Source organism: Lissotriton helveticus, chromosome 5_1 (genome assembly GCF_964261635.1).
Source record: "Lissotriton helveticus chromosome 5_1, aLisHel1.1, whole genome shotgun sequence".
NCBI classification, from domain to species: Eukaryota; Metazoa; Chordata; class Amphibia; order Caudata; family Salamandridae; genus Lissotriton; species Lissotriton helveticus.
Window position 1 is genome coordinate 1726848573 of NC_136065.1, and position 72089 is coordinate 1726920661.

Genomic DNA, 72089 nt, shown 5'->3' on the forward strand with positions numbered 1-72089 from the left:
GCAATGTTTTTGCCTATCTGCGTCCCCTTGGGGGGGCAGATCTTGCCATTTTGTATGTAGTTGCATTCTAGACCTCCAGGGGTTAATTTGTGGGGAGTGGCCCCTTCGGCAAGGGTCGCTCCCCCTTGGGGGCATTGTTTTTTTGCTGTCTGCGCCCCTCTAGGGAGGCAGATCTCGCGAGAGTCAGCCAACCCTTGGAACTCCAACTTTTGGCCTCCATTGCTGGGAAATCCTGCATCCCCAGCAGGCTTTACCAAAAGTCTGGGCATTGTGATCAGTAATGATCTGTCTATGAAAGCCCAGATTGGATCGGTGGTCTCTGCTTGCTTCTTTTAATTGCGAAGAATTCGGAAGATAAGTAGATTCTTGACCACTGAAGCCTTGACCTTGGTCATCCTAGCTCTGGTAATCTCCTGTGTTGATTATGCCAACTCATTGTATGTTGGTATCCCAGCATATCAGCTATATCGTTTACAGCTGGTTCAGAACCAAGCGGCCAGGCTGGTTTGTCGTCAGCCCAGACTCTCCCATGTTAGACCGCTGATGAAGAGTCTGCATTGGCTTCCTGTGGCTGAATGCTGTGCCTTCAAGCTGGGATGTACCATCTTTAAAGCCCTCTTTGGTAATAGTCCAGCATTCATCTCTTCCAGGATTCAGCGCTATCCTCCGTCTCGGGACCTGCGCTCTTCCCACTTGAATGTGCTGGCTATTCCACCATTCAAACGCAAGAAACATGGGGGACTAAGATTTGCTGTTTTGGCCTCGCAATTTTGGATCTCGCTTACTGTAGAGCTGAGGTATGTAACTTCTATGTACAGTTCAGGAAACAAGTTAATTCCCTGCCGCTGCATCCTCCCCGTTGCCGCCAGCGCCATGAAACCGTTTGGTGTACGTGCGCTTAACAAGTGCATTTAACATAACATAACATAACATGGAGTGGCCCAGTACATAGTAACATAACATGGAGTGGCCCAGTACACCAACAGGGATTATTCTGTGGGGAGTGGCCCCTTGGGCAAGGGTTGCTACCCCTTGGGGGCATTGGTTTTGGCTGTCTGCCACCGGGGGGGGCAAATCTCGCCATTTTTGTTTATTTAGTGGCCCATTAGACCACCAGGGATTAATTGGTGGGGAGTGGCCTCTTGAGCAAGGGTCGCTCACCCTTGGGGGCAATGTTTTTGCCTATCTGCGTCCCCCTGGGGGGGCAGATCTTGCCATTTTGTATGTAGTTGCATTCTAGACCACCAGGGATTAATTTGTGGGGAGTGGCCCCTTCGGCAAGGGTCGCTCCCCCTTGGGGGCAGTGTTATTTTGCTGTCTGCACCCCTCTAGGGAGGCAGATCTCGCCAGAGTCAGCCAACCCTTGGAACTCCAACTTTTGGCCTCCATTGCTGGGAAATCCTGCATCCCCAGCAGGCTTTACCAAAAGTCTGGGCATTGTGATCAGTAATGATCTGTCTATGAAAGCCCAGATTGGCTCGGTGGTCTCTGCTTGCTTCTTTTAATTGCGAAGAATTCGGAAGATAAGTAGATTCTTGACCACTGAAGCCTTGACCTTGGTCATCCTAGCTCTGGTAATCTCCTGTGTTGATTATGCCAACTCATTGTATGTTGGTATCCCAGCATATCAGCTATATCGTTTACAGCTGGTTCAGAACCAAGCGGCCAGGCTGATTTTGCGTCAGCCCAGACTCTCCCATGTTAGACCGCTGATGAAGAGTCTACATTGGCTTCCTGTGGCTAAATGCTGTGCCTTCAAGCTGGGATGTACCATCTCTAAATCCCTCTTTGGTAATAGTCCAGCATTCATCTCTTCCAGGATTCAGCGCTATCCTCCGTCTCGGGACCTGCGCTCTTCCCACTTGAATTTGCTGGCTGTTCCACCATTCAAATGCAAGAAACATGGGGGACTAAGATTTGCTGTTTTGGCCTCGCAGTTTTGGATCTCGCTTACTGTAGAGCTGAGGTCTGTAACTTCTATGTACAGTTCAGGAAACAAGTTAATTCCCTGCCGCTGCATCCTCCCCGTTGCCGCCAGCGCCATGAAACCGTTTGGTGTACGTGCGCTTAACAAGTGCATTTAACATAACATAACATAACATGGAGTGGCCCAGTACATAGTAACATAACATGGAGTGGCCCAGTACACCAACAGGGATTATTCTGTGGGGAGTGGCCCCTTGGGCAAGGGTTGCTACCCCTTGGGGGCAATGTTTTTGGCTGTCTGCCCCCTGGGGGGGGCAGATCTCATCATTTTATTGTATTTAGTGGCCCAATAGACCACCAGGAATTAATTTGTGGAGAGTAGCCCCTTTGGGGCAATGTTTTTGGCTGGCTGTCCCCCCCCCCGCGCCCCGCCAGCTGGGCAGATATTGCCATTTTTTATTTACTGGCCCACTAGACCCCCAGGGATTAATTTGTGGGGAGTGGCCCCTTGGACAAGGGTCGCTCCCCTTTGGGGTCATTGTTTTTGGCTGGCTGGCCCCCTGGTGGGGGGCAGATCTCGCCATTTCTTTTACAAATTGGGCCCTGTAGACCTCCAGAGATTTATTTGTGGGGAGAGGCCCCTTGGGCAAGGCTTGATCCTCTTTAGGAGCATTAATTTTGCTGATTCTGCCCTCTTTGGGTGGCAGATCAGCAGTATGTTTTTATGCCCAGGGGGCAGAAGCCACTAGACACCAGTTATTTTTTATTTTGGTGTTGGGGAGTGGCCTCTTGGGCAAGAGTTGCTCCCCTTTAACGGGGGTGAATATTTTATTTGTACTCTTAGGCCCACCTACCCCTTAACTTGGTTGGTGGATTGTGTGTGGACTGGTGCAATATTTGCATAGGTAAGTGTAATGTTTTTATCTCCTTTTTATTCTAGTGTAAAGCTTTTGAATCTTGTTTGTGGTTTCAGCAGTGGTTGTTCTGCAGTTTTGCGTAATTGCATTTATTTGGTAAGAAAAACATTTTTGTTGTGTTTACTCCAAATTAGTATTATTGTAATGCATGAATTCATTTTTTTTGAGGCAGCATATTTAGTTAGTGTTATGAGCATGAAATTCTTTGCGATGTTTTTGCATGTGTAATTTTCTTTTTTCTATTTCTTTTTTAGTGGGATATTGTTGATCCTTACTGGGTCTGTGCAGAGTAGGTGGTGGTGAGTCTAGCTGATTCTGTCAAGTGAGTGGTTTAGTTTTAGAGTATATAGGTCTTTGTGATAAAGATACATTTTGTTTATTGCTTATTTTACAAATTGTTTGTTGTTGTTGACTTGTTTGGCAAGTTACCTTAATTAGTAAGGATTATGGGTAGCCGTAGAATTACTGCTCAGCAGGTAGTTGGTATGCTTTTTGAATCTATCTCTGAGCAGGATTATGAGTCCGTGGGAGAGGAGGCAGTGCATGATTCTGGCAGTGAGTTTTCTGTCCACGAGGAATCATCTGATGAAGAAGCTACTCTCAGTGCAAATGAAGCTACTCTCAGTGCGGATGAAGTACCTGTTTTAGAGGAGGACACTGATGTGTCGATGGTGCCGCAGGAGACATCGGTATTGCAGCCTGAGGTTGCAAGACTTCCTACTGGAAGTGCTGGACTCTGGGTTAATCCAAACATGGTGCAGCCGGTGTTGCCTGCCTTTAGTGGTGATGCAGGGTGTAGAGTGGATAGTGAAGTTTTTTTGCCTATACAGTTTTTTCGGTTGTTAATGGATGATGTATTTTTGGCTGAGATTGTTAAGCAAGCTAATTTGTATGCCGAACAGTGTTTGAGGGACACCAGTTCCAGACTTAGGCCCTGCTCTAGAGCTACCCGGTAGATTCCCGCAAATCTGGATGAGATGAAGAAGTTTTGGGGTTTGACTTTTTTGATGGCCTTGATAAGGAAGACATCTATGGCTTCATATTGGTCTACCAGTCCCTTGATGGCAACTGCCATATTTCCTGCAATTATGAGTCATGATCGGTATTTACTTTTGCTTCGGATGCTGCATTTTGTTGATAATGCTTTGGCGATGCCACAAGATCACCCCGACTGTGACCATCTTTTTAAGATTCGGCCTGTTCTTGATCACTTGGTGGATCGATTTTCGGAGATCTATGCTCCAGGGAAAAAAATACGTGTTGATGAGTGTTTGGTCCTGTTCATGAGCCGTTTGGTTTTTAATCAGTATATTCCTAGCAAGAGGGCACATTATGGAATTAAGATGCATATGTTGTCTGAGAGTAGGACAGGAAATGTCTATCATTTCCGGGTGTACACTGGTAGGGATTGAACTATTGACTCCCCTGGTTGTCCGTCCACTTTTGGAGATTCATAAACAGTTGTGTGGGATCTTGATAGAGAACTGTTTAACAGATGCCACCATTTGTACCTTGATATCTTCTACACTGCTGTGCAATTGTTTAAGGAACTGTTTAAAGTGGACACTTTTGCTTGTGGTACAATCTGCTCTATCCGTAAAGGTTACCCAAAAGAGCTTGTTTGCAAAAAGCTTCAGAGGGGACAGTGCAGTGCCTTGCGTAGTGAAGAACTGCTACCTGTGAAATTTGTGGACAGGGTGTGTGTGTACATGCTGATTTCCATTCATGATGAGAGTACTTCACCTGTGACTGTTTGGTTTCAGGTTGCTAAAGTGCGCAAACCTGTGTGCATTGTAGAATACAATAAGCACATGGGTGGTGTTGATAGAGTAGATCAGAGTTTGGAACCTTACACTGCTGTTCGGAAGGCTTACATTTGGTATAATAAGTTGGCCATCCATCTGTTCAATTGAGCAACTTTCAATGCTTTTGCTGTGTTCAAGAAGTGTTCTCCTGCGTCAAAGATTACTTTTGTTCAGTTTCAGGAGTCTGTGATAGGCAGCCTTGTTGTTGTGGAACAGGCAAGTGTTCCTAGATTTGGAGAGGTAGAGGATGTGGCTAGATTGAAAGATCGACACTTTCCTGATTTAATTCCTCCCACGCCCAAAAACACAATCCCCGTAAGAGATGTAGAGTCTGGTTGTGAGGAGGTATGCAGAAGGAGAGTTGTATGCACTATGCCGATTCTTCTTCTAATCCTGGGATATGTGTGCCCACATGTTTCCGATTGTATCACACTCAAAAGAGTTTTTGAGAGCAACCGTGAGTCTAATAGTGTACTGCCTGGTCTGTATTGTTTTATATAGTTGTTGTTCAGTTTCACGTTTGGCAATAGAAAGATGTATTTAGTTACTGCTGTTCTTTTTGTAGTTATAGTTTCGTATCAAGTTGCAATTGGTTTGTGTTTTATTTCTTGTTAAATGGGAGGAACTTTGTGGATATACGTAGATTTCAGAACTTCCCTGCACAGAAATTTGAAAAAAAGTGGGTTTTTTCAGCTAAATTTGAGGTTTGCAGGGGATTGTGGGAAGGAAAACGTTGGGGGATCCACGTAAGCCATACCTCGCTGGACTCGCGCGGGTGTCTAGTTTTCAGAAATGTGTGGTTTTTGTAAGTTTCCCTAGAAGGCCGCCGAGCCCGGAGCCAGAAACTCATGGGACCCTCTTGCAAAACTAGGTTGTTTTGAGGTAGGTAATTTTGATGTTGCCTCAATAGGTTTTGGGCCCTTGCCTGTCGCTGATACTTGGCCCACCTAAGTGAGTGAAGTACCATTTTTATAGGGATACCCGGGGGAATGCTGGGTGGAAGGAATTTTGTGGATCGACGGAGATTCCAGAACTTTCCCACACAGAAATTTGAGAAAAAAAGTGCATTTTTCAGCTAAATTTGAGGTTTGCAGGGGATTCTGGGTAGGAAAACGTTGGAGGACCCACACAAGCCATACCTCACTGGACTCCCTTGGGTGTCTAGTTTTCAGAAATGTGGAGGTTTGGTAGGATTCCCTAGATGGCCGCCGAGCCCGGGCCAAAAACTCATGGGACCCCCCTTGCAAAAACAGGTTGTTCTGCAATGGGTAATTTTGATGTCACCTCAATAGGTTTGGGCCCTTGCCTGTCATGGGTACTTGACCCACCCACGCGAGTGAGGTACCATTTTCATCAAGAGACCTGGGGGAACGCTAGATGGGAGGAAATTTGTGGATCCACACAGATTTCACAACTTTCCTAAACAGAAGTTTGAGAAAAAAGTGATTCTTTCAGCTAAATTTGAAGTTTGCAACGGATTCTGGGTAGAAAAACGTTGGGGGACCCACAAAAGCCATACCTCGCTAGACTCTTCAGGGTATCTAGTTTTCATAAATGTGTAAGTATAGTAGGTTTCCCTAGATGGCCGCCGAGCCTGGGGCCAAAAACTCATTGGAGCCCCTTGCAAAACCAGGTTGTTTTGCGATGGGTCTTCCATCTATCGGCCCCATGGATCCAAAGCCAACTTTTCTGAACTTCTGGTTGAACATATAGCCCTACATGCACTTGCAGCTAACAAGTTTTTGCTGCTAGGCAATTTTAATTTCCATGGGGAAAACTCCTCAAATTCAGAGGTTAACAAACTCCTCTCCTCGCTGGAACAAATGGACTCATACAAAGAGTGGTAGGCCCCACACATCGAGCTGGTCATCTACTTGATCTAGTGTTCTCCAATTACGACCAACTGAGATGTGACCCCCCCCCAACCCCTGACTTGGACTGATCATTCAATGATCACTTTCTTCATCCTTCAGGGGTGACAAAGAATGGGACAACCACACAAAAAAAGGAAAACGCCTGAACTGCGTAGGCCATGGCGTAATCTTACTTTAGAAGCTTTCAATGACGTCTACCACCCAGAATTAGCTAACATCCTAATGGAGGCTCCCAACACTCTGGAGGCTTTCAATGGGGCACTAGAATCTGCCCTTGATAAGATCATACCCCAAAAATATTGTTCCACCCAACAGCGAATCTCGACTCCCTGGTATACAGAGGAGCTCAGGATAGAAACAGTCAGATGCAAGCGATTAGAAAGAACCTGACGGGCAAGTAAGTCCAGGATAATAAACTACTGTACAGACAGTCTCTGGCCAGATATCATCTGAACCTGAAAGCAGCAAGACGCACTTTTATTATCAAACAGATAGAACAAGCCAGTAACTCCACAAAAACCCTGTTCAGCATAGTAAAAGATTTTTCATCCCCCAAAGCTTGTAACCAATCTCCACCCGAATCCCAGAACCTATGCAATTCATTGGCAACCTATTTTCAGGATAAGATATCTAGAATCTATGATAATTTCCCTCAGGTAACCCCCTTAGTTTCCGAAACTCTGTCCAATCTTGAGGCTAGGGGAAGAGCAATAAGCAGCTCCTTGGGATGCTTCAAACAAACCACCACTGAAGAAGTCATAAAAGGCCTCTTAAAAGCAAAATCTGCATAACCATAAGATGTGTTCCCCCCAAAAATCATGGCTCTCCTAGCTACGAGCTGTGCGCCTGCAATCTGTGATATCTTTAATAGTTCTATAACAACCGGTATCATTCCTCATGTTGCCACTCCTGGGAAAGCTGCTGGAAAGTATTAGCTAAGTTCCCATGTGGAACTAAACGAAATCCTGGATCCATCTCAATCGGGCTTTCGTCCGGGTTTCAGTACGGAAACCGCCATCCTGGCAGTGACAGATTCCCTCAGACAGACAATAGATGCAAGAGGCTCATCGATACTGATTCTCTTAGATCTCTCCGCGGCTTTTGATACCATCTCTCATTTAAAGCTAGCGGAGAGATAGTCCAAGTGTGGTGTCAGGGAGACAGCCCTGAAGTGGTTACAGCACTTCTTGTCTGAGAGAACCCAAACAGTTAGTCTTGGCCCCTATTCCTCAGAAAAAATGTCCCTGGAGAAAGGTGTCCCACAGGGCTCCTGTTTGAGCCCTACCCTTTTTAATATATACATGGCCCCCCTGGCAAGGGTAGTGGAACAATTAGGCTGCGAGATCATTTCATACGTAGATGACACGCAGCTCATGTTTACCATCGGAAGAAACCCTGAGCAAGAAAAAATCAGTTTTTCCACTGGTATGAGGATGATTTCAGACTGGATGACCGGAAATTGCCTTCAATTAAATCCAGAAAAAACTGAGATCATGTTGATGGGTAAAGCCTCAGACATCTGGTCAGATGAATGGTGGCCCTCCCAACTTGGCGCAGCCCCTACCCCATAGCTGTCAGTGAAAAACTTGGGAATAAAAGTAGATTGACAGCTATCCATTAAGGACCAAATTGCGGCCACGACCAGTGAATGCTATTATAGCATACGACTCTTACAAAAAATCCTTCCATTCATACCTACCCTGCATCGAAGAACATTAGTGCAGGCGATGGTAACCAGTCGCCTGGATTACGGTAACGCCCTGCTGGCAGAAGTAGGACAAACACACCTGGCCAAACTGCAGGTGGTTCAAAACACAGCAGCTAGAATGATCCTGAACCGCCCTGCGGGTACCCCCTCAATCCCGTTGCTCAGGGAATTACACTGGCTGTTGGTGGGAAAAAGATTGTTTTTTTAAATCTGCTGCTTAACTTTCAATGCTCTGAATAATAGAGGTCCCCTCTACCTACAAAGAAAACTTTTCAAATACTGCCCCTATAGGAGACTTAGATCCAGCTCGCGGGGTATTCTTCAAGTGCCCCGAATTCACCTTACCCAGACTGGCGGAAGAGCCTTTTCATTTCTCGTTCCAGAATATTTGAACCAGCTTCCCCAAACACTGCGAGAAATCCCTAGCTACGGTATTTTTAGAAAACAACTGAAAGCCTTTTTGTTTTAACTCACTTCTCCCCCCGTGTTCCTTCCACAGAATCCTTTACTTCTAGGCAGCGCCGTGATGCCCCCGGGTGATTTGAGCGCTCTACAAACCCTGTAACATTTAACATAACATGGGTAATTTTGATGTTGCCTCAATAGGTTTTGGGCCCTTGCCTGTCGCGGGAACTTGACCCACCAATGCGAATGAGGTACCATTTTGTATGGGGAAACCTGGGGGAATGCTGGGTGGAAGGAAATTTGTGGATCCACGCTGATTACAGAACTTTCCACCACAGAAATGTGAGGAAAATTTGTTTTTCTGGACAAAATTTTAGGTTTGCAAGGGATTCTGGGTAACAGAACTGGTGAGAGCCAGTCAAGTCACCCCATCCTTGATTCCTCTGGGTATCTAGTTTTCAAAAATGTATAGGTTTGCTAGGTTTCCCTAGATGCTGCAGAGCTAGGGTTAAAAAAATAGGGACCGTTTTCACTATGAAAATGTGGGGTGTCCACGTTGCGTTTAGGCCGTTTCCTGTCACGGGCACTAGGCCTACCCCCACAAGTGAGGTACCGTTTTTCTCAGAAGACATTGGGGAACACGGGTGGGTGGAATTGTGTGGATCCATGCAGATTCCAGAACTTTCACCACAGAAATGTGAGGAAAATGTGTTGCTTTTCTTCAATGTTTATGTTTGCAAAGAATTCTGGGTAATAAAACCTGGTGAGAGCTAGTCAAGTCATCCCATCCTGGATTCCCCTGGGTGTTTACTTTTAAAAATGTATAGGTTTGCTAGGTTTCCCATGGTGCCAGCAGAGCTAGGGTTCAAAATCTACAACTAGGCACTTTGCAAAAAAAGGGTCAGTTTTCACTGTGAAAATGTGGTGTGTCCACGTTGCGTTTCGAGCAGTTTCCTGTTGCGGGTACTAGGCCTACCCACACAAGTGAGGTACCATTTTTATTGGGAGACTTAGGGTAACACAGAATTGTAAAGAAACTGTTATTACCCATTGACATTTGATGCATTTCTGCCTTCCAAATGAAAGACAATGTGTAAAAAAGTAGTCATTTTGAAAAACGACCTATAATTCTCATGCTAGTATGGGTACTCATAATTTCGGAAATGTGCAAATAACTACTCTCTCTAAACTCGATATTTTGTTCCAATTTCAGAAATACATAGAAATCTTTCATACCGATTTTTCCATGTATATATTTTTCCCCATTAATTGTTATATACCCGGTACAGAATGAAAAACCAAAGCAAGATGCTGGTCAGTTACTGGCTCTGGGTTCGTTGGGTTCTTGGTGAACCTACAAATCTTAAATATATCCCCACAACCAGATAGGTCCAGTGGATGTAACGGTATATTATTTTCAAACAACTGTCACAATTTGAAGAAGTTACAGGTGAAACGTTGACACAAATGCCTGTTTTTTTTCAACTCATTTAAAATGTTTCCTATATTTAACTGTTAGTTTCTATGAAGAATCCTTGAAGGATCTACACATATGACCCCTTGCTGGATTCAGAATTTTGTCTATTGTACTAAAATGTATAGCTTTCTAAGATCCATTATTGCTTCCATACCCGTTTTTACCATTAACTAGAAAACGGTTAAATGCACAAAAAATAGCAAAAATAGAATATATCCCTGTAAAATGACAAAACTGTGTAAAAAAGGTTGGTTTTCTGACAAAACTCTGTCAGTCCCTAAAAGGTGGGAAAATGGTTATTATCTGCCTCATAAACCCTTTGTAGATACCATTGCAGAGAAAAAACAGCATTGTTTCTCCCTTTAAAAAAAATGAAATGTAGCTGTATTTTGGCTAATTTCTGGGTCCCCTCCAGGGGAATCCACAAACCATGGGTACCTGTAGAATTCTCATGATGTTGGAAGACAATGACAGAAATATAGTGTGGATACCTTATGTGGTCAGAAAGTTACAGGAACCTAAGCACGAACTAACACAAAAAGCCAAAAAAACGGCTTCGCTCAGGGGGTGGAAAAATGCCTAGCAGCGAAGGGGTTAAAGGCACAAGAGGAGGTTGTCAATTGTACCCACTAATATTTCAATTAGCTAATGAACCTTTACTATATCACATTCGTAACTCAATAGATAACAAAGGTTTCACTATTCATAACACAACTAATAAACTTTCTGTTTATGCAGATGATAGCCTATATGCTTGAGATCCCATCACCTCCATACCCATTATACCTAAACTTATTCAAGATTATGTTTGGTTTCTGGGTATACATTGAACATTAATAAGACAGAATATTTCCCTCTAAATGTTTATTGTACAGAGGACATGTTAATTGGCACTAATATGTTATGTTAAGCCATTTGTAAATCGCAACGTATACCCGAAGGTGTCATGTTGCTGAATTTATATGCAACGATGGGCAGAAGAGAGGACCTACTGATTGAAGAGCCAAGTCTTCAAAAGTTTCCTAAACTGGGGAAGGGAAGGACCTGACCTGAGATTCAGTGGAAGGAGATTCCAGGATGTGGCTGCTCTGACCGCAAAGCTGCTGCCACCCCATTTAGATTTTTTTTATCTGACTTATTCTGAAGGAGCCTGCTGATCTTAGGTTTCTTGTTGGAATGTACCATGATAAGGATTTCTTCAAAAATGGAGGTCCTGAGTCGTGGAGGGCATTAAACTTGATTCTGTTTTTTGCTCTCAGCCACTGAATCTCCTTAAAAGCAGAGGAAGCAGAGTGGTGCCTAGGCAAATCCAATAGAAGTATGGCTGCAGAGTTTTGAAGAGTTTGCAATTTGTTCAGATATTGAGCTTGTAGGTCAATGTAAAAGCTGTTGCAATAGTCAATCTTAAACAGCACTAGGGTTGAAATAACTGGTTTCCTGACTGAGATGTGCAGAAAGATTAGTATTTTTTTGAGAATTCTAAAGGTATTATAAGTAGCGGAGACCACAGCATTGATTTGATTTCCTAGGAGTAAAACTATTGTCAATCCAGACACCTAAACTCTTGGCTTTCCTGGTGGGAGCAGGAAGGGAGCCCATGTCAGCTAGCCAGCAAGGAGCAGTACAGATATTTGGGATTATTGCAGAGAAAGATCACCTCGGTTTTTCAGCATTGAGCTGAAGGCGGTGTTTGTTCATCAAGCCATAGATAGATTTCATGCAATCATGAATGCGGAGACCTGTGGGATTGGCATCATTGGAGGCTGATAACACAATTTGCATAACATCGGCATAGGATGTAAAGGAGAACCCAAAGGATTCGACCAGAGGAGCCAAAACAGTAACGTATATATTAAAAAGAGTGGGGCTGAGTACCCCACGGGGCAGGCAAAACAAGCTTGAGGAGAAACCATCAATGTTGATTATGTTTTCCCTGTTCGACAGGAAGGATTCAACTAATTTCAAGGCAAGATTTTCTATACCTTTCGCTTCCAGTGGATCAACATAGAATGATCCACCATATCAAATGCCGCAGAGAGGTCCAGTAGAATAAGGGCGGCTGACTCCCCCTCATCTAGGATGAATTTAAGCTTATTAGTGGCCTTGGTCAAAGCAGTCTCTGTGCTGTGTTTGGATCTGAATCCGAATTGAATGCGATCGAGGCAGATAGAGTCCTTAATGATCTGATTTAATTGAGTGATCATTACTTTCATTACTATTTTCGCAGGGAAGGGGAGTCTGGAAATAGGCTGAAAATTGGCCGGGTCTTCGGGGTCTAGATTAGTTTTCTTCAATAACGGCAAGATAGAGGCTCACTTCCATTGAGATGGAAAGATACCTGTTCTAAACATGTAGTTGAACAGGTTTGCGAGGTGGACTGCAATTATGTCCGGGATCAGCTTTATGACTGAGGGTGGGCAGGGATTGTCCGGGGAACCTGACTTGGTGGTTAGGACAAGATCTTTTATTTGTGATGTTGAGACAGGGGAGAATGACTCAAAGCTATTTGTGGCTATGTCATAATCGGAGATAGTGCCCACGTTATCTTTACTGGTGGACAGCAAAAGATTACCACGGTGGATGAATGGGTTAAAAATTTAGTCAATTTTATCCCTGAAGTGCGAAGCAATATCGTTGCAAAAAGAATGGCTAACCCACTCCCTTTTATAATCTGGTTGTTTAGTGAGTTTATTGATAACTTGATAGAGTTCTTTAGCTGAGTTTTTAGCGGTTTCAATTCGCGACGAGAAGTAGGCTTCCTTTTCTGTAACCAATAAGGCTTTGTATTTAGTTAATGAGCGTTTAGAAGTTTCTCTCTCGTAGGAGTCATAGTTACTCTCCATTTCCTCTCTTAGCGTCTGCAACCTTGTTTTTCTAGCCTAAGTGCCTCTGAGAACCAGGGAGCAGATGGACGGGTTCTGCTAAGGTCACCTTTTTTAGTCGGGCTAAGTGAGAAAAGGCAGAGTTAAGCCAAGTGGAATAGTTCTCAGCTGCGTGTTCCCGGTTGTCCATCACCAGGGGGCATGACATAGTCAATTGTTGTTCTAGTTAATTTTGATCCATTTTTGCCCAGGCTCTATGCTGGACTGACATGGTCCTCTTATTAGGGGCTGCATGGGTAGTAGGGCAATTTTTCTTAAAGAAAATTGAAGAGTGACCGGACCGGATCAGTGGAAGTACTTTTTAGACTAGAGATATCATTGTTGTTGGAGAACAGCGCATCAAGTGTATGACCACCCCTGTGAGTGGGATCAGTACTAAGGAGTTTAAGATCAAAGGCATCAATTATTTCTATCAGTGAGACTGTATCTTTGTCTTTTATTCTAAGTGAAAATTTAAATCCCTGAGGACCGTGAAATTGGTATTGCTGATGTCTGACTCATATGGAACTCATCTGGGCTCAAATATTGTGGAATGTACTTTCAAAATTCAATAAAGGGTACTGTTGATATGAATTGTAAACAAACAATCTCCAAAATGTCACAAACATTAGACAGATGGTCAGCCTTACATTTTTCCGGGTGGGATAAACTTGAAGCTATAAGAATTGTGATAATTCCACAAATATTAAATGTACTGTCAATGTTCTCATCGGTATCTTTTCCAGTAACCTTTTTTTTAAGATGTTAATAAAATTGTTACTAAATTTCTTTGAAATAGTAAACCTCCTTGGGCCCACTATAGAATACTACAACAATTTAAATTGGAAGGAGGTTTAGGTATTCCTTATTTTCAGAAACATCACATCTCATTTTTAACTTCACAAGGGGTTAATTGGTTTTCAAGCTCAGAACAGAACCATATCAATTTCTAGAATTATTTCTTATAGAGAGAGATATTGCTGCACTTTTACCTTTACCAGCAATCCTTACCATGGACCTTCGTAAACTAAGATCTCATCCTCCAACTCTTAATGCAACAAAACTTGCCTTAGCTTCTCTTGATATCATATTTAATAAAAAGATTGTGTTCTCTAAAAAAGTATCATTATGGTATAATTCCGAAATCAAACTACATACAACTGTATCCAACTGGAATAAATGAAAGATGCAAGACTATTTTTCATTTGTGACATCTGTTACAGCAATGTATTTTGTCCATTTCAGATATCCAAGCTAAATTCCACATTCCTACTTCTCATTACCGTAAATATGTTGTACTATGCAATGTAATACTAAAAGCTTATGACACCTCTATTCCTCACAATTACTGCTCTGGCATGGAACCTTTCTTTAATATTCATAGTTTCTCTGGCTATATTGTCTCAAAATTTTATTTTAAAAAAAGACATTTAATAACTCTTTTGAACTATTGAAATTGTGTGAATTTTGTACTGCTATTTTTAATACTATTTATACTCCACTACAAATGAAGAAAAATGGATTGTCTGATTATTTCTCAATTTTGGTCTCATGTCTGGGATAAAATCTCTTTAATCTTCCATATTACCATTCCTTTAACCTTTGACTTTGTTTTATGTACATTCATCACCCTACTGCCTCTTTTAACACTTATAGGTAGGAAATTATTTGATCTTTAAATCTCATGCGCTATTAAATCGATTACGATGCATTGGAAATCTGCTCATCTCTTACCTGTGCAGATATGGCGGGATTGGATTTTATATTTACAGAAAGGATTTTAATCCTCTTTTAGCCAGTACAAGACCCCATTTCCAATCAAATTACTTATATGGAATGCCCTGGATAAATATATTTCTAACTGCCATCTACAAATGTTTATCCATTTCATTTTGTTACTCAGTATCATATTAATAGCCCATATGTGTGCTTATAATATTTGTTTTATTTTAGGATTCTTCCACTGCTTTCAATTTCTTGTTAGCATATGGGTATTTATCATATGTATTAGATTATTGTTGCAGATAATTTTACTGTTATTTTTTATCTATTTCAATGTGTATGTAGTTTATAACAACCAATAAAATCATTTGAATACAAACAACATCTCTTTATTAGCCTAATCAGATAGTAAACATCACCAATATCGAGCATAACCTTTTCTGGTTCACCAGTCCTACTCTTCCTATGCTCACAAACCTAGTCTAGCTTCACAATGTTCACACATAGAATGCTCTCCAGATTGTATGAGAATTCCTTTGCTCGCTGTCTATTTGAGTGTCCCTGGGCTGGTTTAAGTACGTTAAAAGGCTGCGTAATTTTAGTCAATTAAAAATATTTGCCAGCTTCTTTTTTCCACTTAATTTCATTAACTCGGTTTTAATCACCAAAGTAGATTCCATTCGATATTACCAAAAAGCAGAATATTGGTGCCAGGTGGACTGCATGGATCAAAGCGTTTGATGATTTCTTAATAGAGCTGGAAGAAGCAGATGACAAATGATCATCAAACACTTGCAGGTGACAATGTGAAAGAAGTAATAAAGAAATTACTGAAAGCTGAAGGAATATCTTTCAATCAAATTAAGGAGGCATTAGAAAAAAAGTTAAATCCAATGAAGAAAGTCGACTATGAAAGGTTAATTTTCAACCAGGCAAGACAGCATGCTGGTGAAACAATGGATGAGTTTGTTGAAAGACTTGATACCCTCACCAAGCATTGCAAGTTTAATAAATTCAATGATAAAGAAACCATTCATCTCAGAGTCAACAATGGTTGCCTGTCCGACTCGTTCAGACAACATATGCTGAGAGAGATTCTCTGTCTAGAGAAGGCACGCATGGCTGCAAGAGCTTGTCAACCTTAAAACCGGTTTTAATTCTGTCCCGGCAATCTAAAATATGCATTTACAGTGTTCTGTTTCTGTATCCTAAGCAACTTAAAATCTTCTGCATTTCAATCCGACACTCCAAATATCGGGTCCATTAACCCTCCAGGATACTCTATATATTAGATCTAACACTTCAGAGGTGTTTGTGGTGAGCCTAGCTAAATTCCTAGGTTGGGCCTGGATTATTAGGTTAAAATGAAGTTAAATTGCTAAGTAGATCCTCCGATATTCTCAATTTTTGGTTACCTGATTCCACCCCCTTTTAGCATAGGATATTACATAATATATGCTGTTTCCGGAATGGTTTCGCTAAACCCTTAATCCCATTTCTATAAATTCATGGTATTTGAGAGTTTTTATGTGTTTTTGACAGGTCTGTCTTTATATTCCTAGCTGTTTAATAACATCTTAATTTTAATCTGTTTTTTTTCCTGTTCTGTTTATTTTTTTGCCCAGTTTCTTCTTTTTCATTATCCTTGAATTAGGTTGATACTGTTACGTTTTAAACCCATACATTTTACAAATTTATATTGTTAATATAACTATATGGCATGAAAGATTTCTTTTAATATGTTATAATGTGTCTTTTATGATTTGTTATAAATCAAAAAAAAGACTTTAAAACCTGAACCTGAACCTATATATTTTTAATAAGCTGAAAGTGAGTACGCTTTGGAGATTCTTCCAGCATCTATCTACCGCGCCGCCTGTATTCGGATGTATGACGTTACAACGCATACTTTTACAACGCCTACCTTTACATTGCAAGTTTTACAACGCATACCATTACAACGCATAGTGCTGTTGGGCGCTGGATAGTGAATAGTTTAATTTACTATTCCAACTCCAGTCCCCGTGGATAGTAGGGAAGGTGTTGGATAGTACATTAAACCTATTCCCTATCCTAGAGCGCCCCCCAGCGCATTGCGTTGTAATGGTTTGCGTTGTAATGGTTGCGTCGTAATGGTAGTGCGTTGTATTGTATTGTAAGGGGCATTTATAAAGCGCGCTGACACCATGGGTTTCCTGGCGCTGGCAGACTACTGGGGGACTGGGAGGGTTTAGGCAGATTGAGGGAAGAGCCACGTTTTTAGGGATTTACGGAAGAGAGTAAGGGAATTGGAAGTTTTGAGAGAGATGGGGAAGGGGAAAAGTTTTGTTGTAAAGGCTGTTCACCCCTGTATTCACTCTGGCAGAAACAAGTCAATCGTTATAAAGGAAGACAGCCCTGAAGAAGTCGTGGTGATCTACCTATACAACAAAACAAGTGTAAAAGTGCAAAAGAAGTAAATTAAATGAAGATAACGAAGAAGAACTATGGCTCATTAATTGTTTGCATGAATTGTGTATGATTTTGGGTGTACTCGGGGTTTATATTTATATTGCTAGAAGAACTATTGGTCAATAATTGTTGGCATGAATTGTGTTACGATTTAGCGTGTGCTCTGGGTTTATTTTTACATCGCCTAGATAATGGAGCTGAGGCAGAGGATTGGAATGCCTGATTGCTAGGTGGTTGTAGCACTTTCCCTTTTAGCGGGACTAGAAGTGATTTGCCCCAGTTTGCACACAGGCCATTGGCTTCTATGAATATCTTCAGGATTTCTAGACTGGAGGGGCAGACGTTTGAGGGTCTGCAAGAAAAAAGCAGAGCTTCTCCAGAATATAGTGCAATCCTGTCTTCCAGATCACCACTCCAATTCCACTCCTGTATCTGAGAGTTGCAGCGAATAATTATTGCTATTGGCTCAAAGGCCAAAGCAAAGAGGAGCTGAGATACTAAGCACCCTTGCCTGGTCATACGCCTGATCAAAAAGGTGTGCGATATTACCCCATTTATAAGGACTCACATTGAACGCTCCCTGTAGAGAAGATCAACATACCTATGAAATGTGTGGCTGAAGTGCATGCCTCAGAGGGCCAGGTGCAAATAGTACCAATTGATTGTGGTGGTTCTCTGGTTGGGCATAAAACCACATTGGTCCACATGTATTATGGTACCGAGGATTCGCTGGAGCCTTTTTGTCAGTGCCTTGGCAAAGATTTTTATATTACGTTTATCAAGAAAATGGGGTGGTGAGGCACAACAACCTGCTGGGTATCCCGCTTTTGAAAGTACCACCATAGTGGGTAAGGCTAGGTGGGATGGGAAGGAGCCCTTTCGTGCTGTTTCAGTATAGAACCGGAGCAAGTGTGGGAAAATATTGACTCTAAATTTATAGTAATGCTTAAGAGAAAACCCGTAGGGACCGGGAGTCTTCCCTGTTTTCAAACCTCATATCGCGGATATTATTTCATCTACTGTAAGAGGGGAGTCCAGTTCTTCCCATTGAGAGTTTGTGAGGTGTGGAAGGGGTATTTTGTCAAGGTGGGGACTGGCTTGTTCCTCGGTAGGAGTTGACTGTTGGGCATATAACTGTTCATATTAGTCCAGAAAGGCTCCTGCTGTCTCAGTGTGTGTGTATTTATAGGTCTATAATCAAGGGATCAATTTGGCGCCAGCGTCTCTGGTGTCAATCTAGTAGAAACTTGACAGGTTTTATCCCTTTGCTCATATAATCATTGGGTAGATCCCTTAGGCATTGATTAAATGCAAGGTGCCGCAGTGACAATCTATTGAGTTCGAGGTTTTGGCGGAGGTAGTCAGATGCGTCAGAGACTACATTGGTCTCCTGGTGTAAGATGCCGGTCTCAAGTTCTGTCATACGGCTGAAATTGTTCCTTTCGGTGTGTAGGAGGTAGGTTTAGGCTAACCCTCTGATTCTGGCTTTACTGCCCACATGGTGCCATGTCGGCAAACAACGCATTGTTTATTTCAAAGCAGGAGTGGAGTTCTGTAGCAAGGTGGTCTACAAACCAATCATCTATCAGGAACCAAACATTAAGATGACAGAGTGGTTGCTCATGGTGCATAGGGGTCCCCAGATGGAGAACAAATGATGAGTGGTTGGAGGTCCCTCTGGGAGAATTGTTGCCACTATTGTGGGTATCATGGTGGTGGCGGGTAGAAGTATAAGGTCAATTGGGATAGGGTTTTAACTGATGCAGAAATGTGTGTATGCCCTCTCTCTTGGGTGCCATGCCTGTTAAACATTGCACAGTCCCAGGGAATCCATCCAAGAGACAAGTACCCTGGATTTGTTTTGTCATTTTCGTGTGGGGGGCCTGACGCATCTTCATCTGGGTTAAATGTAATGTTAAATTCACGCCAATGACCATTGTCGCAAGTGGCAGTCTGGTTATCACTATTGTAAGCTCGTCAAGGATATGCCTTGTTTGTGTTGCAATATAAATGCTAAGGATGTTGTACGGTTTATCTTCCAGTGTCCTAACCACCCCGACATAGCGACCTTGTGAGTTGCAGATGACCCGTGTGACAAGCAATGGGAAGGGCTTGTGAAGTAATATGGCTGTCCCTCTAGAATCCCTACTAAAACCTGCATAAAAGACATGGTCATAGCCAAATGTCCACATGAAGGAGTAATTAGAACCTAGTAAATGCTTCTTTTGCAGTGAGGCTATGCCTGGCTCGTGTCGCTGGACAACCCGAAGGATCGCTGTGTGTTTAGTGCTGGCCTGGAGACTTGTAACATTCCATGAGATGAGATGAAATTCAGCCAAGAGGCCTACTGGTATGTGTGGCTAGATTCCTACCGCTTGTGCTAAGGCATGTGAATGTGTGGTCTCAGGTATGTGTGAAAGTGACTTGGTGTAACAAACTGGAACAACTTGAAACAGGGCGTTTCCCCCATCAGTAACAATCCCCTATCCCACACTTTCACCCCGGAAGCATCTATTGCCCTAAAATTCCCAAACAACAAAAAGTAATAAATGTCTTGGAATACGAGGTCGACCTCCTCCTGTGTGGGATCATGTGTCTAAGTCCACTGGACATCTAAGCCATAGAGTCGCTGCTAGACTCGGGCCCGTTTTGGGATTCGCGTTGGTCACTGCGTCCATCATTGTGGGGATTCCTCCCCACTGCGAAAGCTACACGTGCGGTTTCTTGAGTCGTGTAGGACAGCGGGGGCCGCAATGGAGTGGTTTTCTTGTTTGGGAGCTTCTAGGCTCTGTGTCTAAGGAGTCAGGGGCTTATTTACGTGGACTGTGCCCCCTCCAGGATTTGTTCCGCTGGCGTATTTTAGGCAGCGTGGTGTTATTAACAGCCGGTGGATGTTCCTACCTGCTGGCCAGGCCTTGACAAACATGGCAATGGATTTCTTGCTTTTACGGATCAAATTCCCAGGCCCCTTCAGTGGTTTCAAAGAAGTAAGAGCGGGATTTGTGGATCAGTTTTAATTTTACAGCGAAGAGTAGCATGCATTGCAAGGACATTTCGTCAGTTGGAGCTACCGTGCTCTAGTCTGGATATTGAAGAAAGCTGGAGACGCACGGTTGTTAACAGGAGGCAGCATCTGCAGACGCTCCTCTCAGTTGAGGCAGCTGCCCGTTTCCCCCACCCCGCTCACATGCTTCACAGAATGAGCAGCCAGGGCCACACACCATTGATCCTGGTTACGTGGAAAGGCTGGTGCGCAAAATGTGCCCGCCTGGGAAAGCACGAGGCCTCTTTTCACCTCAGTTGTTCCACTTAGTACGGCACACCAAGCCTTGATCAGGCTGTCCTGTGGCTTCACCCGAGCCCTCTGTGCTGCTATCCCAGCAGGTTGGAAAGACCAACAATGGAACCAAAAGACATCGTGCTGTAGAGGGACATGGTTCAAGTGTAATTATCTCCCCCAGCTGATGCCGGGGGGCACAGCTCGAGCAGCTTGGGGAGATTCCTTTGGCAAAATGTCACATCTGTGACCACCGCACCACCGGACGGGACCTATTGGCACCATCACCAGGAGCGGCTTAGGGGGCCGTGTTCACCCCAGAAAGCAATGCAAATCCAGAGGTGATACCGCAGCCCCGCCGGAATAACTCTATAGCTAACCTGAGTTACTTGTGTGGCGAGGATCCAGGCAAGCAGAGACAGGATCACCTTATGGCTTCCAGCTCTCTCATTCAGGCTCCCCCTCCACTGTTCAGTCGCCGCAGATCTTGGCTGCAGTGCCTCAAAAAGCCTTCAGCTACTCTATTGGAATGGTGCCCTGCCGATGGCCACCCTCTAACTCACCAGCGGTCCACAGCAAATTGTAGACAGGTGCCAGGCAGTAGGGCCACAGTTTGTTTGGTCCAGAGGAGACAGCAGGATGGCGACGGATCGGGAGGTGGTCCGGGAGTGTTTATAAAACATGTCCACCATCTTGGTCACTATGGCGACATCCTCTTTTTGAGGCTTTTGAGGGCTTGCACAGCAGGCATATTAACTTATTGAACTATTTTGCAGTTAATTGCTGATGAATCACTGTTTAGGGATCCAAACGTAGCTAAATCCTCAATGTCTAACGGATTACATTTGTAGAGGTTTCTCTGCATGGTTTAAATGAGAGAAACAATGTTTTTGAAATTGTGTTGAAGGTATGATATATTAATATAGAGTATCGAGTTATGCACAAAGCCACACTTACTAATTGTCTCAAATATCGTTATACACATCCACTGAAGTGTGGCGCTGCACATTGGGGGCAGCTATATGCATAGATTTTTGGGATTCTGGTTACAAAATGTGCATAAAATAAATAGCATGCACGCAGATGCTTAGGAGTACGTACATGCACCAAAGGCTGAATTAGCACCATAACGATAGCTGGAAAGATCCTTGTAGTTAATGTTGCACGTGCATGACCCTCCTGTGTGAGCATGTCTGGTCACAGAGGCTTGGTGGAAGCTGGACAAACATGTTATCCCATGTAGAATAGCTATAACTATAGGCCACTGAAAGTCTGGGTCACATGTTTGTCGCAAAGAGGGATTTCGCACCCTTGAAGTGTTTGCTCACTATTCTATTTCTGTATTAGAAGATAAGCCAGTCCTGTGGAGGTAGCTCTTGGGCAAGGTTGGTCCCATGTACTAGGTAATGACATGTAACCAGTCTTATTCCTAATACATGCCACAAACCCCACAAAGGTCCTTGGGGCTCGTAAGGGTCAGGTAGGTTTGAACTGTTATACTTAAGGTGGGATAGCCAGCCACTACTGTGTAGACTCACTGGGACACGCAGAGCCACCAAATCAGGCTAGTGGTCATTATAAATTGCAGAGTTCTGAATGCAGGTTTTTTAACGGAGCTCTGTGTGACTCAGGTTTATCAAGAGCTAACCTATGAGTGACCATGGATATTGATTCACCAAAATGGCAGGTATAGCGGAAATGAGATCACACAGCCTGTACTGTTACTAACATCACAATTTTGCTCTCACAGACACCCAGGGGATTGCAAAATGTATTGAACAAACTTAATGTGTACTGCAAATTAAAAGGCCTGGAAATAAATCCTTTAGAAACAAAAATATGGCTATCAGGCCACATAAAAGTTTTAAGAGTAACATAATGCTGAATGGCGCTAATTTAGAGAGAGACAACACATTTGTTTACCTGGGGGTTACTATAGATTCTACCCTTTCATGGCACCCACACATCAAAAAATCCAGGACTATCCTAACGCAATATGCAGCACCCATTCTGAAAAAACGTCATGCCACTGGAATAAAGGCTATTACATCTGCATTGGAGGTTTATAAATCCAGAGCGCAAACCGCCGCTTTGTATGGCTCTGAATTGTGGGGAGGAGAGCAACTCTCTATATTAACTGTGCGAGAAAACAGGACTTTAAGAGCAATGGTCCCCCTTCCCCAAAATAACCCGCTGATTCCTTACACCTATGATTTGGGGCTAAAAAGCATTGAACATAGGGCGGTTTGGATGACACTATCTTACTGGATAAGGATATGGGTCACTGAGGAACTTTTCATTTATAGGCAGGCATTGGGAGAATTACTTGCATTGGATACCCATGTCAGTTTCCCTTGGTTATCTAATGTCCGTAAATGCCTCGTGGATTTGGGCCTAAGGAAATTTTGGACTGATCCTGGTGAGCTGACCGTTGAATCTAAAAGGGAACTAAAAATGTTTATTGGAACTCTATTTCACGTCAAGTCACCTTGAATTGTGGACATGGTTCATTAACAACTGAATTTCTAATGTTTAAGCCAACTCCTGCGTCGAACCATTTTTAGATCAGATTGAACCGCCGCTTGCGAAAATACTCTACCTGAAATTCAGGTACGGTATCCTCCGAGTTGGAACATTTATATCCAAATGGGAAAGGCTCCAGAAGAGCAAAGAAGATAGCATGTGTAAAATGTGCCACTTAGGTGATTTGGAGGACGTAGCACATGTCCTTTCCTTCTGCTCAACCTATTTCAATGCTAGAAGAAAATGGATAAAACCGTTGGGGAGGAAATTGGGCATTAGGAAGTATAACGATATGCTACGTATCCTAAAGACTGATAATACACAACTTATTGTATTTGGTATTAGCAGATTCCTGTTGGCCATCAATTTTATGAGAATGAATTAAGGATTTAAGTTTTAACTATCTACTTGCACTAGAGAAATTTAGAATTCAATCCTGTACTGTTGGAATAATCTGTTGGATACTTTTTTGCACTTGCACATTGCATTTTATACTGAGGTACTCGATGAAAAGTAGATTTTTATTTATTTATTCAACTGATTTTAATACTAAGGTTAAAGGGTCAAGCTCTACATTCCGAAATTGTAATCAGCCATTAGTATTTTATTTATGTATTGTAGTTTTATTTTTCAAATATGCCTTTTGTATTTTGCACTGTAGTACAGATCCTTAAACTCGTGTGAATATAATTGTAAACATTTGTAAAACCCATTTAGGTTGTTTCAGAAGAAAGAATTCTTGAGGACTATTTTATTAGGCTGATATAATGTATTTTTTCCATTGTTTCTTCTTTTATGATTCTATGAATCGAATAAAGATGTTTTTTGATTGATTGACTAACATCACAACCTGAATCATCGAGGCTCAGGGATAGCCACGAATGGATGCAGAGCCCGCTCGAGCTGTACCTTGGATTTTAATGTTTTTGAAACCTGGCCTACAGCCCTCACTCTTGCTTGGGTTTAGTTTGCTGTTGAGGAGTTGAGACTTCGAGGGGACCTTGCCTGGTGGCAATGGCCGAGGCGGCTTGGTGCGAAGTGGATCAAAGGTCGGATTGGCGTCAGCTTGCAGCACTGATGATTTACTTTTGGGAGTACAGTGAGCGTTGTCCTCCTGAGTCAGAGTGGACAGGCTCACGGCAGATACACTTGGGGGCATAAGTACAGACCGTGGATGATTCGGGGTGGCATAATCATCTCCTTTTCTGCTGCAGCAGAGAAGAGACTTCCAGCATCCACCGTCTCCCCCAGAGGTACAAAAAGTATGGAAGGGTAAGAATCGAGAAGTTTCGGTGCTGCAGACATCTATTTTCTGGAAATATGGCTGGAGCCTCATCCAGATAAAGGGGACTGCTGGGCTCAAATACTAGCTACTGTGAATGCAGTGTCTCTCACTCACTCCTCCATGGCAGCAGGCTGGATAACCCAAGCAGGATGGCGCCAAGGTCTACAGCAATAGGTGGGGCCGACCGAGCCCCAGCTGGTTGCTCCCTGAGCTCATAAAGGACTGTGTTCAAGAAATTGGCAGCTAGGGGTCGCCATCACAAAGTGCAGATGTTTGCAGTGGTAGGTACTTTTTGTTGATCACCTTTGATAGAGCAGCGGGTTTATCTAACGATTTTAATGACAAAGAAATTATTATGACAACTTTTACAACTGATGACATGTGTGTTAAGTTCTGCAATATTGAAAACGACACACAAATATAATTCAGATATTTTATTGTAAAAGCATGCAGATGAAAAGACAATTTTGAGACATATGTGTTTAATCACTATAGATGTGACTATTAATCATGTAATGTTATTCATTCATATATGTCTCAGAAAATGTAGGAGAACATTTTACATACATGGATTTTATTACTAATGGATTTGATTTTCATGTAATGAATGTGAAATTAATAAGAATAAAAGAAAATATATGTGACAAAGATTGATTTTTATGTGAAAAGTTACAAAATCATTATGTCATGTTATGATGTGTGCATCGAAAATGAGGAAAGAAAAGTAAGTGCTGCCTGAATATGCTTAAATGTGCCTTTACAAAACCTAATTAATATGTATTTTCATATATGTATTAGTTGGATAACACATAAACGATAAAGATTAATATGCATTTTCTTATATGTATAATGGTGAGACTTAGATTTTTTTTGGAGTAACCTTATACTTACATGTATAAATTATGATCAGATTGAAATGTTGAATATTCGATTCTGAAGTTATAGACTAGTTTCTATATTAAAGTGTGATTCACAATTTAACATGCTAATTGTCGTATATCAGCCATATTTCATGTAGGCTTCATTTTTACTCTCCTTTTCCAGTGAAGTCATGGACTGAATATTCTGAAGCATATGGGAATATTCTGAAATCTAGCAAACTGTATTGAAATGATAACTATTTTCTTTGACATCTCCTGGACTGAATGACGTATTTGCAACATTTTCTGTTACATTCTAGAACAGCTGCTTGGGAAAGAGCACACATAACTTTTTACGTTTCTTCCTATTGTTCAATGTGTCCTATGCTTACATGACCTAAGGAAGCGGCATTATCGACTTTCTTAATGGTTTCGGATTTGTATCTTCTTTCCTCCTACATCACCCTCACCTCACTTTGAACAGATCAATGAAGCTGAGTGGTCTGACAAGTTTGGTGTTGCCAGGGTTGTCATCCCAGAAATGTATTGAGTATAATTTCTCAAACTTGGGGAGAAATAGAGGGCAAGCAACGACGGCTGCTATCCATGATATAGGTTTCTCATTTTGTATTCAGATTCCAATTCTGCTGTCGGGACTAGGACTCGTTGCTGCTGACCGGTGTCCTGACGCAGATTTAACCTTTTGGCTAAAGTGTTACTGTCATGTTGTTGTGACTCGTGTCATTACAGCGATGGACTGAGACAGATTGCTGTCTTGATTAACCGGACTGGATACTTGGAACTTTGCTGAACTTTCCTGAGAGTCTTTACAAGGCTCCCCTGGCTTCCTAATCCTATTGACACATATACTGTACGTGTCCAAATCTGCCTAGGCTGAGGAAGATTTCCCTGTTTATCCATCGTATTCATTTCAATCTCAGAGGCTCTGTATAATTCTTTAAATCCTTTACTAATTAATTATTAGGGCTATATGCTATTTTATTTGAATGCAAATGTTCTTTACCTATACATGAATAACTAAACTTTCAATTCTAAATCTGATTCTGCTGATTCTCTGTCATTATTCCTTGTGGGTAATTCATGTGATTCTGAGTCACTTATAGTCACTGGGGAAGTTTTTACCTGATTATAATGAGGTTGGGTTGAAGATACAGTTATCCTATTCCTGGTCTGTATTGGGTAACTGAGCTTCTTCCGAATATCCAACCCCTTTCTGCACAGAACAAGATCCATAGGAGAACCAACTGTATGTATAAGGTAGCAAGAGTTTAAGAATATATGTGTAATTATTTTATACATGGGCCCAATAAACACCACAGCAGTTATTCTGGTAGCGTGTTGGATGGTTTACTGCCTGACAAAGTTAGGATTTATTTGTTTACTTGAGTTTTATATAGCACTGGCTAGACCCATAGGTATCAGAGCGCTTTACATGAGGAAAGTTACATAGGTTACAAGTTACACATTGTTACAGAAGATACATCAGTTACAAGTTACATCAGTTGGTTCATGGCATGTATAAGGGTAAGGGGGTAATGTGAAAGAGTAACGGGGAGGGAGATAAAGCGGGGAGATAAAGGAAAGTCTGCCCAATGTCCGGCTGGGTAGGTGATGGCTGAGGGAGAAGTCCACAGCCCATCTCTTCAATAGCTATCAGGTAGCTCCACCGGGCATCAGCCAAAATAGCTAGGACTCCACGGAAAAACATTTAAAGATCATAGGAGTCGAGATGAATGGAGCGCAGAGGGGTAGGGGTGGTAGGGTGAAGGGGAAGGGGGGAGATACGACAGAGAGACGAAGGAAAGTCTGCCCAAAGTCCGGCTGGGTAGGTGACGGCTGAGGGGAAAGTCCACAACCCATCTCCTCTTTAGCTGTCAGGGAGCTCAACCGGGCATCAGCCAGAAAGCTAGGTCTCCACAACAAGTTCAACAAGGTCTAAGTCCTGAAGGGTAAGCATGATGGGGAATAGGATCACGGTCAGGTCGAAGTCGAGTTTTTTTCCCAGAGTAGTAGCACAACTTGGTAGGGACTACTGTGGCAGCCATCTTGGGGTCAGGCAAGGGAATTCTGACCTTGGTGTTACATTGAGCTGGTTCCATTCTTACCTTTTGCTCGAAGGGGGGTGTTTGTTGACCAATGGAGCAGCAAGAGGCCCGAGCCAGTGACCGCTCGCCTCCCGAGGAGGAGAGTATTGCCATGATATAGCTACAAGGGGGAGAAACAGACGCCATTTTAGGATCAGGCGGGGCGCCTCCTATATCTGTCTTACTCTCTCATAAACATTAATTAGTCTCAACAAAAATGAAGCCATGATTCGTGGTGGGCAACTGACAGTTCGGACATCTTGAATGTCATTTAGATTGCCGGGACGGTGGGGTAGAAGCGGCGGTGTTCCTTTTACACAGGAAGACGAGGCAAAGTGATGGAGGGGCAGCAGGAGGGTGATTAGCTACTCACCATGAACTCCACAGTTTAGTTCTTGCCAGGTGAAAAGAAACTGAGCTGTGTTTGGAGTTGCGGGCCACCGGGTGTAGTGTTAGGCTGCCCGGGTCCGCCAGGCTGTGGCAGCAATGTTGGGGTCAGGCGTCGGTCCCTCCAGCTCACCAAGAGTGTTGCTGAATTATGTCAAATTTGGGAGCGCCCCACTAATTCCTGCGGTGCTTCTGCTCTCCGATGGGGGAGATGAGTTCTGAGGCAACTGAGCTGTATTGTGCATGTGGGGCCCCCCAGGGTGCATCGCTAAACCCTCTGGGGGTGCCTGACTGTGGATACCATTTTGGGGTCAGGCGACGATCCCGGGGCTCACCTAGAGCACTATTGAAGTTACGTCTGAGGTCACCGGAGCCCCTCACCACCCGAATTGGTCACCAGGGGACCCAGGGTTGTTAGCAGTGCCCTCACTCACCATCTGCTTTCCCATGGTGAGTGACAACAACGGCGGTCATCGTGTGTAATCAGCGCTGTGTTCTCCCCTCAAGGAGTGCATCGACCGCAGGTAATTCAGCGTTTTCCAGAAGGCAGACCGAGGGGTTGTATATATAGATTCACCCAAAGCCCCGTTCTATAAATATTGACCAAGTGTAATTCCTGAAGAAAACGACGAGACAACGAAGCAGTGGTGTGAGTATTAATAGGGTTTGCGCGTTGCAGCTGCTTAAATTGCAATTTGCAGAAATTGATTGTGCAATGTTTTTAATGTTTATGCTTGAATAAAAAAAATCAGTTGCTAAGTTGAAGTTGTTATCAGGTGTGAAGTGGCATAAAATACCAGGATATTCATTGCTGTGGTTATGAAGGTTGTACGTGAGACATCGTCAGCAGTACCACCAGAGAAGTGAACTTTTGTGAGAATAAGAAGTTATAATCGTTTGGGTTTTTCGCAGTGCACGGAGAATAATAGTAATAATTTAAGTGAGGTTACAAATGTTGAGATTTCGCTTGGAATGTGTGATCAAATGATATCCTTTGAGTGAATGAAAATCTATGCGTTTCTTTTACTGGAGCAGGCAAGAGTTTTATTTGGGAGCTTTTCTTATACTGCTGCTTTGTAACATTTTGTAATAACATTACTGTTTCAATAACGTTTGTTGGTGAAGTACAAGCTGAAGTGTAACGAGAGGGTAGCTGCTGCAGGGAGTTAAATGACATCATAGAGTATCAGGCTGCCATTGGTTGGTTAGTGTGAAGACACGCTGGGATAGGTTGACAATGTCATAGAGAGCCGTGCTGATATTAGTTGTTTGGATAAAAACAAGGAAGTATTTCCTAGATTTGCTGAGAGAAGTATTTGTAAAAGACAATTGAAATATTAATTGGAACAATGAAAAATTTGAAGAATATAAAGACATTAATACAAGGAGATGTGCCTGTGCCCACAAGAGAAGAGCTGCTTTGTATATGACTCAAGAGAGAGGTTATCATACAAGTACATGGTTAGAGAATTGGATGAAGAATACAGAGAAAGATGGGCCTTTAGCGTTCCCACAATATGGAACCTTTAACATACGAATCCTTGAAAATTTGAGAAGACAATTACAAGATATTAAACCACCTCTGAGATCTATGCAGTTTGAAGCTCTTGGAAAATGGGAACATGTTGCTCATTAGAAAGAAAAACTGAAATATCAGGGAAGGTACAAAAACACCTTAAATCGGTATGTTGAAGCCAGATCGAGTTCCCAACAGAAAGCATGAAGAACAGACATTGCAGAGGGAAGTTGAATGTATCCTATATTAGTTGCAGATAAAGGTCAAGGTGAGAAACGTAAGAAGAAAAAACATTTTTAGGACTCTCAGACATTGGCATTGACTGTTGAGAGTGAGAATGAGATAGACGATGAATTTTAAAAATGAGTTATTGTTAAATCATCCTCCACCATATAATTTTACTCAAGCCAAAGCAAGGGGGTAAGATGGCGGGTGTAAAGGACATTCAGGCTCCTCATCATTTTCTCAAGGGTATCTGTTGTTTCCCTGTTAACTCTTTCTCAAAGAACTAACGATCAATACGGACTCCTAATACTATCCTAATGGCTGATAAGGATAAGGTGGTGTCTCTCTCTAACCCATCTAGTAGCACAGGCTTCAAGGACCAGGGTGAGGTGAAAGTCACTAACCCCATATCTCCAACTACATCCTCCAGCCTACACTAAACAAGCTTCCTCCGGGGAAATTAGTTATGCTCTATCGGGCAAGTGCTGAGGCGTCTGGAGGCAGGGTGACCTTGGCCGAAGGAGATGCTCCTGAAGTGGTTGATGGAGCCAGGACAGACATCACAGCAGGGGAAGATCATTTCTAAGGATGACCCAGAGATTGGTTTTGCTCTGCACTCTAACTCTGACCCACAGAAACCCCCCTAAGGCCCTACTCACTGTCCACTCACTGTCAGACTCCGGCAGCTTGTCTTATATTGCTGATCAGGTGCCCCACCCGGATATTACAGATGATGTGGTTGAGGGTGACCTCAAGGCTCAGTTGTTTTTCAGGTCTGGGGGACTACTGAATGTGAATTAGCCATCAGCAGTACAGCTGTTTATGATTTCTTCCAGCTGCACAGAGAAGAGTATAGGAAGGACTCTCTCTTGTTGAAAACAGACCATTGGAAAACACAGGCGGTTTTGAGAAAGCTATAAAAAGAAAGAGGGCACCTGCAATGCTAAATACACTGGCAGAGAAGCAGGGGAAGAAAGCCATAGTAAATACAAGTAACATCCTGCCTGGTACATAGATATAAGTGGAGAATCTAATCAACTGTTTCAAAGCGCAATAAGTCGCATAAAGCCCAAAGATTCAATACATGACAACTCTCAAGACCAAATATATGGGAAGGATATATACATTGGATTTTATTCACAATATCAATGGTTATTATAGTACATCCACCAAAAACAGAGAATATACAATTTAGTTAAAAACACCAATGGTATTCTTCAAATCAGTGTATATATATACCTTGGGGATACCCAGGCTAAACCCCTCAAACACCACAGTCGGACTATCAATCACACACCATACACACCAGACAAATCGCTAAAGTCAGTCTTCCATACACATACAACACAGATCAGTAAAATCCAAAAAGTGGTATCATAAAAGGAACAATAGAACCAACAAACAAAAAAATCCTTATTTTGTACATAAATATGTTTGTTTCAAATGCTTATTATGCATAGTCCATAGGTCGCGTATTATGTCTTAAATCACTTGATTTAACAATGATAGAGTTAACTAGATATTCCAGTACTTGAGTTTCAGACCAAGGTAAGTGCAGATGCACGTTTCTGTGGAGACCTGGGATAATGGTGACACCTTCCTCAGGGTGCAGGATGGTTAAATATTAAACAAAAATAGGGGGAAATGGCCTCAAGAGAATCCCCAAGGGGGTCCTGAAGGATATAATGAAAGAATTCACATGAACGGGCTAGGAGATAAAGTACACAAAATACATATAGTGTGTGAATGACGTACTGGAATCAAGACAAATATAAATTCCCATAAAGGTGACAAGAACCCACTACAAACGGAGATAGTACAAATGTGGCACTAGAAAAAGAATGTGAACTTGCCACATAGTGGATTGCTGCCAATAGGACCAATAGACACCCAAAGGTGTGGACTAAATAAGAAACAAATTCAAAGTTTGACGCGTGTGGAAAGCAAAAGGATGTGTCAATGCTTGTGCCAGTGCCCACAATAAAATACTTACAACCGCAATGAAATGTAAAGTCTACCCATAAGCAAACAAAGAGATGGGCAACCTGGAACTAAAAATAAATATCGATAAATGTACTTCTGAAATTAGAAAAATGAAGAAATACGCCAGTGGATTAGGAACAAAGGGATTAAACTGACAAAGGTCCTGCTAAAACAGTACAGGAGGAATTATGTATTTAGGGAAACTGCAATGTCTGCCTTATCAGTAGGATTAAAGGCTCAGCAATCGGAAAGATACTTCAGAGATTCACTAATAAACATGGGGGCAGATCTCCAAAATTCATAGAGGATGAAAGGCTCATACACCACTGTTAGACCTTGCATTATTGGTGTGAGTCTCCCTTCCATTTTTTGACAGATTGTCTCATCAGTTTTGATATGTTTTCGCTGGATTTATGCTTTGGGCACTCTGCCACTGCTAATCAGTGCCACAGTGCAAGTGCTCCCTATGTTAAATTGATGTGCTAGTTGGTTATTCCATGATTGGGTTTTTTGATTTATCAGTCAGCCCCTAGTACAGTGCACCATGTGTGCCCAGGGCTTGTAAATCAAATGCTGCTGGTGGGCTTGCAGCACTAGTTGTGCCACCCACAGACGCAGCTTGTAAATGCATCTCAGGCCTGCCATTGCAAGGCCTATGTGCAGTCTAGCACTTCCATGTCAACTTGGCCGAGTGTACCCACTTGCCAGTCCCTAAACCTTCCCTTTGCTTCATATTAGACACCCCTAAGGTAGGCCCAAGGACATGGTGCATTGTAAGTATAAGGTAGGACATGCTCGGATGTGTGTAGCATGTTGTAATAGTGAATTACAGCTATTTTCGTTTTTCACGATTGAAGGCTACCTATTCTCCATAGGCCAGAATGGGCAGTTAGATTATTACATTCTTATATTCCTAACTGACTCAGGGAACATGGTAGAAATTCGAATTTAGTACATATTTTAGTAAAGTTTATTTTAATATTCTGTGTTTGCAAATACCACTTTTAGAAAGCAGGTATTTTCTTGCCTAATCATTTGAGCCTGCCTCTGCTGGGTTGTGTACTCCTTGTCTGGGTTCGTGAGTGACAGGGCTGGGGGGATTCCAGGAGACAGGCTGGGGCAGCCCAGTGGTGAATAGCGAGATCTGCATCTAGATGGGAGGGAGGAGTTGCACCTGTGACCTGAATAGGGCTGGGCCTTCCCTCAACAGTGCTGGCTCCACCCCCTGTGGCTTGTCTGATGTCTCTGCCCTGCACTGTGAAAGGAGAGGAGGAATCATGTCAATAGAGTGCTCCAGAGCTGTATCTTCCCTCCCGGTGCTGGCTCCACCTCCTGGGGGGCGGCTGATGTCTCTGCCCTGCACAGTGAAAGGAAGAAGAGAGTCATGTAAACAAAGTGCTCAAGAACTGGTTTGGACTAGGCAGAGGCCTCTCTACCTTCAGAGAACAAAGGATTTTGGGGTATAAATATTGGGACCCTGATCCCAAGAAATGAGATCACTTCTGAAACAAGAAACCCTTCTGCCAAGGAGAAGAACCATGGAAGCTGCAGGAGTTTGGACTGCCCCTCTGCCAGTGTGACGTTTGCTGGGTTGGCCTTCAGTGGTTGCTTCATGGCCAAGGGAAAGGAGAAGGAACTTTGTAAGGACTTTCATCTACAGAATATTCTCCAAGTGCTTGAACTGTGCTTGCCTCCTTCTGAAATTTCAGGGACAAAAGACTTCACCTCCAGCTCCCTCCTGAATTGCCTTGCTGGGAATTCTGACTCCAGACACTTGCGTGCCGCTGGGAGCTGGAAGCACGAAGCGTCGAGAAGAAGCGTGTCGCCGCCGCAGCTGCAATCGTCGCAACGCCGGAGAAGCGAGCCTTCACCGCATCTCCCTGGAAGCGTGTGTTCATCTTAGCTGCCTACTGTCGCATCACCGGAGAAGCGTGACACCATCGTGAGAGTTGCCATCGCATCACCGGAGAAGCATGTCGCAGGGCTTGTCACGGCTCCAAAGTACAGAGTCGCCGCAAGGCTGCCAGTACCTCATCGCATCATCATCACATCGCCGCATCAAGGGCGCCATCTTCTCGCATCGCAACCGGATCATCGCTTCAAGGCGCCATCTTGCGCACCGCAACGGGCCCGCAAGCCAAGAATCTACGTATCACCTCCTCACCGGTAAGGCTCACGACGAGTCCCCTTCTCTGCTCAAGCATTGAGGCAGGATGCAACCGTTCCCCCGGATCACGGAACCGACGCATCTCCCCTTTTGCGAGCCTTTTGTTTACTTTGCGTTACGCATCCAGGTACTTTGTTGAGAACTTTGTCGCAATTTAACAGCAACTTGAACTAAGAGACTTTAATCATCTTTTAAGTAATCTTAAGTGTAGTATTGTGGATTTTTGTCGTTTGTGGTCTTGTGTTAAGTCTATATAAAGAATACTTATTTTTATAAAACCTGTGTTGTGTCCATCTGTAGTGTTATCACTGTATTACTGTGTATGTTCACAAATCCTTAACACACTGCCTCTGAAGTAAGCCTGTCTGCTTGTGCCAAGCTACCAAGGGGGTGAGCAGGGGTTATTATGGAGTGAAATCCCCTTATCCTGACTTAGAAGTAAGGGTCCCTATTTGGACAAAGGTGAATATCATTGCCAATTAGAGACCCCCAGATCTAACAACCACTATAATAAACCTATTGAAGAAACAACCCCATAAGTACTCACTGTACCTGGAGTAGAAGGCAGAAGCACATTCGCAACAGTCTAGAAATAGGGTAGTTCACCCATACTGTACGCCTTAAAACATTTCAGTAGACAACGTAGGTGAAAGGAGGATAATTAAATCTCTGGGCGCATTCCCACATGCAAGAGAACAGTAACAAATAGAGATTGAATCACCTGACTGGGATTCTGAATTGATACCAGTACCTTCTGCGGCTGAAGCGTGGTGTCACCCGGACAGTATACCAGCTGCCACAATTTCCTAAAAGTCCCTACTGGCTAACAAACTATTTGCCACTTTCATATCACGACTTCCAATTGTCCTGGGTAGGGAATCTTATCCTTTGGGCTTAATCTTTCCCATGTATACCTCTGGGGGATCCCATTGTACCTCGTTCAGGTATCGTTTAGACTGTGTGCTTTAAGAGGACAAGATACAAGACCCTGCGGTTCTACCATCAAATATGGACTTAATTAAAAAAATGATTTCCTGGCATCACCTGCTGTAATCAATACACCTTTCTGGTCTATGATCCGAATATGTCATTGTCGAGCCATCATGGTTTATTTGAGTGTTGGGTGGACTCTAAACTTTATACTCCGAGACTGCTGTATGAGAGTGTTACATTTTTATCATACGAGAACCTTCAGCAATGATTTTCCCTTATTCGTATGTGATTTTTCAGGTATCCCAAACATTGTCATTGTTTACTGAGCTTGAAAAGGGAGGAATCATTTTCTTGACTATTTTATGAGAATTCCTCATAATGGTAATATTAGTTTGGTCTATAAAACGATTCTCTCTGCGGATATTGAGAAGTGGGTAGATGTATTCCAATTTATGGAAGGCAAATAGAGCAGATATCCTGGAGATGAGGTGACGTATGTTGACATAAAGAGTAGTAACACCTTCGCACAGAGTGTGTTGAATATCTCTCAGGTCAAGGCTCATCCTTTTAAATGTATTAATGATTTTTATACACGCTGCATTATTTGTACAAATTGAAGTTGATACAGCAATAGGAATGCTTTTGGTGTGGGGTGGACTGGATGGGGCAAGAGGTGTCCATATCTTTGCCGCAGGCGCGACTCTGCTCGGTTACTGAGGCCATATATTTTTGAAGTTCAAAGTGATTTTTCATGCTGATATAGTCTGGAACTATAAGTTGATAATGCAGGGACACTCATCTCTGATCCCTTCTAATATCGCTGGAATATATTTCTTCATCATCTCTCTGGCCATATTGGTGCTTGCTGGCATGAAATTAGTTATAAAGTGAGCTTCCTAGGCCAAGGGAGTGGTGGCAAGAATTTTAAAACATTTTCTTCTCTTGAAAAGTCCATTGTAAATAATGATGAACAGATATCTAGATTTAAATGGGATCTGGAACCTGCTTAGGGCATGGATGTTCGAGGTTTTGGCTGGTTATGATCAGTTGTCATTGTAAAGTCTTGTGTTATATGTATTTTCTAACCACTTTTCCAGGCCATCTTTGCTTAAAACTTTGAAAATGAATATCTCTTGTCACTCTTAACCTCTATTGATTATTGTGATGTCGTATTGCTCATTAAAACTTTTTGGGGAATTTTCTTATGTTGTATTCTATACATTAAAATTGTTGGTACTGCTGGAATTCAGTGTCAATTTCTCTTAGGATTGCCTGCTGCTTGTGCCATAGCTATCAGATGTTTAGCAGAGATTCCAAGAGTCCATTTGAACTGTTTTTGACCTAACCAGAAGGTGTTTATTGAGTTGGTAGCGGTGCACCTGTCAAATTAATAAACCCTTAAAGGAAAGGAATAAAATACAAGCATTACCTGGTCATAATCTGATTACGATATCACCATTCTGGCGCCAAATCTGTTTCCTTTTATAACCTGCCTGCAGAAAGTGGTAAATGGAAGTGCAGGAAATACTGGTACTGGCAGGATCAGGGATGGTGTTATGGGACAGCATAGACTCTGGACTGGTAAGGGGAAGCGTTTTGTGCGCCCTCTTCAGTGGAAGTGTATCGGGCAGGGGCCAAGAACCGAGGCTGTACTACACTTGAAGCTTGGAACTCTTTTCACTGAATTTATTTCTTGGCCTTTTAAAGTCTGGCCTAATATTCCTGCACTCAGAAATCCAAGAAGCAGCGCCACTGGGTAGTGCCCCACATGGGAATATCACTCTGCCGAACTTAGAATCGGGCCTTTTGTACCTATCTGCCTGACAACTTTGTCTAATTGACTAGCTTTGTATACACAGATTTTAGTGAACCAGAAGAGCCCCAAAGATTTCTGAGAAAACCTGAACGCTGCCCCCCCATACAGTAACTTTGGCCATCAACTGAATGTAATTTAAACAAGCATTTGCTATGCAATCGGTCTCACCTTTGGGACCTTACATGTGTATTTAGCTATGCAGCACATTAGCCGGGGTGCAGAAACATCTACTATTGGGGAAAAAGTAAGCACCAAACTGCGTGACGTCAGGTATGGGAACACATGGAGAGAAATATTGCCTTTCAGCAGGAAATGGTATAGTCCAAAGCTCTGTTTTTAATATGAAATCAGGGCCTTCAGTGGTCCTACTACTGAAAATACAAGATTTGAAAAAAATATTGTCTACGGGCGCTTGTGGTACACAATTTCTTTGGACTGGAATCTAGAGAATGCTAAAGTGATTCTGGTATTTTACAGGACCTCTGCTGGTCGTTTTCTATGAAGACAGTGAAATAGAGGCAGTTGAACAGAAAAAAGACCCTAAGCGGAAGCAGACACGTCCTATGGCGGATCTCTAGAGCCCACAACGTTCATACACATATAAGTATATACTGCAGTATATATAAGAGGTTTGTGCTATATAAAAATGAGAATAAACAAATATATTCTGATTTGTTTTACTTCCGGGTGGACAGAAGTCGAGAGTAACGAGGTTGCTACCTGCCTGCCTCACTTCGTCCCTCTAAAACAGGCTGTAAATGCTCACCAGCTTCACCCGCTTACTTTATTCGATGCAAACGCTTTCTTGATTGTGCCACTGCTTCTTCTTGTTAAGACAGCAGAGTACAGATATCCTGCGCTACCAAACTCAGTCTCGCGTGGAGGCACAAGAGATGAAAAGGGCTCCTTGGGGCAGAGCTTCCTTGGCAGCCCTGGCCTGAGCTGGGGACCACTTCCCGAGTATCAAAAGGGTATATCTGAAAACAAAGCAGCGACGACATGCATCATCCAAGACCCTCAAAAAGAGACTTGAAAATGGAAGTGCATTTCTTAGATAGCGCTTTGCGCAGCCGATCGTCATTGCAGCGCTGAACAGGTGCAGGATACTCTCAACAGAAAGCTTCTCTCTGTCCATCATGGTCATGATTAGACCCTCCGACCTGAGAACTGACCCAAAAGATGTATTTGTTTTCTGGAAAACCAGATAATTTTATCTACGGAACAGGTACACATTACCGTACTGGGCTATTTCCACACTTCCCACTCGGCCTGAGATATGCATTATGTGGCAAAGAAGCCACATTAATAAAAGCAGACTTTTCGTTTCGTTGTCTGATCTGTCTGTGCAGTTGTCTCCCCAGGCACGGCACTGGCGAGCCTTAGCTGCTGTCTGCTGGCCAAGAGTGCCTTTTGCCACACACAGCCTGCTCCCAGCACACACGCACCTGAGCGCAGAAATGTGTTTCTGCAGTGCTGCAAGGACAGCCAAGTTGAACAAATTGTACAGCGAGGATTGTGAAAGAAAGCTTTTAATTATAATTTGGAAACCTACAGCCACCGATGTCTAGCGCTCCGAGGGGTGCTGGAAAGCGCCGATGAATGCTTCAAGTCTGTGAACTGGGAAGCACGCTGAATCACAATATCTCCTGTTTGTTTATTTGCATAAGGCTGAAGGTAAGCTGTTGTAACCACAGTTAGATTATTGCTCTGCCCCCCCACCTCCGTTCCTCACCCGGCACTTGGTACGGTCCTTGAACTGTCAGGCGAGGCTGTGTTAGAATGTGGAGGATTCTGCCTGATCACGGCACCGACAAGCTGGGGGCATCGTTGATTGAACTTTGAACAATAAAGTATTTCAGTCGATCACTTGTGGACCCTCTTTACTACACTTTGTGGCGACGAGGACCGGGATGCTGTGTCAGCGACAGCGGATGCATCACCCCCCCCCCCCCTGAAATATTGAGCAGCTTGATCGGAGCGGTATTGAATGAACTTTCGTGTGTAAGACTTGGCAAGCTATTTGCGGTGGTCGGACACGGCGAGACTTTAGGGGACTTTTAGGGGAATCCGGTGAGTGAAGATAGCGGAGGTGTAATTCCCTGTGGCACTCCGCCAGGTGACTATTGATGTATGGGGACACAGTAAGGTCCTAACTGGCTTACCTTATTATTGAGTGAGGTGTTTTCAAGGGAAGGTATTCCCTCCACGATGGTGACGGACAATGGCGTACAATTGGTCTCAGAAGAGATGAAAGAGTTTCTAACAGACTGCTCCATTGCCCATGTACGTACACCACTATACTGTCCCAAAGCAAATGGAAAAGTGGAGAGAGCCAACCGCATGTTGAAAGAATGCATACAACTGGCCAGCAAGGCGGGGAAAAATATTGAAGAAGCAATCAGGGACATGTTAACATGTTATGGGCATACCATACAACGCCAAATTCTACAACAGGGCATTCTCCTTTTGAGTTACTGAGAGGGAGGAAAGCCGGATCGAAGTTATCTCCAAATTGGATGGGAAGGAATATTGCTGTGGAGATTAATCAGGAGGAGAGAAGGATGAAGATCGAAAATAAACCAAAGAAATACAAAGAATGGTACGATAATAAGTGGGGTGCCAGGGAGAGGGTCCTCAAGCAAGAACAGAGTGTCTACATCAGTAAACCAGAGAAACTTGGGAAAAGTGGTGACAAGTACTATGCCCCCGATAAAATCAAGGAAGTGAAGAAGAATGTGGTCGTCATGGAAGATGGGAAAATGCGGAGTCACGACCAGGTCGTACCTGTCAGAGGAGGGAATCTCAAGTCAGGGGAAGACAGGTCAGAGGAAGGTGACATAGGGAAGCATGAGGGGGAGAATAGGAATAGCTGTAGACAAAGGTACTCTCCGCACTGGCACAGACAGTATAGTATGACTTGATGAGTTTCTTTTGTCTGTATCCCCATAGCATAAGGATTGTGGTCTTTTGCGCAAGACCCTGATTTATTGTGACTAGCCCTCCCCGAGGCCCTGTATCTCCACCCCTTCCTCATCCTTTCCCTTTCCCTCCGTCCTCCACCTCTCCTCCCCTTATCCGTCACCTCCGTTGGTTTCCCTAGGGAGGATGATGTGTTGTAACCACAGTTAGATTATTCCTCTGTCCCCCCACCCCCGTTCCTCACCCGGCACTTGGTACGGTCCTTGAACTGTCAGGCGAAGGCTGCGTTAGAATGTGGAGGATTCTGCCTGATCACGGCACCGACAAGCTGGGGTCATCGTTGATTGAATTTTGAACAATAAAGTATTTCAGTCGATCGCTTGGGGACCCTCTTTACTACAGTAAGCCTGCATTGCGTGCTTGTTTATCTTTTGCAGATAGCGCCTACTTTCAACTACATTGCCTCATGACACTTCCAAAGGCAGATGGTTCCCTATTTCACAAGAGGGGCGGTAGAATAAGGGAGAATTTCCAGGTGCATAGCGCACAATCTGCCATCGGTATGTCGAGTGCAGCGTCAGGTAATTTATTTCCAAGCACTGTTTTGAAATATTAGAATGCAAACCAAAAACCATAGTCCCGGAGGAGTTACTAAAAGAAACGTGTGCCTTCCTGCCAAGCCCCGGTGTCGGGTGTGGAAAGGACCTGAGGGTGTGTGAGAAACATTAGCGCACGAGTTGCCCTCATATCAACTACAGGTCCTTGTTGGTCCCCAGAGCGGCTCATGGCATTGACCCCCGCCGGGCTCCCACGGGAGGCCCCATCCTACCGCAGCCATCCAGGGGGCAGGTCATTGAATCACGGAAGGAAGACGTGCAGGCGTGCTTAAACCTCGCCTTAAGTGTGCCCTTGACCCCTCTAGTGAAACTGCCCCAGAACCAGTGTGTGGCCTTAGAGGGGATTACTCGGGGTGAAGAAAGGTGTTCATAGGAGAGACAAGAACCCTGCCTAACATGCATCCAAAGCAGCCAAGTTGGACAGTGCCTTCATTTAAGAGACCATGTAACCTGCAGGGCAGCAGTCTGAATCCCCATAGGCCCTTTTCATCCTTTCTTCACCTCACCCTTTCATCCCATGAGTTGTAAAAGTCCCCAGGGCACTGCAGCAAGCTGTACAAGCGTGCAAGAGACACACAGAAACACGAGTGCGAGCATGCTTACCATGCAGGAAGAGGGCAGGCAGCAGGCACTGGACCAGACGGATGTAGTGTGATGACATTGTGAAGGCGTTGGGGCCTCTCGATGGCTTTTATTTGGGACATGGGAAACCTTAACCACAATGGGGGGAGCGGGTGAGAAGACACGAACTGCGGGAGGGGGGGTACACAGGTAGTGCTGTGCTACACTCGAAGTAAAGGGGCCAGTAGCAATGGAAGGACACAAATGACAGCATGGCTGTCATAAGGAGGGACTAACAAGCCTAAAACCAATTGTAAATATTACAAAGAACAATGGTCCCTATGTGCATTAAATATACAGTCCAAAATAATCATATACCCAATCAGTAATATGTCTTCTGTCCGTCCGGACAGGATTTAATGAATTCCAAATCAAAAAGATAAAATATTTTACGAAAAAGAATGTCAAGTGGGCACAGCCGTGACCATCAACATACAATAGGGACCATTGTTCTTTGTAATATGTAATGCCCAAGGTCCCTACGCTATACCTTTAGGGTTCCCTTGTTTCTTGAAACATAAAACCAATTGTAAGGCAGCATTTAAGACACAAGCCAATGAAAAAGATGGGTGTAAAGTGGGTGGAGCTTCCACAGAGATTCCACTCCATACTGAATACTGCATGCCTTGCAAAGTGAGCAGCGCATGCCCGCTGCCGCTATAGGCTCGACCTAAAAATAAAATTATGTTTAGCATGTTTGACAATGTTAGGGTGAACACCTTCATGCCATATCTTAGTGTACCACACTTCTAACTGCTTCCTTTACATGTGTTTTTATAAAAGATTCTATTGTTTTTCTGTTTCTGAGTTTCTAACTCCTAGAATCTCCTAGAGGAAGATTTGGCTGCGTTACTTTGGTGCAGCTGGAGAGTGAAGTGCTCGGGTATGTGGAAGCGAATCACAGTGAAATTCTGAGAAATGTGCTATTACCTGTGAAGAAGAAAGGTCCCAGAACCAAGAACGGACTGGTTTGAGCAGTTATGGGTACTGGTTGTGTGTCAGGGCCACTCTTAGCCACACCCAGAAGATGTCCATTTCCCCCATGAAAGGCAGATACATTGGTTTCTTATCTGCAGTGGGGAAAGCAGACTAGTAATGCAACAAGAACCTCCCATAAACCTAATAGGAGTACATCCATGTTAGGAATTAAACATTACCTGCCAGAGACACAGGTTTCTTTGGTGGGATTACCCCGCCTTTTCCCAAAATGATCACACACACAAGAAATCTAGATTAGTATTCTGCAAGGGTTTTTTTTTAATCAACCTAGAGCAGAATGAAAGTGCTTTGTATTAAATATTAAAAGAATTCTGGTAAGATTGAGCTTAAAGTAAATATAGGGAGCATAAAGTAAACATAGGGAGCTTAAAGTAAACAATATAAAAATAGGCAACGTAGCATTCTATATAATCCCCCTTTCTGCCTAGTCTTTGCTAAGAGGGTTGCATACATTTGCATACTTGTTTGGTAGGGCAGGCGGTCTACGGTGGACATAACCAAGCTTTGTCTGTGTGACCTGAGCTTGTTTTCAAGCAAATGAGAAAACTCGTTGGAAAGAAGGTGTGGCTCTCTGAGAGAGTGGAAAATATTGCATTTATATTGTTTCATAGGCTACCATGAGAAAGCACACCCATGATCCATGGTGTCGAATGAGGAGAAAGCCATGGGACTTCTTACATACTAAATTCCATACAGGAAATTGCATGGCATAAATTCATCATATGAATACATCAATTAAAAGCACACTATTGTAATACATAAAGCATACACAAAACCCTGTAATTAAGTGATGCACACTTATGCAACAAAAGCAGATACCATATAAAACATTTTTGCAGTATAGGAAATGAAAGTGGTTCAAGGGAACAACACAAAACATGAAAAGTGTCTTGCATGTGGGTAGTTTTGGCAATTTTTATGCTTCTTCCACGACCTTGTTTTACCAGGGAGAACCACAAAAATTGTTAAAATCATAAAATCTGCCTGTTTCTCAGGTTCACCAGTGGAGTGGATTTGAAAGGTTTTAGCTCCTCAGGCAATCTAGAAACAAGCATTTGCAATGTAATAGATCTCGCATTTGCAAGATTTAAAGGTATTGCTTTTTCAAACATAAAAGTGGGCACCACGCTCAAACATAATGCGCATTGCCCGTGTTTTAAATATAAAAGTGGGCCATGAGTTAAACATGTAGCTGTCAATTACAAGCCAGCCAGGAACTGGAGGTAAAGGTAGTGGGCCTGGAGTTACTGATTCTGCCTCTTATTTACTCCGCTGGCATGGGCTAATGTGAGCTACGGTACACTGAATTGGGAATAACACGGGGATCACTGAATGACAATTATTTTACCACATGTGGTTTTATCGAGAACACTCTTATGCGCACACTGTCTTTGTACTTTATCAGGAAAATAATGGGTGCCGAAACGCATTGGTTGTTCTGAGACTCCGCAAAACTCGGAATTGTGTGAGCAGGTATCTCCTGTTGACATACCCCACTGCACCATTGAACACGAGGGAGGGCTTTAATGCTTTAATCCAGTTCACTGAGATCCTTTCTTTAAAGCTCTCCTTTCCGAAGTGTAGTTCCATTGGTTAAGTTTGGCTGCACATTACTCTCTGTATGAAATACGCCTTCATAACAACTTGTATGATATAATTGAATATAGTAACACAAAAAAATTACTCGTTCTGCTGAGCGCCCTTTTGTTTTAGATGACGTGTGTATTTAGATTGGATGTCATGCTGCTTCTTTGGGTTTCTACTGTTGTACTAGATGTGAACACGAAGTACGGAGATAAGGTTGTATGGCATCATATTTACTGAGTAATACTGCTCAGCGATTAGAACGAATTCGGCACTGGTGCACAGAGGCCCGTCTGGATCGCGATCCATCGGACCAGTGATCTGGGCCTGTGCTAGGAAGACAAGCCAATACTAGACTGCTGGCAAGTACGTAATTACCCGGAAGAGCTGGTCGGCAATGCAGAAAAAGCATTTTTTATATATGACTGACAGCTCTCTAATCGTCAGCAAAGTCAATAGCCGCCAGCTCATGTTGTAAATATAAAAGCGGGCACTGTGCTAAAATATAAAGCGCAGTGCCTGTGCACAGTAATTAAAAAACAATGATGAAAGCGGCGCCGTGCTAAAATATAAGGCACGACACCCGTGCATATTTAAGTTAAGTGCATGGGGGCCATGAAGCAGGCGCCGTGGTGATAAAATAAAAACAACATGAAATCGGGAGCCGTGCTAGGTGCCGTCTTGAGCGACTATCAGTATTACAAAATAAAAGAAGGTGCCCTAAGTCCATAACGGCTTAATTTGTGCCGGTGCTTTCCGGTGCTCAGCACCGGCACTTATTAGTCAGGGCCGGGTCTATGGACGATAATAGTTGCTGCCTGCTTAGTGCTCACTGAACTCACATGGGTCTCCGCGGTGGCGGCAAAGAGCCGATAGTGCACGTGACTGTGCTTAAAATATTTCAAATTGAACGCCCGACCTATTATCAGACACACACACACTTCCAGAAAGCAACGCCTGAGTCCCTGCCTCAGCTTACCGGTCACTACAATCAATCACAGTAGTGCTACCAATGACGCCTGGAAAGTACGTTATGAATCTGGCTCGTCCCTCCTTGGCAAATCATCCAGTGTGGGTCCCGAGTCGGACCAATAATCACTGCTTTCGCCTGTGGCGCGCCCCAGCAATCTGTGCAGCCTCAGCACTAATCGGCTGCCGAAGACAGAAGACGGAAGCAGCGTGTTGTGCAGCAGGCCTCAGGTAAATTCAATCTAAAAGGCAGTCTCAGTGTAATCTGCGATTCTGGTGTCTCCATTCAGTTTAATAATAATATGGGGCAGCCCGGTCCCTGCTGCAGTCAGGCAGAAGCCATGCTGGTAAAATGCGTGTGAGGGACAGTAACTCTTTCTGCAACATGTCAGGAATAAACAATTTTTTTAGTATGGTACTTAGCGACTTTGTTGTGGGACTTAATAGTACTTTAAAAGCAAACTTGGTGGTGCTCATTTAATTGACTTGAAAATTAAGACGTGGAACGAAATAATCTCATGTATTCAAATCTTTGCTACTAGGCACTAACCCACTAAGCTATATTACGGGTGTTTTAGCTTGAAATTTAAGGCAGTGTAGAAGTGGGAGTCTCTCAATTATTTCTGCTAGCAGCATTTTACTGTTGTAATTTTTTTTTACTGTGAGTCAGCTGTGTGGTAGTTAGCATTGTCAAATTTGTCACTATTATGTGAGAGGCTGCTTGGAATGTAATTTATTTTCAAAATAGGGAGAGGAGAGAACTGTGCTTGAAAATGCATATTTAATGAAATAAATGACTCCTCTTGAATTGGGAGGAACAGGCTGGTGTTGTGGATGGAAGTTTGCGGGGCACTCCAGAGGAATGGAGAGACATTTCTGTCACAGGAATGTTATTGGAAGGTATAGGCTGTCATCTTTGTACAGCCATGCAAGATGGCAGACTTGAACACTTATATAGACCAACCAACCTTAGGAAAACAATCAAATGTAATAGTAGCCTGCCATCTTTGCTCTCTCTTGCAAGATGGCTGCGCGCTAACACGTAGCGAACCAAACGACGCTACAAAAACAAAGTAATGAAAGCACTACATTTTAAAAATGAAACATTTATGTTTCAAACAGAGGAAATAAGCAGAGTAGCCTTAGGTTGTAACAGAGCACATTGGAGGTCCTTCCCCGCCCTACCTTATATTTAACGATAAGAGAGTGCACAGAAGTATACCATATGTGCACACACAAACTTTTGCATTCGTGAGGGTTTTGAAGGACAAGACTATTACAGCCTAGTTATAAGTGACCCGTTAAATTGTGATACTGAAATTGTCGCACCTGGCAATTACCAGTGCAAAAATTGAACCCATCAATAAAAATCTGCAAATCAGCCCTGCTAGAATTTAACAAGGGGAAAAGGCTGGTATTTACCAGGGCATGCAGGTTTTGGGGCAATTAACATTAAAATCAGGCTGCATTACCAAAAAGTGATAATTATTGTATTAGATGGATTTCAAACACCCAAAAGTAGGATTTTTACTGGATGCAATCATTATCGGCCTATTAGTAATCAAGTCAATCATGTTATCTCCAAAAGGTGAGGGTGGAGGTTTGCTGGAAAACTCATGTATGTCTGACATCCTCAGCAAAGGCTTCAGAGGTAATGATGCGCAGCCTTTAGGATGTCAGCTGTATTCAGTGCTTAATTTGTCGGTGGTTTCCAGTCCTGGGCACCAGCACCTAATTGCTTGCACCGGGCCTCATGACAGTCTGCCAATTGGTGGCGTTGCCTGGCTTATTTAGGCATGAGCACAACCACAGCTGTTTATTTGTTCAGTTTACATTTACAATTACTAATACCTGCCTCTCACGTCATTCTTATAGCTTCAGGGGTCCGGAATAGTATGAACTGTTGCCCTTGTAAGAGCGTGATGGTTAGTAGTTGTGGTGTTTCTGTCACTGGCAGGGGCAATGTGTGGTGCAAGCTGCAGTGGCCACCCGAGGAGAGCCCCGGCACTTAATATTTTACAAATTAAGCACGTACCAAAACTGTAGTTGGACAGTACTCAGGGCCGTTACTAGGTGTTTTGCCACCCTAGGCCAGAATGGAAAAATGCCGCCCCCCCCCCCCCATACTACCATCATTCTCTACTCCACTGCAGCTTGCACCACCCATTGCCCCTGCAAGCACTCCAAATGGTAGTACCAACACAACTACTAAGTAATACTCGCTATAAGTGCGACAATCCAGACTATTGCAGGCACCAAAGCTATAAGAATAGCGCGGGCGAAAGATATTAGTCATTTGTAATGTATATTTAATTAGTAAACAACTGTTGTTGTGCTTATCTCTAAAGCACACTAACAGCGCCACTATATGATTGCCTGCAATAAGTGCCGGTGTCGACAATTAAATGTACCTCACCGGAAACCACCTGTTCAAATTAAGCACTGAAATGGGGACAGAATACGAACTCTGGGTCGGTTGGGCTCAGGAGCCCTTGTGTCATATGTAGATCACAAATTAGAATTTGGACAGGACAGTCCATCACTTCTCTTATTAGTGTACCCCAAAAGTAGCACAATTGGCTTGAATAACAGGAACATACTGGTTATTGAAGCGCCGAGAGGTAAATGCCAAGGTTGATAAATACTGATGGCAGGGTGGAATATCATTCCAAAATAAATAGCAAACAGGTGCGTCAATTGTATTCTAATATCCATTTCCATCTGTATGCATTTTACAGTTGCACGAGGTGTTCAGACAGCGCCTGAAAGCAGGAACTCGGTGCTACTGCCCAGCTCAGCTTAGCCAAAAACAATATAGGAACTTTAAGCAATGCCTCTAATTCAGGTATTGCAGCATTTAATGGAAAGCCCATGGAGCTGCAAGGCTGGCACTACCTCCCAGAAGCAGCCACGTCCTCCCACCACTTCACTGAACTATGCCCGCCGGCTCTGCAGTGCCACTATTCCCGAAATGCCCATCTACCAATAGTGACACCAACGTTGGCACTGGGGGCATTGCTATATGGGGGTACAGCCAACACTGCCAACCCCTCGGTAGCACTTTGAGTGAAACCTGAAGGAAATCAAGTGAGCCGTGCCAGCATGTCAGTGGTATTCTACCACACCTCCCAACTGCAGCCTCTCTTCACCTGTGAGTGTTATGTCTGGCAAAGTATTCCTTCTTCGTGTCCCCATAACTATGCCTACCTACAAGGCTGCTCTGAGGTGCCACCTCTGCCACCTGCATTACAATGCTAATGCATCACCAGTGCACCGCCGTGGGCTAAGCCTACCTGACCATGCTGCAACCTGCCTCCAGCTCTTGAGCAGCACCAACAATCAGCGAAGTCCTCCTACCAGCCAAAATGTCTCCAGCGGAGTGCACGTGGTCAAGCCGGCACAGAGACGCCCCTGCCACCTGACCCACAGTGAATACATGCACACAGGCAGCTCGCAGGTAGCGCTGCTGTGCCACATGCGGCTGATGGGAGTGTCTGCCCCCCATCGTCCGGCTTGCATATACTGATGGGCTTCCATGGGTCCCTCTCCATGGCCTGGAGCTCACAGGACTCACTTGGTGGGCAGAGACCCATCGTGATGTGGCATTCACAGGCAGTGGACAGGGTACCTACGCCAGACACCTCCCTGCTGGGGAGTTATGAATATTCAAAACAGACTCTGTCCACCACGCGGAGCAGAAAACAGCTAAGGAGGGACCAGCTTCTGCAGTGTTCACAACAGTACCTCGGCCGGATGACGTCAGGTGTGGCTGTAGTCGTCAGCAAGTGACTCAGCCGTGGGTGGGAATTTTGCAAATTGCAGCTGAATATTAGCGGCGCACACGGCCCCTGCCACCGTACGTCAGGTCGAATGAATTGTAGAAAGGGCTAACTAATGCGCTTTTGAGGTCGAAGGCCCCTTGATTAGATGAATCAAGGGGATTCCCAAACTCCTGTTTTTTGCCGCCCTCCACCTTTCGCCGCCCTAGGCAGCGGCCTAGTCTTGCCTAATGGTAGAAACGGCCCTGACAGTACTCCTTCTGATAAAAGTGAAGTGATGTGTCGGAAGCACCAACCAATAAGGAGCCGGGCAAGAAGAAGAACGCAGGGGTTAACCAAAGTCAAGCAGCAGGCGGGATTACACTCGCTATACTGTTTACAGCAGGTATTGCAGACAGCGCATGCACGCTGCCCAGGCTTGACCAAAAAAAGGAAACATTTCATCTATTGCATCCTCGGTAAAGTAATTGTATGCACCCCAAGTTACAAAGTCAATAAATGTATAACAGCACAGTACCGAAGTGCGGCTATGTCCGTTATCACAATGGATATAAAGAAGAACAACTCTGCTGAAAAGTGTTGCTACGGCCCGATACTTGTACCACAAACTTGTTGATAAGTGCTGACAGAGTCTCACTAAAAGTACAACTACCTTGCTGAGAAGTGCTGGCACTGCTGCCTTGCTACGAAATGCTGGTACTGTCTCACTAAATGTATACCAGTCCCGCAGAGCTGTGCCGAACCAGCTCATTACTGATATAGTGCTAGTGTTGCCAATTAACACGACTAGCATAATGCTGAAAAGTGCACATAATGTACCACTATATGACACCTGCCCTGATGATAAGTGTTGGTGCAATCAGAGAAACACGTAGAAGTGCCTCAACCGTCTGTTTGCAATTTTCACAGCCCTGCTGGGAACTGCTAGTTATATAAAAATGATGAAAGCCATGTTAAGAATGACCTGTAGGCCTGGAAGGCCTGGAAGACATTTATCCTAAGCTACCTGCTGCACTTTAAATTTTGATTCCAGTCCTATTCACAGGGCCACCACACTATTGTGGGATCTTTTTCCAACAACTAATGCTGTTCATTTATTAGGTATCACCTAAGTCCGCTTTAGCTGTCTTGTCAGTCTCATGGTTTCCAAAACATATCATGCAAAAATACATACATATACTCAGGCTGTCAATAAACACCTGGTGGGCAGCTTCCACAAACCCTCTAACCAGCACCAACGGCAGTTACGGGACTCCAATCCCTGGTACAACCAGTCATGTAGGAGGGCGAAAACTACCTTAGTATCCGCTCTCAAAATAGGTAATAGAACCTCTATTATGACTGCAAGGAAGGCCTATAAGAATCTCCTTTCCCATGCAAAATCCGAATGGGAAACTGAGAGATGGTATGCAATCAAACAGGCACTAATTGCGAAAGATGCCCAAACCTTTTGGAATCTGGTCCACACTGGGAAGGTAGAGGGCAAGGCAAAGATCGACCCTAACATTGCTGAGGAAGCCTGGTGTGCCTACTTTAGTGATCTTTACTCTAGTCCTGCTTCCCAAAATAAAGACTTACTGGGTTCACCCTTGAGAAGGGACCCTAGTTGGCACCCTCCTTTATTTACCTTGTCGGAAGTCACACTAGCGGTACAAGCATTGAAATCTAATAAGGCCCCAGGGCTGGATAGGATCCCTGGTGATCTTTTTAGAGACGAGTTGAAGATCTGGGTTCCTTACTTGACCGTCCTATTTAACGCCATCCTTGACGGACAAGAATTCCCTAGTACCTGGCTGGGGGCCGAAATCATCCCGATCTATTAAAAGGGCTCTCCGCTGGCCCCGTCAAATTATAGGCCAATAAGCCTCATCGATGTTACCCAAAAAATCTACGCCAGATTGCTCTTCCAACGCTTGCAGGATTGGACCATAGAGAATAAGATCCTCTCCCACCTGCAAGCAGGGTTCAGAGCCAAAACATCAACTATCGACCAATTACTACGGCTCCAGGTACTTTACTGGAAGCATGTGGTTTTGGAAGGGGGCAGCCTGTACCTTACATTTGTGGACCTCAAATCCGCCTTTGATATGGTGGACAGGAATCAACTGTGGAGCATATTAACTACAATGGGGACACCTCCCTACTTGTGCCACCAATTCAAAAGACTCCACGAAGGAACCTTTGCGAAGGTACGATATGGCAAATCTGGCCAGCTGACACGAGCATTTCCAATTGAGAAGGGAGTTAGGCAGGGGTGTGTACTTGCCCCTACCCTATTTTCTCTCTTCTTAAATGGTCTCGTAGATGATCTGATTAGTGTAAATAATACTGACGCACCCAATTTAGCTGGCGGCAAATTCCCTGCACTAATGTTTGCGGACGACACCCTGCTACTTTCAAAAACACCAATGGGGATGCAGCGGGTGTTAGACCAATTTTCCGAATTCTGCAAGAAAAGGAATTTGGTGATTAATATAGATAAAACAAAGTACATGGTGTTAAATGCCAGCACAATTAATTGCCCTCGCCCGAAAATGGATGGACGTCCCCTGGAAAGGGTAAATAACTTTGTCTACCTAGATCTGACATTGAATGACAAAATGGGGTGGGAAACCCAAATGTCTAGGGCAAATCTAGGGCTCTCTCAGTCCGCGGGGGGGGATCCTAAAAGTGCAGAAATCTTGTGTGCATAAATTAGTGAGTGCACCGCTGGAAATTTATAAGGTTCAAGCCAGATCTTCCACTCTCTACGGGGCGGAACTCTGGGGGCACCGACCAGCGAGTGAGATTAGTATAACTGAGAACAATTTCATTAGACAGTTACTTTCTTTACCAAAAAATACACCACTAATTCCACTAAGGCTGGACTTAAACCTGAGGCCAATCGCAGAAGCAATTGCCTCACGCCCGCTTCTCTATTGGCGTAGACTGTGGAGTGTCCCGGAGCTTGAGTGCTATAGAACTGAAGGTTGTGATGGCCTGTCCAGGTGTAGGGAGGATTAAGTGGTTATCATTCATAAGGGGGCAGGCATCCAGGATTGGCATGGAGAACCTGTGGTCTAATCCGGAGGCCACGTGCCAAGTTACCTCGAGGCGAACCCTGGCTGAGACCATAAAACACCATAATCTACACGAAGCTCTCCGATTAGTTAGGCCCTCCAGTCTTACTGATAGCTTTCTAGATTTCAAGAATGTTTACAGCTTTGAGAAGGAATTAGATACGATTGAACCGGTTTTAGCAAAGTAACTGTATCTACAGTTCAGATACGGTAGATTACCCCTGCACTCATATACAGATACATGGAAAGTGGGTCCAGCTCGCCTCTGCCCAGGGTGTGAGGACCCAAACGAGACCTCAATGCATGTGATTGTGTTCTGTCCTGCCTACTCCACTAGCAGAAAGAAATGGATCATACAGCTATGTCTGAACCTAGGAGTCAGGAACTATTTAGAGTTTTTTAGAATTTTAAAATCTGATACTAATGCACTAATAGTTACAGCTATTGCTAAATTCCTGTTTTCCATGTGGCTAACAAGACGGAGAATGATTCGGAAGCATCAAAGCTTCCTGGTTGTAGATAGATAATTCGTTCCAGGATAACTTTGGGCTTCTATAGTATTCTAATTTTTTTATCTGTTCATATATAAATTATTGTCTTAGTATTTTAATTGTCACTCCATAACCATATGTAAACCTATTGTCTGTACATATGAAATGAGATGTAACTCGTGTATTAGCTTATTGTCTTAAATGTATTTTTCTTTTTCTGTTGTACTTTTATGGTTCATAAACAAACCGAAATAAAGTTTAAAATGAATAAATGAATGAATAAACACTTTTTCATCCTTGGTCTGTACAAATAGTACTCAAATAATGCTCCCTCCTGCCACAGCACATTGTAGAGATCAGTGGAGCATTCCACTTCAGCCAATGGATGCTTCCACTTTGAGTGACTAACTTTTGCTCTTGCACATTGTACATACACCTAAAAAAATAGTTACACAAGAATAGAACTTTTTTTAGACACTTGTACTTCCCAAGTACTTCATTACCTACTTCCATAACACTAAAGAGATGTATTGTGAGTTGCAATCTTGACTCATCACTATCAACCAGCTTTGGTATATTTACTTATCCTTTAGCAAAACAAGCCAAAGTGTATCAAGAGTACATATGTAAGTGTGCAAGTTGAAGTCAAACCCCCAGGTGTGTGCTTGATAGTTAAAGTAATTGTATATGACTTGAGATAGGCCTCTAGTAACGACTTGTGGAAGTGCAGCTGCTTTGCAGCCCTCGCACTTCTTTCCAATACACTGGTGTAGTTACATTTATTAACTGTGTGCACATTTCTAAGAAGTTAGTCATCCCAGAATAGTTGTGCAGTTTCCATTTTCTATTGGGATGCATGTCCTAATTTCTAAAAAAAACAAAATGGAAAAGCTTAATGGGGGCAGTGAGTTTATGACAAATGTGAACTTGCAAAACTTAGTAATTTTATTTCTTGTACTTGTTTGAGGCAATCTTGGACAAAAGGGGAAAACAGTGCTGTATATTCTCAAGATATTAACATTTTGCCTTCTGCGTAACCCGCTCTTTCATAGTGTGAGAATACACCCAGGAAGGGTTATAATGCCATTGTGCTCTTATGTGAGGACCTCTGCTGGTAGTTTTAGTGCAACAAGCTTTCCATCTCCCTTGCACCCTTCTGCCAATAATATTGTATTGTATTGTATTGTGGTATACTTATATAGCGCAAACCTGTCACCACCAAGGGCATCCTGGCGCTTCGACCCATGATCCAGCAAATTCAGCAGCCTAGCCTGTTCTAGGGAAGATGTAGGTATATTGTTGGTAGTATAGCACAACCCCAGCTTTCTATCTCTACTGCACTCTTCTGTGAGGACCTCGGTTGGTAGTAGAGTGTAATTGCAGGTTTTCATCTCCATTTTACTCATCTGTGAGGACCTCTGTTGGTACTAGAGTGCAATAAGTTTTACATTGTACTCTTTTATGAGAACATCTTTTGGTAGTAAAGTGTGACTGTAGCTTTCAATCTCCGGTACAGCCTTTTGTGAGGACCTGTGTTAGTAGTATAGTGCAACTTCAACATTCAAGTGCCCTTACATTCTCCTCTGCAGGAACTTTTTGCAGTACAGTGCAGCAAGCTTGCCAACTGCATTGTACTCTCCATTGAGGAAATATGTAGGATGCATAGTGACAGGTTTCCAGCACTTGTCTGAGCCTGTGAATAACTTGGACCTAGATACAAGGCAGTGCTGTATGCATTATTTCAAGATATAGTTTGAGTGAATCAATCCTAGGCAATTTCAATCAGTTTGTTATATATAACACAATAAACAAAAGTAAAACAGGGAAAAGCAAACAACGGGAAAAATAGGAAACAATGTATACATTTTCTTTAATCATATTAAAAATTACATGAGATTAAAAACATTTTTGTGATTAGACACACAATAAAAAATCATAACGATTTGAATCAATTTTACAGAAAACGAGAAGTGGCAATCTTATATTCTTAATCAATTATATCGACGCGCGTTTCGGCGTAGTCAAAAACGCCTTCTTCAGGAGTAGCCACTGAATAACATAAGTTCCTGTCATAAACGGTCTTATGTTGATGTCTTATTTGAGAGCAATTTGATAATCGATAAGGGGATTGGCAATGATGGCCTGATCTAAAAACTGTAATTAAGGAACTCAAAAGCGGACAGCCAGTTAAAACTGTGTAAAAAGCTTCCTATAGATCGCCGAGTTAATATCTGTTTACAAAGTATGGTACATATAGTACTTCAAATGATATTCGGTTCCCTTTACTTTTGACCAGATGTGGATGAAAACAGGAAACCTGATTTAAAATGAGAAAGAAGACACAACAACGGGGCAAACGATGGCCATCCGTGTTTGACGTTTGGTAATAACGACGGCGATCTAATTGAAAAGCTGATGAAAGGCGCGGAGCGGAACGAGGGATAGCCGTCCGCGTCTCGCCTTCGTTGTCGGACGAAAATAAAGATATAACCTTTGTCTGTGCTGACTCATGCCTTTGTTTTGTATGGCCCTTTAGTAATAATGGAGTAACCCTGTGTCCCTCAGAACCTGGGCATGAATGATATGTAAAGAAATGGTTCTGTCTGGAGTGTGGCAATTCCTTTGCTCACTGTACCTAATACAAATGTATTTTAAATCGCAAACATTACAAACATTATGTAACACTTGTCGAAGGGGGTTCAACTAAATTATTCTAGAACCAAATAGGATAAATAAAACACACCACAAAAGAAAAAATTGTTTGTCAGAAATGACGATTGTATTGTATGAGTATGATATTTACATGTCAATTCATATGGCTGTCAATAAGGTAATACAATACATGGTGATAACGTGAATAAAGTGCAGGAAAAGTGACTTATGGTGACAAGTGAAAAAGTGCTATACGCATATTATACAAACAATAACTGTTATGTTGAACTGTGCAATCCTTCTAGCATGAATCCTAAGCCCAAATGTGACTTTATTGTAGGGTCAGGGAAGCTGCATGGACTAGTGTGACTACAACGTAGACGTTTTGGCCCAGGGTGGAGGCGCAGCTAATTGTGCGTCATAGGCGGGTCTTCATCAGGAGTGGGAGTAGGGGAGAAAATGTTGACAGCCGCATGGGATAAATGCCCGGGATCCCAATAAATAAGTAGATGGGGATCTGGATTTATTACAATTGTAAGGGGTTGGTAGACCTACACCAGGAGGTTGTAGTGTGGAGGAATGTTTTGTATGGTGCAAGTATGGTTTCCCATTTACACTAAATAAATAAGGATGATGCATAATTCATTCTTCCTAAGTCTATGCATGAATAGTGGCAGACTTATTTTCTTTTTGGTCTGGTACCACAGAATGCATGGAAAAAGTTGAACTGGAACAACCGTTATTTGTTCACTCACAAATATCTGTGACTCTCAGAAAGTTCTGCCATCCTCTGAATTGTGTGCCTTCTCCTGCTTTCCTTTGCCATAATTCTTTTATAAGAGAGAGTGCTCCAGTTCTCTCTCTCTCTCTTTCTGTCCTACATTACAATTGTTTGTGAGCATATCAGAATTGCTTTTAGTACAACCAGGGGCGTCCTGAGACCCCCGCTTTACCTGCTAATGCGGAGTGGGTTTCTTTATTGGCCTATTCTGTCTGCAACTCTGCTACAAAAGCTCATCATTAACGCTGAAATACAGTCAAGAAAAGAACAGGAGCAATGAAAAAATGACAACAGGGTAAATAGAACTATAAGGTAAGGGACTAGCACAGCCAAAGCACCGATAATCAAAAAGGTAATCAGGTTCAAGTTCTGTGGTGTGCTCAGAGAGAGACGCTGCCTGGCCGGACAGCGGAAAATTTACAGGAACTAATACAATGCCAACCCCTATCACGGGGGAAGCACCTCCGAGCACTACGTGGGGTGACCAGGTAGGTCTTATTCCATAAATAGATTTGATCCAAACGTTATGGTTATCCTTAGAACTATTTATTCATTAAACACATTTCATCTTCATGGTTTAATAGATCAACATAACGTCGTTGTTTGAAACAGTGATAACATAGTTAAAACCAATCCCGATGCATTTCGGGCTCCGCCCTTCTTCAGGGGATGGCTCTACAAACGAAAACAAATGAAAGAATCGTAGTACCAGTATGGAAATAAAATTGCCATGTCAATTACCAGGTGCATGAAAAGCTATATTGTGCCTAAGAAAAACGGGTGAATAACGAAAATAAACAGGATGACCACGTGGTTAGAAACCCCCACGGTTAAAATGAACTACCATTGCCCAGATTAACAAAATCAAAGCCTCAGTGAAGGGGCCAAGAGTATTCACATGTGTTAACTTAAAATCCAACATTACCAAGAACCTCCACGCTAAAGTGTATACAAACGAAGATCAACAGGTCGCGTCTATCAAGCATGACACCCGATTTGTGCCCATCACCATGTGGCGATATAAGAAACCGCCGAGTGTTCACAGGGTACTCACGTTTACTATGTCGGGACTCCGAGGAGTTCCAATGGATAATGGTGAAGCCGCCACCAAGTGTGATCGCGGTGTTAAGACGCGCGGTAAAGCTAAACATAGAGGAGGGCGTGTCGTCTAGTCAGAACGTTAGGCTACAACGAGTGCATATGAGTGCCATCTTGGAGTGTGTTACAAAACAATAAGTGAAATGAAGAATAAACACAATTGCTGTATTCAGGGAGGGAAAACCGATGTGAATGGAATAATAAAGAAAGGTGCCAATATAATCTCATGCACATGCACAATAAGTGATCACAAATAACACAGAAATTCCATCCTGTCGTTAAGACCATGCGGTATCATGGTGGACATGAAGCGGATCCAGTAGTTTTCACGTTTCAACAGGGTGTTTTTGTTGTTCGTGGTCACCTGTACTTGCTCAAGTATTTGGAACTTGAGCTGGGCCACGCTATGTCTATTTTGTTGAAAGTGTGTCGCAACACTAGATTTCAAGTTGGCAGTCCTGATGTTGCTTTTGTGCTCAAGGATGCGAACACGTATCTTCCTTTCAGTGTGGCCGATATAACATTTGCCACACGGGCATTTGAGTAGATAGATCACATTGCTACTGTTGCAAGTTGCATTCACACGTAGTTTTATGGGGTGACCTTTAAGTGGATGATGGGTGACGTTTCCAGTAATGCAGTTGTTGCAGTTGCTGCAATTGTAACATGGCCGTAGGCCCGTGTATGTAGTTTGGGTAGATGATGTCTTGTCTCTGGTGAGAATCTCTTTCAGGTTACGGCCTCTGGTAAAGGCAAACATGGGTGGTTGATTGAACAGTCCTTGGAAATCAGGTTCCATTGTTAAGATGGGCCAGTGTTTGCGTATGATATGTTGAAAAGTCTTGGATAGAATCGAGTATTTGGAGACCACAACCATGCGGTTGGACTTTGTCTTGGGTTTAAAGAGTAGGAGAGTGCCCCTCGTGATTGCTTCACTTCTCGTCAAGGCCAAGTCAAGGATCGGTGGCGGATAGCCACGTGCTTTGAGCTTATCCAATAATTTCCTCATTTCCAGTTTGCCATCCTGTGGTCGTGAGACAATGCGTTTAACACGTAGAGCTTGGGCAAACGGTAGATTGTTCTTCAATTGCCAGGGGTGAAAGCTTGTGTAGTGCAACGTCGAGTTGCGGTCTGTAGGTTTACGATATAGGCTCGTGTGCCATTGATCTTGTTCCTTGTGTATCTCCACATCAAGGTAGTGTACACAACTCTCATTGAAGTCCCATGTGAACTGTATCCTGTCGTTGATGTTATTCCATGTCTGAAGAAAATCCACTAGGGATTCAACAGGGCCGCCCCATAAAAGAAAAATGTCATCAATGTAGCGCAAGTAGAGCTTGCCATGTTCAAGCCATTTGGTCTGATTAGTGATATATGTTTCCTCAAAATGCTTCATGAAGATATTCGCGTAGCAGGGAGCTGCGCAATTTCCCATGGCCGTACCATTTAGTTGGTGTATCCATTTATCATGAATTGAAAAGTAGCTGTGATACAGTGTAAATACAGTCAAGTACAGGTGACCACGAACAACAAAAACACCCTGTTGAAACGTGAAAACTACTGGATCCGCTTCATGTCCACCATGATACCGCATGGTCTTAACGACAGGATGGAATTTCTGTGTTATTTGTGATCACTTATTGTGCATGTGCATGAGATTATATTGGCACCTTTCTTTATTATTCCATTCACATCGGTTTTCCCTCCCTGAATACAGCAATTGTGTTTATTCTTCATTTCACTTATTGTTTTGTAACACACTCCAAGATGGCACTCATATGCACTCGTTGTAGCCTAACGTTCTGACTAGACGACACGCCCTCCTCTATGTTTAGCTTTACCGCGCGTCTTAACACCGCGATCACACTTGGTGGCGGCTTCACCATTATCCATTGGAACTCCTCGGAGTCCCGACATAGTAAACGTGAGTACCCTGTGAACACTCGGCGGTTTCTTATATCGCCACATGGTGATGGGCACAAATCGGGTGTCATGCTTGATAGACGCGACCTGTTGATCTTCGTTTGTATACACTTTAGCGTGGAGGTTCTTGGTAATGTTGGATTTTAAGTTAACACATGTGAATACTCTTGGCCCCTTCACTGAGGCTTTGATTTTGTTAATCTGGGCAATGGTAGTTCATTTTAACCGTCGGGGTTTCTAACCACGTGGTCATCCTGTTTATTTTCGTTATTCACCCGTTTTTCTTAGGCACAATATAGCTTTTCATGCACCTGGTAATTGACATGGCAATTTTATTTCCATACTGGTACTACGATTCTTTCATTTGTTTTCGTTTGTAGAGCCATCCCCTGAAGAAGGGCGGAGCCCGAAATGCATCGGGATTGGTTTTAACTATGTTATCACTGTTTCAAACAACGACGTTATGTTGATCTATTAAACCATGAAGATGAAATGTGTTTAATGAATAAATAGTTCTAAGGATAACCACAACGTTTGGATCAAATCTATTTATGGAATAAGACCTACCTGGTCACCCCACGTAGTGCTCGGAGGTGCTTCCCCCGTGATAGGGGTTGGCATTGTATTAGTTCCTGTAAATTTTCCGCTGTCCGGCCAGGCAGCGTCTCTCTCTGAGCACACCACAGAACTTGAACCTGATTACCTTTTTGATTATCGGTGCTTTGGCTGTGCTAGTCCCTTACCTTATAGTTCTCACTACTTCCTGACCTGGGAACGCAGCACGCCTACTTTAGACAAGATGAATTTCGATTCGGTCGCTGGCATGACCGATCAAAAGGCAGACACATTTGCCTTCACAACTGAAGATGCTGACAAGATTTACGGCATGATCAAGGATGACATTATCTCCACTGCTAACACCCGCAGTGTTGAGAGCAACATTAAACAGCTCCTCTACTTACTGAAGAAAGAATCGAACCAAAAACTACACGCCAGTACCCTCATACGGTACCATCGGGCACAAAGGATCCCTCGGGCCTGAGAGTCCCACTGAAGCCTCTACTTTGCAAAAATAATGCTAAATTTGTGGAACGTTGGTATTCTATCCTGAATAAATGCTCCCTCGACCTAATCCTGCTGATAGTCGAGGAGTTATCCAGAACACTCGAAGAGCTCACTCAAGAAATCAAGAACGTCAGGAGCGAGCTGGACAACGCCATGACCGAGGAAGAACTCACCAATATGTTGGAGGACATTACCACTCAACTAGACAAACACACCCGTGAGATACAAGAACGAAAACTCCGGAAATTCAGGAGAGACACTATCGATTATAAGCTCGGCGAGGTGTACACCTGGGCAGAGGTGTACGCCCGCCGACGCACCAACAAACCGTACAACCCATTCTCAGGCGCTGAAACATCGTCCTCTGAAGATGAAAATCGACAACGACAAACACACACCGCAACTGCCCCTGAACCTCAAACACCAAGCACATCTGTTCAACCTGCGGTTCATTTTTTAGAACCGGCCCAGGACTTACAAGGAGACCCCGGAGGGGCAAGACCCGCCGCGGTAACAGAAAAAGAACAGACACCGCCGACTGGCAAGAACAAGCGCAACAGAAAAGTAAGGTGATTACAGAAGATAATCTAGTGATTAACATTTCCACGACTCCTTTGTCCAAAGAAGAAATTGCAACCCTTCAGAAAGGACAATCCTTTGTCCCCACAACCCGGACCAACACACTTGAGCTGGAAGTCAGCACATTTAAATTGTTACGCAACATGAGGTTGAGACACTTCTTTCAGAATGTGTGCCCTGCACCACCACAAGCGGATGACATGCTCAAAGGACTTCGTCCCCATAGTACTTTCATGGCTCCTTCCAGTCACAAGATTATAGACTCATTTGAGAACCTGGTCAAATTGGAAATCTCCAAATTGCCATTTCAACGTCCAATAAAACATGGAAATGTTACCAGCAAAGAAAGAAATATCTTGCAACAGCTAGCTAACAACCCGCACATCACTTGCCAGAATGCTGATAAAGGTGGCGCACTGGTTGTCATGGACACCAGTTTTTACGAGGAACAAATTGAGTTGCACATCATGGATACCAATATCTACGATGTCCTACCTGGGGACCCCACGGTTGAATACACTAGTAACTTGGTTCAAATTATCAATCAGGCATTTGACAATGGTACGATTGATGATAAGACACGACGCTATCTGACACCCAACAATCCGAAACCTCCCATACTGCACATGCTACCGAAAATTCATAAGCATCCCACTAGACCTCCATTTCGTCCCATAGTATCCACCAAGGGCAGTATACACGAGAAGACTGGTAAATTCCTAGATAAATATCTTCAACCCTTTGTACAGAGCACCAAATCACATGTACGAGACACCACGGATTTTTTAATGAAACTGACACCCACGATGGATGATCTGAAAGACTGCACACTGATCATGTGCACAGTAGATGTCTGTGCCCTATACACCTCCATCCCCCATGATTGGGGCATTGAAGCTGTGGAACATGCTCTGATGACTTCCGAATTGGATCAGGATTTGAAAGTGTTTCTAATGGAATTGACTGTATTTACACTGTATCACAGCTACTTTTCAATTCATGATAAATGGATACACCAACTAAATGGTACGGCCATGGGAAATTGCGCAGCTCCCTGCTACGCGAATATCTTCATGAAGCATTTTGAGGAAACATATATCACTAATCAGACCAAATGGCTTGAACATGGCAAGCTCTACTTGCGCTACATTGATGACATTTTTCTTTTATGGGGCGGCCCTGTTGAATCCCTAGTGGATTTTCTTCAGACATGGAATAACATCAACGACAGGATACAGTTCACATGGGACTTCAATGAGAGTTGTGTACACTACCTTGATGTGGAGATACACAAGGAACAAGATCAATGGCACACGAGCCTATATCGTAAACCTACAGACCGCAACTCGACGTTGCACTACACAAGCTTTCACCCCTGGCAATTGAAGAACAATCTACCGTTTGCCCAAGCTCTACGGGTTAAACGCATTGTCTCACGACCACAGGATGGCAAACTGGAAATGAGGAAATTATTGGATAAGCTCAAAGCACGTGGCTATCCGCCACCGATCCTTGACTTGGCCTTGACGAGAAGTGAAGCAATCACGAGGGGCACTCTCCTACTCTTTAAACCCAAGACAAAGTCCAACCGCATGGTTGTGGTCTCCAAATACTCGATTCTATCCAAGACTTTTCAACATATCATACGCAAACACTGGCCCATCTTAACAATGGAACCTGATTTCCAAGGACTGTTCAATCAACCACCCATGTTTGCCTTTACCAGAGGCCGTAACCTGAAAGAGATTCTCACCAGAGACAAGACATCATCTACCCAAACTACATACACGGGCCTACGGCCATGTTACAATTGCAGCAACTGCAACAACTGCATTACTGGAAACGTAACCCATCATCCACTTAAAGGTCACCCCATAAAACTACGTGTGAATGCAACTTGCAACAGTAGCAATGTGATCTATCTACTCAAATGCCCGTGTGGCAAATGTTATATCGGCCACACTGAAAGGAAGATACGTGTTCGCATCCTTGAGCACAAAAGCAACATCAGGACTGCCAACTTGAAATCTAGTGTTGCGACACACTTTCAACAAAATAGACATAGCGTGGCTCAGCTCAAGTTCCAAATACTTGAGCAAGTACAGGTGACCACGAACAACAAAAACACCCTGTTGAAACGTGAAAACTACTGGATCCGCTTCATGTCCACCATGATACCGCATGGTCTTAACGACAGGATGGAATTTCTGTGTTATTTGTGATCACTTATTGTGCATGTGCATGAGATTATATTGGCACCTTTCTTTATTATTCCATTCACATCGGTTTTCCCTCCCTGAATACAGCAATTGTGTTTATTCTTCATTTCACTTATTGTTTTGTAACACACTCCAAGATGGCACTCATATGCACTCGTTGTAGCCTAACGTTCTGACTAGACGACACGCCCTCCTCTATGTTTAGCTTTACCGCGCGTCTTAACACCGCGATCACACTTGGTGGCGGCTTCACCATTATCCATTGGAACTCCTCGGAGTCCCGACATAGTAAACGTGAGTACCCTGTGAACACTCGGCGGTTTCTTATATCGCCACATGGTGATGGGCACAAATCGGGCGTCATGCTTGATAGACGCGACCTGTTGATCTTCGTTTGTATACACTTTAGCGTGGAGGTTCTTGGTAATGTTGGATTTTAAGTTAACACATGTGAATACTCTTGGCCCCTTCACTGAGGCTTTGATTTTGTTAATCTGGGCAATGGTAGTTCATTTTAACCGTGGGGGTTTCTAACCACGTGGTCATCCTGTTTATTTTCGTTATTCACCCGTTTTTCTTAGGCACAATATAGCTTTTCATGCACCTGGTAATTGACATGGCAATTTTATTTCCATACTGGTACTACGATTCTTTCATTTGTTTTCGTTTGTAGAGCCATCCCCTGAAGAAGGGCGGAGCCCGAAATGCATCGGGATTGGTTTTAACTATGTTATCACTGTTTCAAACAACGACGTTATGTTGATCTATTAAACCATGAAGATGAAATGTGTTTAATGAATAAATAGTTCTAAGGATAACCACAACGTTTGGATCAAATCTATTTATGGAATAAGACCTACCTGGTCACCCCACGTAGTGCTCGGAGGTGCTTCCCCCGTGATAGGGGTTGGCATTGTATTAGTTCCTGTAAACAGGGTAAATAGAACATGGAAAGAATGAAGGAATATTGGAAGGATGGGTGAAAAGAAGGAAGAATGGATGAATGAATGAGTGGGTGGATGAATGAGTATATGGATACATGAGTGGGCGAACAGATGAGTGAATGACAGGTGCATGGACAGGTGAATGTTGTAAAAGTAAAGGGATGGGTGGATGGATGAGTGTGTGAATGGAAAGGTGGATGAACAGGTGAAAGGATGGCAGAGTAAAGGTGTGCATGGATGGATGAATGGATGAGTGAATGAATAGGTGGATGAACAGATGAAAGGATGACAGTAAAGGAATTGATGGATAGGTGGATGGACAGGTGAAAGGACTGCAGAGTTGGGGGATGGATGGATGGATAGTGAATGAAAAGTTGAAAGGATGTCAGAGTAAAAGCATGTCTGGATGAAAGGATGGATGAGAGTGGATGGACAGTCGAAATAATGGAAGAATAAAGGGATGGATGGTTGGGTGAACAGGTAAAAGGATGACAAAGTAAAGTAATGGATAGATGAGTGGGTGAAAAGATGAGTGAATGAATGGCAGAGTGGGTGCATGGATGTATGATGGATGGATGGATGGCAGGGTGGATGAACGGCAGAATGGATAATGGATTGATGGATGGATGGCAGAGTGGATATATGGAAGGCAGAGTGGATGGGTGAAAGGATGGCAGAGTGGATTGATGGATTTATGGATGACTGGATGGCAGAGTACATGGATAGATGGATGGATAGATGGATGGCAGAATGATGGATGAAAGACAGCCTGTAGGGATAGATGAATATCAGAGTGTCCAGAAGGAGGGATGGATCGGTGGCAAAGTGGATGGATGGCAGAAGGGATGGATCGATGGGTGGCAGAGAGGATGGATGGATGGATGTATGGAATGGGAAAGACTGAATTGCAGATGAAAGAATGAATGGATGACAGAATGTAAAGGTGAAATAGTGGACATTAGTACATGGATGTATAGATGCATGGAGGCAAGAGACAAGGAAACTGTTCTAGGGAGGGCTCGGCTCGGCTCGGCTCGCTTGCTTGGTGGCATCAGCGCTTTAGTTCAAACTGGGGCTACTCCCTTGAGTACAACCACAGTCCTCCATCTTCTGAGAGCTCATCTGTCTGTAATATAGCACTGTTGCAGTTTCCATCTTCATTCTATACTTATTTGAGGACATCTTTTGACTTTATATCATAACTTTATTTTTCAAGCAATTGTATTCTCCTTTGAGGATATCTGTCGGCTGTACACCAAAACTGAAGCTTTCTTTGTCCTAGTTTTCATGGTACTTCAGGTAAAAGTAGGACAGGCCTTTTACATCTTTGGGTTGTGAGGATACTCATGCCTCCTAATACGCCAATGACAAAAGCAAACAAAAAAATCCTGTCGTGGTACAAAACTTTTTGTTTTATATAAACAATCCTGCATTCACCAAAACCCAAAACGACTCATCTAAGCTGATAGAAAGACGTGAGAAGAAAATGCTACTGTAAGATGATCCAAGATGTATTTAACAAGGTCTCAAACTAATTGTGGAAGAAAGTTGACCTGAAGCCCTTTCTATATATATGGAATATCTATCGTATGCAATGTTTGCCAAAATGGTGCAAGGATCATTACATGCGTAAAACTAATACTGCATGCAGCATTATACATGAAAAATCCATACATTCTCATTTTTTTAATTACATTTATATTGTATTCAATATTGCTATATAAAAGACAGTTGAGGCTAGAACTGCTGGGTTTGCCAGTTCGTATCTCTGATATAGGCACCGTTTTTCGAAAGGCCGGGATCTGTGCAATGCACAGTTGTTTCCTTCTGAGGAAATATTGAGTACGGCTAGACGCTGTTAAGGCCTAACGATACAGTGCATTCAGGGATTCATACGGTGAGTGGGTGTTCATTGCATCAATGCACGCAAATGGCCTGTCCGTCGGGCTGCATGTTGTGTGCCCTCATGTAAAATCGAAGTTTGTGTGTGTGCACGTGTGCATATACAGTAAGCGAGCCGGTGCTGCGTGTGCATATCCTGCCTGACGGACAGCCTCGGGAGAGGCTATGGGAAACCTGAGAGACTGGCCGCCGTACCTGAAGGGTGCCCGGACCTCGGGTTTCACGCGCTCACATGACATCAGCAACAGCTGCCCGGGCAATTAGACCTGGACACCAGCCGGACTCAGTGCAGCCGCCGCCGGCCTGGGACGGGCCCGAACTTTTAACGCTGTTTCCAGGGAATTCTCGAATGGAGCTGTAAAGGTAGGGATTTTCGTGATAGCCGGGGATCTGTAGTGCTCTGAGGACTTCTGACAAGGCGCTTTCATTGGCATGGAATACTTGGCATTCAACTCAACCTAGCTGTTCAGACTGCTCTGATAGGGCGGACTGTATGTGCAGCTGAATTGAAGAGCATTTCTGAATTTGCGCAGATTAAAAATCGTGTGCTGTTAGTGTATATAGAGTGTGGTAATGTTGGGGGCGGTGGTTATGTATCACAAGCAACAGTCGGTTACTGTATGCCAGCGGCAGCAGAAAACGGACTGAAGCAGATAGTCTGCGCAGATAAATAACATGGCTGTCATTGGACTACAGCCGATGTTAGGCACGCAGATTTATGCACTGCAAACCACACAGGCCCCCGCCACAGGTTTTCCGGAAATGACGGACAGTGTGCGGGGCAGGGAGGGAGGGAGGACTGAGGTATGTAGGGGGAGAACAGGTGAGCCAAAAGTTGGCATGGGAATGTGAGCGGCTGGAAGGGTGAAAGCCCACTAGGGAGGGAAAGAGTTAAGAAAAGTGAGGAAAAGTAAGTGCACAGGGGTTTGGGGGTGAAAGATAATTTGTTAAACAATGTAGGTGTGAAGCAGAATGGGTCGTGTGGACGTTTTGTAAAGCGATAGAGGCGTTGCGAGTGAGGGCAGTGTTGTGAGGGGGCAGGAAGCCATATTGTGAGGATTGTAGTGGGAGCAGGGATGACGGGGGGAGGACGTTGCCAGGAGGATAGGGATGAGGAAAATGAAATGAGTGAAGAATGGAGTTGCGGAATGAGATGGGAAATTGTGTGGGTGAGTGAGGAGTGGTGAGAAGTTAGTGAGTGTGTGAGCCCCGCTTGGCAACTGAAGGAAGAGGACATTGTGGTGATGGTGCGTCTGTCGAAGGGAGGGTCGGTGTGATTGGAGGCTGTCTTCGTGTCTGGACAGCAGAGCTGGGGGGAGGCATGCATACCAACATAAGATCAGGAAAGGTGCAGATGTTGTCCCGCGTGATCGGGGCTGTTTGCATGTATGGAGAGACTGTGACCTGGCGGCCGGTTTGATGAGAGGGCTGTAGAGCTGTGTGTGTGTGGGAGGTTGGAGGCCGGGTTAGTGAGAAGACTATAGAGCTGGGGGGTGGGGTGAGCTGGAGGCCGGGTTGGTGTGAGGGCTGTAGAGCTGGGGGTGAGCTGGAGGCCGGGTTAGTGAGAGGGTTGTAGAGCTGGGGGGGGGGGGGGGAAGGGGGGTGAGCTGGAGGCCGGGTTCGTGAGAGGGCTGTAGAGCTGGGGGGGGGGGAGGGCTGTAGGCCGGGTTCGTGAGAGGGCTGTAGAGCTGGGGGGGGGGGGGGGGGGGGCTGGAGGCCGGGGTGGTGAGAGGGCTGCCGGACCTAGGGGAATGGAGAGAGAGAGTCAGTTGAGGGAGTGAGTTGGGGAGGGGAGGGGATTACTACTTGTTGGGGCGCTGGCACTGAGAGCACACTTGTGAAATGGTAGACGCAGATTCCATCGCGCTCCTTGTGCAGACTGCAGCCAACAACATGACTCTAAAGTCAGAGGCTCGGCCTCGCCTTCACTGCCCCCGACGGAGCTAAATATAAACTGCTGCCTATCCAAGTGTCCGAAGCCAGGTTCACTGGTTCTCCACACTCGCTGTTTGGGAAAGAGTTATCCCAAAGGGAGCGCGCGGCTGCCTGTCAGAGCGATATGCAGCACCATGCCCAAAGTCGGAGGGAGGGATTAGCCCCGTCGGACTCTGTTGGGAAGGATGGGCGGCACGACGCTCGCCGCCGGAGGGATAGGCATTGCGGTGTTCATGGCGAAGGCTAGCCCCACTGAGGTCGCTGTTGGAAGGATAGGCATCCTAAGCGCCTGAGCCTGAAATACAGGATGTTTTAGGTTACTTTGGCTTTGACAGAATCACTTTCAAAAGTATATACATTGCCAGGCTTATTCTCAGAAAGATCGGCACCGCCAGCCTGTCAGCGGATAGGCTACCAGATCCAGCCTGACAAGAATTCTCACTCAGGCACTGTGGCTAAAAGTTAGGAATTGTCAGGCTCACTGTCAGGCACACATTCATGGCCAGGCATCTCTGTCAGAGGATAGGACCAGTCAGGCTCACTCTCGGAAGGCAGGACTAGTCAGGCTCACTGTCAGAGGATAGGAACAGTCAGGCTCACTCTCAGGGGATAGGAACAGTCAGGCTTAAAGAGGATAGGACTAGTCAGGCTCACTGTCAGAGGATAGGAACAGTCAGACACACTCTCAGAGGGTAGGACTAGTCAGGCTCACTCTCAGAGGGTAGGACTAGTCAGGCTCACTGTCAGAGGGTAGGACTTGTCAGGCTCACTCTCAGAAGGTAGGACTAGTCAGGCTCACTCTCAGAAGGTAGGACTAGTCAGGCGGCTCACTGTCAGAGAATAAGACTAGTCAGGCTCACTGTCAGAGGATAGGAACAGCAAGGCTCACTCTCAGGGGATAGGAACAGTCAGGCTTAAAGAGGATAGGACTAGTCAGTCTTACAGAGGATAGGACCAGTCAGGCTCACTGTCCGAGGATAGGACCAGTCAGGCTCACTGTCAGAGGATAGGAACAGTCAGGCTCACTCTCAGGGGATAGTCAGGCGGCTCACTGTCAGAGAATAAGACTAGTCAGGCTCACTGTCAGAGGATAGGAACAGTCAGGCTTAAAGAGGATAGGACTAGTCAGGCTTACAGAGGACAGGACCAGTCAGGCTCACTGTCAGAGGATAGGACTAGTCAGGCTCACTCTCGGAAGGTAGGACTAGTCAGGCTCACTGTCAGAGGATAGGACCAGGCACGCTCATTGCCAAAGGATAGGAACAGTCAGGCTCACTGTCAGAGGGTAGGACTAGTCAGGCTCACTGTCAGAGGGTAGGACTAGTCAGGCTCACTGTCAGAAGGTAGGACTAGTCAGGCGGCTCACTGTCAGAGAATAAGACTAGCCAGGCTCATTGCCAGAGGATAGGAACAGCCAGGCTCACTCTCAGGGGATAGGAACAGTCAGGCTTAAAGAGGATAGGACTAGTCAGGCTTACAGAGGACAGGACCAGTCAGGCTCACTGTCAGAGGATAGGACTAGTCAGGCTCACTCTCGGAAGGTAGGACTAGTCAGGCTCACTGTCAGAGGATAGGACCAGGCACGCTCATTGCCAAAGGATAGGAACAGTCAGGCTCACTGTCAGTGGGTAGGACAAGTCAGGCTCACTGTCAGAGGGTAGGACTAGTCAGGCTCACTGTCAGAAGGTAGGACTAGTCAGGCGGCTCACTGTCAGAGAATAAGACTAGCCAGGCTCATTGCAAGAGGATAGGAACAGCAAGGCTCACTCTCAGGTGATAGGAACAGTCAGGCTTAAAGAGGATAGGACTAGTCAGGCTTACAGAGTATAGGACCAGTCAGGCTCACTGTCAGAGGATAGGACTAGTCAGGCGGCTCACTGTCAGAGAATAAGACTAGCCAGGCTCATTGCCAGAGGATAGGAACAGCCAGGCTCACTCTCAGGGGATAGGAACAGTCAGGCTTAAAGAGGATAGGACTAGTCAGGCTTACAGAGGATAGGACCAGTCAGGCTCACTGTCAGAGGATAGGACTAGTCAGGCTCACTGTCCGAGGATAGGACCAGTCAGGCTCACTGTCAGAGGATAGGAATAGTCAGGCTCACTGTCCGAGGATAGGACCAATCAGGCTCACTGTCAGAGGATAGGACTAGTCAGGCTCACTGTCATAGGATAGGACCAGTCAGGTTCACTGTCAGTGGATAGGAATAGGCAGGTTCACTATCGGAGGGTAGGACAAGGCAGGCTCAGTGTCAGAGGATAGGGCTAGTCAGGCTTACAGAGGATAGGACCAGTCAGGCTCACTGTCAGAGGATAGGACTAGTCAGGCTCACTGTGCGAGGATAGGACCAGTCAGGCTCACTGTCAGAGGATAGGACTAGTCAGGCTCACTGTCAGAGGATAGGACCAGTCAGGTTCACTGTCAGTGGATAGGAATAGGCAGGTTCACTATCAGAGGATAGGACTAGTTAGGCTTAAAGAGGATAGGACCAGTCAGGCTCACTGTCATAGGATAGGACCAGGCAGGCTCACTGTCAGAGGATAGGGCTAGTCAGGCTCACTGTCAGAGGATTATAGAACCAGGCAGGCTCACTGCCAGAGGATAGAACTGTGATCATTTTGTTTTGTTCCCTATCTGTCTGAACGTGAACCTTCCGGGGCACACACATGGTAATGCTATGGAAAAGTAGAGTCTGTTCACTGTGGCTCAGTAGCTCAAGGAATGAGCTACTGAGCCACAGTGAACAGACTCTACTTTTCTGGATTAATCAATGTCTACCCTTGGGAGATCGTTTCCCCATGTCAGTCTTTCAACCTATTAAGTCTGGAGCGCCGTGACAGCCCACCAAGGATCAAACAGTGCCTGTCTTTCCTTTCCACACACAAGTGCTCTACTGTCCTGATGAAGACCCGGCTGTGAGGCAACCATTAACCCTCATCTCTACTGGGGTCGAAACGTAGACTACCCTACTCAACCTTTCTACATGCTCTTTGAACTAAACGTATTAAATGCAAATGTACCCTTGAGCAATGTGTATATAGGAACGTATTGGCCGTACTTAGGCTGTGAAGGTCTACTTGTATATATTGCGTATCTTATTTCATGTCACAAACACCTTTACCTTGCCCCTCACCTGCCAACTCACTGCCACTACCCCTGAACCCCTTCGTTTCTTACACCTATGAGCACTACAAATATGCAATGCATAACTACCCAGGAATGCTTTGGATGTTAATTGAATTATATGCTGGTAATATTTTGAAAATGGTGAATATGTGGTAATCTGTTTTTCATTATTCTTGTTTGCTCTACATACATCTTTATCTATGTATATTTGAAGCTTTGACTATCCCCATCCTACCTTTGAAACGTACTGGTTGCTATTCAGCAGCACTGATTAGAGAAAGACAGTCTTTAACTTAGAGGGCTGTTTAGATCTGGCTTGAAAGCACAATTGTCACCTGACTGTTTAACATTTACCAATATTATCCTACAGTTATTTGCTTCCACAAAAAAATTCACGCCAACGCCATTTACTTATAATGCTTTACTTTACCATACAACATCCTTTAAAGCTCGACTTACTGGCCTTGCCAATGCTTGTTCAACACTTAGTATGTGAAAGATAACAACACACAGTTTGTTTGGAATTGATACCAGTAGAGTTAATGAAATAATAAGGGAGTCATTAATAACGTACTGAAAGTGAAGCATTCTTATCCTTTGATGCATTGCTGTTTTTGAAGCAAGGAGGTCTGTAGACGTAACATATAGTATACTGTGTATAATGCACTGTCACCTTTGCACTTATGATACAAATACATGGGGCCTTATTTATGAAGGCCTTACGCTGCCGGTGCGTCACTTTTAAAATGGGAAAAAGTGACGCACCGGCAGCGCAAGGCCTTCATAAATAAGGCCCGTAGTACTCTCTTTCTAAGGGCATTATTTCGTCGAGCTAACAAATGACACTATATATATTACACTGTAAGTAATATGTTGATGAAACTTGCCCAAAACGCGGAAAATGCTATGGTTTGGAGGACATGTCGCATTATATGCTATGACGTCTATATTGATATTCAGAGAGTTTGATATTTTGTGGCAGTGAAACTGATCTGTAACGTAGAGCAGATAGATTGTTATGGAGGCAGCTTACTTTTGCAAGGTATGGTCTATTTAAGCAATTCTTTTGTAGTAAGCTAACACACTCCTCAAGATGTTCTATGTTATTCGTGTAGTATGGTACAGGTAATATGAGATTCTTTGTTTAGGTTTCATCCTTCTCAAATATATGATATATGTCAGGAATTTTCTCTTTGTGATAACATCATCCTGTAGCATAATACATATGTAAACTAGATCTATCGCTTGTGGTTACATGAGTATGAAAAGTGTAATATATGTAAGGTATGGTGCTCTATTAAGGCAGCACACTTCCCAATAGATGTTATCAAAATTGTGGCGTAACAGTCTCTGTTGACTTAACATGATTGTGTAAGCTATATTATGTATGCAAGGCAGGGTTCGCTGTTGAGGTAATGTACCATATATTTCAAAGATAATGCTCTAATATATGCTGCATGTGATATGGGTCTTGAAGATGTGACGAAGGGAGGATGGGTTTTCTTTAGAGTTAACCACTCTTAAAGGGGTATATGTCTGAGGTAAGAGACTTTTTACGCAAATATGATTCTCCTGTATATGATATATTTGTATTGCATTGTGGTTCTCTGGGGATGTCACACGATTAGCCAAGTTTTGCCATGTTACTTGGTAGTTGTATAACGCAGTGCTGTGCTGCCACTTGTGAGGCACTGCAGCCTTGTCACATCAATTGCAAGGTGGAGCGCGCACGCGTTGTTAGGGGACGATTTGTGGGTGGAGGGAGTCCGATGAGGGATGTGTTGGGAGTAATATGCTCCAATCTTCTTGTAATGGTGGATTTGTCTCTGACGGTCATTGTGCAGATGGCGTAGAGATCTGGATTGGGCTGTATAAATTACATATTCCAGAATGCACTTTAACAAGTCAAATACGAATATATTGCTAAAATATATGGGTATTATTTTGAAGTGCTGATTTCTTATAGAGCTCCGCCTCCCTATGTCTGTTTCAACAAAGCTTTGCCCCCAAGCTAGGGTCAACAGTGTTTGCGTACCAGGCACACACATCCATTGTGAGGACAGTTATAGACAATATAATCAAAGATGAAAGCAGGTGGCACAATATCCACATTTCTCAGTGTGGAAGCGTCATATTTTCAATACCTTTACAGTTGTATTTAGCGCTGCAGTACATATATCAGACTCGACCCACAAACCTACAGTATCCAATCCGGTTCCCCTTTAATAGGGCACCATTGCATCCACGTATACAACATGCAATCCCAAAGCCCCCTTTGATAGGTCACTCTTGCACAACACACGTTCAGCATCCAATCACAATACCCCTTTTGTTTGATACAATATCCCTTTTGATAGGTCACTCTTGCAGCACATATGTATAGATTCCAATCCCAATGCCCCCTTTGATAGGTCACTCTTGCAGCACATATGTATAGATTCCAATCCCAATGCCCCCTTTGATAGGTCACTCTTGCAGCACACACGTTCAGCATCCAATCCCAATGCCCCCCTTTAAAGGACACTTTCACCACACATGTACAGCATCCAATCCCAATGCCCCCCTTTACAGGACCCTCTTGCACCACACACGTACAGCATCCAATC